Source organism: Paramisgurnus dabryanus, chromosome 17 (genome assembly GCF_030506205.2).
Source record: "Paramisgurnus dabryanus chromosome 17, PD_genome_1.1, whole genome shotgun sequence".
Lineage (NCBI taxonomy): Eukaryota > Metazoa > Chordata > Actinopteri > Cypriniformes > Cobitidae > Paramisgurnus > Paramisgurnus dabryanus.
In genome coordinates, this window is record NC_133353.1 from 32,049,456 (window position 1) to 32,119,689 (window position 70,234).

The 70,234-nt window shown below is 36.2% G+C and overlaps 3 protein-coding genes across 3 annotated transcripts in view; 1 reads left to right on the top strand and 2 right to left on the bottom strand.

The window, feature by feature from the left end:
- Nucleotides 1–26,805: 26,805 nt before the first annotated feature.
- Nucleotides 26,806–33,301, bottom strand: tmem30b (transmembrane protein 30B). Its single transcript, XM_065288277.2, has 8 exons — nt 33,161–33,301; nt 31,729–31,918; nt 30,596–30,703; nt 30,397–30,504; nt 30,220–30,310; nt 29,981–30,124; nt 29,684–29,890; nt 26,806–27,589 (listed from the first exon to the last, which is right to left on the bottom strand). The coding sequence occupies exons 2-8, from the start codon at nt 31,912–31,914 to the stop codon at nt 27,408–27,410; spliced, it is 1,026 nt and encodes a 341-aa protein (XP_065144349.2). The 5' UTR covers nt 31,915–31,918; nt 33,161–33,301; the 3' UTR covers nt 26,806–27,407.
- A 942-nt stretch (nt 33,302–34,243) lies between these two features.
- On the top strand, nt 34,244–52,766 carry kdm1a (lysine (K)-specific demethylase 1a). The gene is made up of 21 exons (XM_065288276.2): nt 34,244–34,298; nt 35,207–35,519; nt 35,882–36,047; nt 36,168–36,301; nt 36,583–36,661; nt 37,949–38,041; nt 38,282–38,388; nt 38,469–38,550; nt 38,659–38,753; nt 39,406–39,423; nt 40,209–40,351; nt 40,429–40,519; nt 40,605–40,739; nt 44,055–44,128; nt 44,243–44,354; nt 44,813–44,945; nt 45,028–45,215; nt 49,686–49,800; nt 50,853–50,980; nt 51,409–51,555; nt 51,638–52,766. Exons 2-21 carry the CDS (start codon nt 35,256–35,258, stop codon nt 51,821–51,823), a joined length of 2,490 nt encoding a protein of 829 aa, XP_065144348.1. The 5' UTR covers nt 34,244–34,298; nt 35,207–35,255; the 3' UTR covers nt 51,824–52,766.
- An 11,479-nt stretch (nt 52,767–64,245) lies between these two features.
- luzp1 (leucine zipper protein 1) overlaps nt 64,246–70,234 on the bottom strand; it is a 60,699-nt gene continuing 54,710 nt past the window's right edge. Inside the window, exons 3-4 of the mRNA XM_065288275.2 lie at nt 67,998–68,177; nt 64,246–66,554 (exon numbers count right to left, since the gene is read on the bottom strand). Coding sequence (XP_065144347.2) covers nt 68,022–68,177 — 156 coding nt within the window. The 3' untranslated portion in view covers nt 64,246–66,554; nt 67,998–68,021. The remainder of the gene's footprint in view (nt 66,555–67,997; nt 68,178–70,234) is intronic.

A 70,234-nucleotide genomic window follows, 5' to 3' on the forward strand; every position in this document is an offset into this window, starting at 1 on the left:
TGTGTAATTAAACATAAACAAAATAAGGCTACTAACCAACAACACTAATTTGTATACTTAACTATGTTTAGTCTAATCAAAATGTTACATTTTAGAACAAATTTGTAATAAATTTTCTTTGGGCTGGCCGCGAAGGAATGCACCATACCCAAGGGGGGCCGCAAGCTGAAAAAGTTTGAGAACCACTGTTCTACAGCACCTTTTAATATTTGTATTGGCTATATGATGATGATCACACAACATGTAATAATATTGACACAATCTGCTTAAGTGACATTCAATTCAATGTACACTGTCATATAAAATGGTCAAAAAATATGAACCCCAGCTTTACCCAGAAAGAGTTAATTTTAGTACCTCAAAGTTACATATTGGTATCAAATGTGTACCTTTATACCTTTTCAAATGGTACTGCCCCAGTGACGGTGTAGTAAAAACTAAATTAATTAGGATTCCCAATAACATATTTAGCTGAGTCCCACAATATAAATAATTTTAAACAGGTACACATGACATGTTTATAGATGCATCAGGCCATAAACATGATCCACAAGTTCGAATCTGTCATGCAACATTTCTTAAACCCATTTCTCATTTTCTCTCTATCACATCCTGTCCCATTGAATAAGGTGTCTAATCAAATGAATACGTGACTGTGTCTGTGAAATCCAGGTTTAAGTCTCATAATCCAATTTTGAGATTTGGAGCATCAACTGATTTCAATCTTTGATTCAATCATGCGACTTTACTCAGTCAATATTAAAGATATCAAGGTTATATTTTCACAGACTGTTCTATAGATTTTGTAGGATGATTTAATAGAAAATAAAAACAATTATTTAGGTTGGGTTTTCACAGTAGATAGTTTTAAAAGTTATCCAAAACTCACACTTCCTATTCTAACTCTCTCTCTTTCTCTAATGTTCTCCCTCTTTGAAAACAGATTTAATGCTTAACCCTGCAGGAACAGAGTTAATATGAAGAAAACATGAATTATGCAGAGACCGAATGGAGAAGAGATCGACAGAGAGAATATACACATTGATTTCTTTAGACTTATACAAAAATCACCAGACCATCTGGACCATCGTCCAAAGCTGATTTATCTCACATTTGTTTGATAATGCAAATGTCAGTATTATGCTAGCTTACATATTACTTATTGCTCTAGGTCAGTTGGTAGAGTATTGGTGTGTTAGCAGTGATACCCAGGGAACACATACATTGCCAAAGTAAAATTTATAGATTGAATGCACTGTAAGACACTTTAGATAAAAGCCTATACCAAAGGCATGAATGTAAATCTTTTGCTGAGTTCTGCTCCTTGTCATATTGCACAAGTGGAGGGATATTGCAATGCCTGGCAGCCACTTCATCAAATTTCATTTCCAAATTTAATTTCCCAACATTACATCATTCCGGACGTCAACCCAATGTTGGCTTTTGATGTCAAACCGACATTACAGCTTGACGTCAGTCCAACAGTGTGTTTTGACGTTAACCGACTTTACATCAGACCTCAACTCCCATTTTTACATTGCAGAAACCTGCAAACCTTTCATGCCATTTAAAGGGGCCATGGACTGAAAATCTGACTTTTTTCATGTTTTAGTGCTATAATTGGGTTCCCAGTGCTTCTATAAACCTAGAAAATGTGATAAAGATCAACCCAGTAGCTTAGTTTTGGTAAACCATTCCTCGCAAGCATGTGAAAAATTAGGTCATTGAAATGTGGCTCTCCTTATGATGTCATAAGGAGATCTTATTATAATAATACCGCCCCTTAATATGCACTATCCAACCACGGCACTGCCATTTAGTTCAGAGAGAAAGAGAAAATACTTCACAGCACAATTGAGTTTCAATTGCAACAAAGCACCATCATTGTGATCAGTGTTTAAAATTCATCAGCTCATTTGCATTTTAAAGGACACACCCAAAACGGCACAAATTTTGCACACACCTACAAAATGGTAATTTTAACATGTTTTGAGTTCATATGTGTACTCTGGGGACACCAAAGATTTATTTGACATCTTTAAAAAAAATATTGTGACATGTCCCCTTTAAAAAGGGGTTTGAGGACTTTTTAAATCCACTGTATATTCAGAGAAAATTGTGTTTGGATAAACATTTTGGAGCATATTTGCACCTATACCTTATTTCCATAATTTATGCGCTGAACTCATTCATTCGTTATGAATAAACATTGAAGAATAAACTTTAATAACTACCCATGTAAATGTCCTCTATTATATATGAATTTTCTTTGTGTACATTGTGTATGTTTCTATTAAAAATAAATCCCACTAATGAGTTTGCTGGGACATTCTGCACTTAACTGAACAAACACGTTTTGCTCGGGTGCGTTGAAAAGGGAATTTGCATCTGCTGAATCACTCTCATCCTCTTTTGACTTTTTCCACTTATCCAGTTTCTCTTTCGCACTCCCTATTTCTTTAGACCACAGGGACATCAGCCTTTTCCAGACTATAAAAAGTTGAGATTTACTCAACTTTTCTTCATGTTATCTTCCACCACCTGCACAAAAAGCAATTGAGACGTCCTGAAGATACAACCACTATTATCATGTCGTATAAAGGAGTGCTCAGTTGACCAAAAAAGACAACTCATAAAGTTGTTATGTTAAATAACCACACTTTCTGTTCCCATCAACTAAATTGAATTCTGCAAACGTGCAATTAGTTAACAAAGGTTCATTATTTACCAGAGCATGATGGGATTAATTAGATGGAAGCTGGTTTGTAAGGGCTGGACTTTTTGAAGATTTTCCAGCTCATTTACTTCCTTTCACCTCAATGCACAAATTCGTTGCTGTCGCCTGACGCTCTGTCAAACAGCAACACTTCATCAGTCAACGACCCTATAAAGCCGAAAGTTCAACGATAGAGAGAGATCGATTTATAAAGTAAGCTGAAGTTTCCCCCCACAAAAATCTGCTGGAAAAAGTGCCCAATGTTTCGTACAAAACACTGCGCGGTTTCTCTTGGATAATGACTACGGAGCTTGAAAATGTCTGCACGGAGTTGATCTGCATCAGCTTTAGTGAAAGTTGTTTCGGCCTTACTTTTTTTTTTTTTTTTGGCCGCCCTAAAGTATTCTCCATTCTTCTGATCCACAAGCCCAAGCGTTGTCATTTAAGCTCAACATATCACCCATAATTGGTAACAAGCATCAGCTAGTAAACCAACTTCATGCTGCTGAAATATTCATCTGCCTCTCATTCGTTTTGCATTTAGAGAGAAGTGCACAGATTAAATATTTGACAGAGTGCCAGAAAGAGGGAGAAACTTTTAAATCAACACTCAATAAGAGACCTCACTTTGGACAAAACTCAGTAGTGTGTTGTATGCTGTATTGATAAAACATCTGCAGAATGCATTGGGTTGACATTCAAGAGACATGTTAATTATAAACATACACATATAAGCAGTGGCGCCGGTGACTTGTTTTTTCGAGGGTGCACGATGCGAAGTTCGTCACAACATGTATGTAGCCCGTCATGTGTGTGGTTCGTTATTTCAAAATATGTGTTAGGGGCGTCGAGTGATCCTATGTGCATCGCGTGTCTTGTCAAAATAAGTGCCTGCTGCAGACGCGCCTAAAGGGTTTACGATAAAAGAGACCCTCACGTTTGCCAGATACTCGTATAATCTCATGCGAAATTAGAGTTTACTGTTAAGGGAGTGTCTTGCGTGTATTTTGTGACATTAGCGACTCTTTTATCATAGTTTTGATGCATGTGCAGCAGGCACTTTTTTGACAAAATACGTGATGCACACGGTTCACATGATACCCAAAAAGGACACTTTTGTACCTAAAAAGTGCAAATTGGTACCTCAATGGTACACACTGGTACCTAAATGGTACATATTGGGACCTTCTTAAAAGTTACTGTCCCAGTGACAACTTTTGTACCTTTTTCTTGGAGTGTATTTTGGTGTCATGTATTTTAAAGTAACTATTGCATTTAAATCTGTTTTGCATTCAAATACCAACCCATAGCTGTTGCTTTGCTACATAGGAGATCCATGTGACAGGGATGGGTCAAGAAAGCTTAAGAGAGGATAACTTCTACTAACCAACCTTTAAATGTTGTCTTTTTGTACTTTTGGTTATACTGTTCATCAGAATGATGCTTTTTTATGAATAGTTACATAAAAAGGACACTCAGTCTGCTGTATTGTTTAGTTTCAATCAAAATGTCATTGTCAATGTCATGGAGAAATGTAATCTGTTTGTTGCACTTTTTTATTGATGCCAATTTTATTCCTAAATATAAAGTATGATTCAGCTTATCTTGAAATATTATGTACAATCACAGCTCTTGCGTGTTTTAATTTGGCTAGGCAGAAGCTAAGTTGATATGTGTGTAATGGTGTGCGACACATTATTGACATACATTTTTAATTAGTTTACAACAGATGCAATGAAATCGTACAGCACTGAAACCACAATGACTGTACATCAAAAGCATCTTGACACATTATTCAGACATGCACTCAATATATTTTACACTTGTCTTGTGCACACATGTTGTATTCTTTACATTTTCATCTTATCTCATTATGGGGTTGTGGACTGTTGAACAGAGAATGTTCACTTGTAACAATTTGCCCCATCAGCGGGTACATTTTCACACTATAATAGATTATCTAAAAGAATAACACTACTTAATTGTGAGTATTGATTTAAATTTTTAAATTCAAACCAGAACTGGAAATATTAACTCTAGGGCTTTTTACACTGCGCTTTATCTTTGTTCTAAACCATGCTTTTAACCCCATGTTAAGGATTGTTCAACCTGCTTGTAATTTAGAAGCGGGGTTATCCCTGAAATTAACCCAGGGTTTTGAAACCCTGCTTGTAATTTAGAAGAGGGGTCACCCCCCGAAATATACCCAGGGTTATGAAGCCGGGTTATCCCCGAAATTAACCCAGGGTTATGAAACCCTGCTTGTAATTTAGAAGAGGGGTTATCCCCGAAATTAACCCAGGGTTATGAAACCCTGCTTCTAATTTAGAAGAGGGGTTATCCCTGAAATTAACCCAGGGTTATGAAAACCCTGCTTGTAATTTAGAATTGGGGTTATCTCTGAAATTAACCCAGGGTTATGAAAACCCTGCTTGTAATTCAGAAGCGGGGTTATCCCCGAAATTTACCCAGAGATATGAAGCCAGGTTATCCCCAAAATTAACCCAGGGTTATGAAAACCCTGCTTGTAATTCAGAAGCGGGGTTATCCCCGAAATTTCCCCAGGGTTATGAAGCCGGGTTATCCCCGCACTTAACCCAGGGTTATGAAACGCTGCTTGTAATTCAGAAGCGGGGTTATCCCTGAAATTAACCCAGGGTTATGAATACCCTGCTTGTAATTCAGAAGCGGGGTTATCCCCGAAATTTACACAGGGTTATGAGGCCGAGTTATCCCCGAAATGTACCCAGGGTTATGAAACCCTGCTAGCCCTGCTTTTCTGGGCTTAACCCCGCATTGCGGTGCCAAACGCACGCAGAGTGGATAGAAGCAGGGTTAGAATGTTATGATCCCAATTGAACACAGCTGAAGAATCTAATCAAGGTGTTCAGGGTTGCTTGATAATTACAGACAGGCAGGATTTCAGACACCTGACCTAGGGTTTAGGAATGCACAGTGTGAAATGTCAAATTATGAATACCCAGGGTCAGTGGCGGCTGGTGACTTCTTTTTCTGAGGGCGCACGATGCGAAGTTCGTCACAACATGTATGTAGCCCGTCATGTGTGTGGTACGTAATTTCAAAATATGTGTTCTGCACTTTGAGAGATTGTATGTGCATCACGTGTCCTGCCAAAATAAGTGTCTGCTGCAGACGCGTCAAAGGGTTTATGATAAAAGAGACGCTCGCGTTTGCCAGATACTCGCATAATCTCATGCGTAATCAGAGTTTAATGTTATGGGAGTGTCTTTTGGAACATGAGCGTCTCTTTTATCATAAATGGTTTTGATGCGTGTGCAGCAGGCACTTATTTTGACAGAACACGTGATGCACACATGATCTCTCAACACGCAGGACACATATTTTGGAAAAGGGAACCACACACATGATACTCCGAACACTTATTTTGAATTCGCGCCCCTCGGATGAGGAGTCACGAGCCGCCACTGCCCAGGGTTATCTTTTAACGTAAAACAGAAAACCCAGGTTTCTGTTAACCCAGGGTTTAGAAGAACTCGGGGTTAACTATTTCAAGTACGAAAAGCATGTGATGACTTGCCATAAAGTCATTGAGACAGCTTGCCCCAAACTGACATGTGTGCTAATGTTGGCTAAATCTCAGGGTTAGCTCAACATAGCACGTCAGCTAAAGTATCAAAAGACACTTTATTGTCTCCTCCATTTTGTTCAAAATAATAATTTTTAACATTCATAGCTAACAAAGTTGTATCACATAAAATGTAAAGCGCAACCTTTTTACTTTTTAACCAAAAAATACGAAAATTGAGCGATCTTGACCACATGTGAACACAAAGTTGACTATAGAAGTCGTCATCACACAAAGTGGCTATTTGATTTTTGAGATAGAGTCTCTAGTGTTGAAGTTATGAACACTGTGACTTCCCAATATGACAACTTACCCCGCTCTCCCCTACTTGTGTGGTATTTTAAGTACAATTGTAATTTACTATGGTATTAAAAATATTTAAGTTATCAATCTTAACTTTAAATGTGACACTATAACACACCACACACATTGTTGGGATATTTTCGAAACAGCATTTGGTCAAAACGAGACAAACCCAACCTGCTTGGTTGGAATTTTAACTATGGGGGGTTGTTTCAACCCATTGTTGGGTCAAATATTATCACTTTCTGGGTCAATTAAAACCAACGGCTGAGTTTGTCCTTTTTTGACCAAACTTAGCATTTAGTGTAATTTATAACTATAACTAAATTAAAAATGCATTAAATTGTAAAAGTACTGCAAGAAATATTCCTACACTCCGGATTCTGCTGGGATAAATTAACCCAGAAAATATTTATATTTGACCCAACAATGGGTTAAAAAAAACCAGCATTTTGGGTCGAAACAACCAAGCTTAGATAAATTTCAAGCTTATCCCTTTTTGATCCAATGCTAGGTTGAAAATAACCCACACTCTAAAAATGGTTGGGTTATTTTTGACCCATAATGGGTAAATATTGGACAGAACACACCGCTGAGTTCAAATTGACCCAGTGCTTGGTTGTTTTAACCCAACTGCTGGGTTATTATATCCCATGGTTGCATAACAACAACCCAGCATTGGGTCATTTTTGACCCAGAATGTGTTCTGTCCAATATTTACATATTATGGGTCAAAAATAACCCAGCCATTTTTAGAATGCAGTATTTTTTAGTGTTAGAGATTTAAATGAATAGGTAAATTGAGTACCCAAGCAAACCAACTCATTAAATAGACCACACATCCCAAAGGTTCATGTGAGTCACAGAGCAAGTGGATATTTAATATTTCATTTTTCGCTTGTATCGCTTGTAGCATTAGATTGCTAATAAAGCTAAATTAGCATGTAATTCAGTAGCTCTGGTTTGAAAACAGATGAGTCACGGTACTGAAAAAAAAGTTTTAGTTGGTTTCTCTCCAACAGTTGTGAAAGGTACAGCAGCTCATTATAAGTTTTGAAACAGAGCCAGTCTATTTACACAAAATGCTGAGACTATCGTTCTGAATCACACCAACAAAAAAGAACGCTCTTAAGAAGTCCTGACTGGTTATCATTTTTGTTTATAGGTCAAATACCATACTCCACATTCCCAATCTTCTGTCTGCCTCTTATCTCTTTGGAAACGCTGGCCGTTGCTTCAACCTGAACTTCATAGCTAGCTGCACACCCCAGATTAGGCCAGACAGCCACTTAATCTCAGAGCCTGAGCGCTATATCGGCCAAGAGCCAATGAACATGTGATGAAACTCGAAATGACAGAAGAGAGATAGAAAGAAATGAAGAATGGGAAAACTGATTGAATAAGCAGGCGATAGAAGAAGAGAGATAGATGGACAATGAGACAGCAAAACAGACTGAAGGTAGAGAGATGAAGGCCAGGGACAGCGAACGTGTAAATGGAAACTCAAAGGGATGAGGAGACGGCCCATTACATAGATGAGAGGTGGGAGATGGTAGGGTGGGCAGCACTGCATAGTGTCTGAACTTTATCTGGACGCAGGAGTAGAGAACTTCAGAGTGGAAACAGAAAGCATAATCCTTTCCTCAATTTCCACTCCAACTGCGATCAAAACAAATCGGAGATAAAGAGCAGCAATTCTCAACCAGTCATGCATGTAGCCGTGTACACCAAAGGGCACCTGGACAAAATCTCTGAGGGGGTTTTTGGAATATTTGTGATTTCTGCCTGGCTGAAGTTATAAAAAATGTTACTTTGAAATAAAAATACTGAGCCTGTCAAAAGGTAAAAAACAATTTAAAGGTAACCAAAGACATAGAATAGTTCAATGAAAATTCTAGAAGCTACTTTTGGTTTGAAAATGTATTCTTCAGCCACCTACCGATCCAAATGTTTTTTTATCTACACTGTAAAAAAATTCCGTAGAAATTGCAGCTGGGTTGCCGGTAATTTACTGTAGATTTAAATTTATGTTATTTACTGGCAACATTTTGTTCAAAGTTAAATGAACATTTCACAAACAGCATCAAGCAAAACATTCTGGGAAACAAAATCTGAAGCAAAGAACAGAAAAAGGTTGATGATGATTTTTGGTTCCCAGAATGCTTTGCATGAGGTTGTTATTGTATAGTTTTATTCTGTAAAGAAATAGACTTGTTAATATTAAAAATTTATTAAACTTTGAACAAACTCTTGCCAGTAAATAACATAAATTAAAATCTACAGTAAATTACCGGCAACCCAGCTGCCATAACATTGTAATTTCTACAGAATTTTTTTACAGTGTAAGAAGTGAATCAATAAGATAATAAGCAGTTAGCGCATACCTCAGGTTTATTATCATACTATATTATAATACTATAACAAGAAATAAACAGCAAAATAAAATAAGATATGCTTTTTATTTCATTTTTGTAAAAAAAACATAGGGTGTCAATATATTTTTCATTGCTACACTGTAAAATGATTCCGTAGAAATTACAGTATTACTGTCAGCTGTTTGCCAGTAACTTTCTGTAGATTTAAATTTATGCTAATTACCTGCATCAGTTTGTTTAAAGTTAAATGAAAATTAAACATTAGCAAGTCTTTATCTTTACAGAATAAAACTAAAATAACAGCCTCAAGCAAAGCATTCTGGGAAACAAAATCTGAAGGAAAAAAAAACAGAAAAAGGTTGATGAGGATTTTTGGTTCCCAGAATGCTTTGCATGAGGATGTTATTTTATATTTTTATTCTGTAAGACAAAGACTTGTTAATGTTTAATGTTAATTTAACTTTGAACAAACTGTTGTCAGTAAATAACATCAATTTAAATTTACAGTAAGTTACTGGCATCCAGCTGCCAATAATACTGTAATTTCTACGGAATCTTTTTACAGCGTAGTGATTCAAGGTATACATGAGAATGAGGTTAATTACAAAAACATAAAATATTTTTCTTTTGTTATGGTGACTAAAATAATAGGTGTGTTTGAGTTCATACAACGCTATGCAGACCGATCAACGACGTTTGCCACTTGCAGTTGAGGGAGGAATTGAAGACGGAGTATTGTTTACTCAACTGTTTTTCCTATTTTGTTACAATTGTCGCTTCAATTTGGGGTTAGCACAACTTTCTGTTACATAAAATGACATCCTTACCCAAACCCAACTCTAACCTAATGTCAGGCCACAATGGTTTAAAAAGCATATGAAAAAATAGTATAAACCAATACATAAAGTGACATCCTAACGCAAACAGCAAATCTAACCTCATTCTGAAGCGACAATTGTTTAAAAATAGGAAAAATATCTGAGTAACCAATGCATGAAACTGACACGGAAAAGAAATTCGTGGCACGGGCACGTAAAATGGTGGAAGTACGTGACAATGCCGCACAAAACTGATCAAAATAATGCGTGACTATTTCACAGAAATTTGTGAGATCGTGTTTGGCTTGTCCTAGTGACGTGTGTGCTGTGTTTTCTTTATAATTGCGAATGAAGTGAATTAGATGATAAATTTGTCCAAAAACAAACTTTTTAATAAAAAGTTGAAACACTTAAAATAAACACTTAATATTTTAGTTGCTGCTTATACTGTATGCTCAAAAATAACGGTAGACATAAGCCTAGATTATTAAAATACCAATTTAGTCTTTCACTTCTTTTCATTTAAATGTTTTACATATCACAAAATACGATTTATATTAAGGAGTTTTACCTGTTTTAAAAACATGATTTTATAATGTGTATTAATGGAACTAAGGGAATTAAACATGAAACGCACGTGATCGTCATCGGTGAGGCGACAAATCACGAAGAGCTGTCTTGTTTTAAGAACTCAGCTGTACTTAAATGCCATACATCACAGTCACATGCAATCGGCGCCAGCTCAAGTTGGACAGAATTTCTAACCGGCATGCACAGCTTCGAGCCAGCTGCCGATCGGTCAGCACATGGCACATGAAGTCGAACACACATTTGATGGAAATTTAGTGATTTGGCTATTTTCGTGCATTTTATCGCTGTATATTGTTTCACATCTGTATATAACAAAATAAAATAAAAAAATATAACAAAATGTATGTAAAATAAAACAAAATTTGCTTTGTTTTATCATTTTGTAATTGTTATTATATAAATAAAAAAAAAAAAAAAAAAAAAAAATATATATATATATATATATATATATATATATATATATATATATATATATATATATATATATATATATATATATATATATATATATATAAAATATTAGGACAATTTCATACTAATGGGGTAACAGCTTTCAGATCTAACCATTATACATTTCAGCGTGCTAAAGACCCAAATAGGTAGTGATTCATGCATTTAAGGATTAAACATAGGCTAAATGATCATTCTTAACTATATTCAGTACAATATATGGAATTGTTTTGTACTGGACCCTACTGGTGCAATGTGGAGACACCTAATAGGTCTTTTTCATTGCGTGGTACGTACGACTAGGCTCAACATGACACGTCTCTCTTACTTTGGCTCAGTTTGCTTTACCAATGCAATTTAGTACCGTTTCCGAGTGCCGTTGATAGTGATGGCTAGTGACTTCTCTTCCTGGGGCGGGAATTAAAAATATGTGATCAGAGTCTCCTATGTGGGGCTTGTCATGTCAAAATGTGTGTTCGATGCGTCATGTGAACCTATGTGCATCATGCGTCATGTCAAAATAAGTGCCTGCTGCACACGCGTCAAAAGGGTTTATGATAAAAGAGACACTCATGCTCAAGTATTTGGCAAATGACAGCCTTCTTTTAACCCCTTCAAAGCGTCTGCAGCAGGCACGTATTTTGACATGACGTGTGATGCGCATAGGTTCACATGACGTGCCAAACACATATTTTGACTGATAGCGTACACACAAACGCACAACACATGTCGATGAAATGGTGTTCACGATTTTCAACATGTGGATGTTTTCACTGCTAAAAAGGGAGTTTGGGAACTCGTACATAAGAGCACAGACGACGACATCAGTTGGTTTGCTCGACGGCGCGCAAGGCTAAGCTAATCTTGGATTTAGCAATGACACTGATAGTGATGATTCTCTCTGACCAATCAGTGATTTGCAGTGTTACACGTCATGTTTTAGTATCGATATGGCGTGCTTGACACCTCAATCGAGGTGGTACTAAAAAGTTTACAATGGAAAACCCCCAAAAGTGAGCCATAAGCAATACTAGCCAAAAAATGTGGGGAAACAATTATATAGAGTGACGGACTGCCAGCACACACACATTTTAAGATAAACCCTGAAATATTCTCTCTGTTGCCCTCAGGTAATATCTTACTTTCTTTTCTAAGTTCAAATATGAAAAAGAAACAGTAGATCAGTGTCCCTTACCTTCACTGAGAAGGTAAATAGATATGGTGTCTTAGAACCAAACAGCAGTAACACACACGCTTGCTTGGGAAGTCGGGAGTCCAGATGATTGACACCTGACAGCCCCTCAACCGCCCTAAAAAACTGAGCTGTCACGACGTTGATAAAAGAATGACGTTTCGCTCAACATGATGAGCTCCTGCCAGACTCGAACCCGTAACCGGAATGACAGAAAGCCTGACCTTTTATCGCCCCGCTGTCAGCACAAAGGAAAGACAGCAGTCTAACGCTCCACTAATACGATTCCTCACGTCACGCTGTAGTCAGAGGTTACGCGCCACAGAGATTCAAGCGCTTTTAACATGCTGTACATGTGTAAGAACAGTATTAATGGAGTCGGGTCAAAGCCTCAGGGGCTGTGGAAATGTAAGGCACTCTGTTCAGCATTCCTTTATGCTCTCACTTTCTTAACCACCTCCAGCAGGTACTCGGCGTCTGTGCTAGAACTGAAAACTGCTGTAGGGCAAAGCTGTTGTTCACACCATTAGACACAGGTGTGTGTAGTGAGTCCATACAAACCGTGAAAGTGTAATAAAGGGGACCGGGACTTTTTTGGTAAACATTTCTCAGAATCAATTTCTGTCACATACTTCAAAGTCTTGACTACAGAATAAAACAATCGAACAGTCCCACAGTTGTTACCCAAGGAAAAAATCGTTTTTCTTGATTCATTAAACTTTTGTAACAATATGCCCAAACAGAAACTTTTTTGGCTATTTATTGGCTTCTCCAACTCTATTTCATGGAAATTTGTATGATCACATGCATATATTTTTGTACAATTTGCTTTTGCATTATGACAGGCGGTGACTTCTTTTTCGAGGACGCCCGATGCGAAGCTCGCCACAATATATATGTAGCTCGTCATGTGTGTGGCTCATCATTTCAAAATATGTGTTCTGCGCGTCATGTAAACTTATGTGCATCACGTGTAATGTCAAAATAAGTGCCTGCTGCAGATGCCTATAATGGGTTTATGATAAGTGACACACGCATTTGCCAGATTCTCGCTTAATCTCATGCGTAATCATAGTATAGTGTTGATTAAGTCTTTCAATTATTTTGTGAAAATGAGTGTCTCTTTTATCATAAATCTTTTCGACGCGTGTGCAGCAGGCTCATATTATGACAAGAGGCATATTGCACATGGTTCACATGATGCAACAAACACATATTTTGAAATGACGAGCAACACACACTCCGAACACATTTCACAAGTCACCGGCCACCACTGCTTATATCATTTTTTTATAATAATTGTTTGCTTTTGTACAATTCACTTCATACAAATTCATATGAATTATCCAACTTGTAAAATATGTACGAATTCTCGTGAGATCAGGCTGGCTTTTCACCTAGTTAAAAGGATATCATTAAAGATGTAACAACACCAACATCATTAATAATCGATTATGAAATGTATTGTCAATGAATTTAAGTATCGATTAGTTGGTCTGTGACGTCATACCATGGATAGCACGGACACATGTTCGCTTCCAGCTGTGCGCTTATAATTAAAGTTAAGTATTGTTTCTTCGTACAGCGCAAGCTGCGTGCTCAAAGTCAAGCACTTTTCTTTATACAACCCGAGCTGCACGTTTATTAGGCAATGCTTCTTCTGGTTTTCTGAATTGGGCTTTAAAATGCCATTGGGCTGGTTTTGTTACGCAGATCTGGCAACCATGAAAGACAATAATGGAAGCAAAACCACAAATGAACAATGTTAATAAAGGTTTCATTTGGTACTTTAATATAAGCGAGTTTGTATTAGTTTAACAGTTGTTGGGTTTTCATAAAAACAGTGCCACAAACCACAAACTAAGCATCTGTTTTAAAGTAAGGGGCAAATCATTTTTATATTTGGGTATTAAGGTCTAAAGCTGAAGATTAAAATGAGTTTATTACCCTTACGAAAATGAACCATAGTTTTACTACAGTTAAAAAAAAACATGGTTACTGTAGTAAAACCATGGCAACCACAAAATAATCATGGTTTTGACAACCATGGTTTTTAAAAAACATTGTTAAACCATGGTAAGTGTAGTAAAACCATGGTTTTGCTGATAATAATCAATACACCAAAAAAACTATGATCACTAAACTTTTACAACAATATAACCATGGTTAAAAAAATCTGTAGAAATTAGAGTGTTATTGCAGCTGGGTTGCCGGTAACTTACCGTCGATTTAAATTTATGTTATTTACTGGCAACATTTTGTTCAAAGTTAAGTGAACATTAAACATTTACAAGTCTTTATCTTTACAGAGTAAAACTAAAAAAACAGCATCAAGCAAAACATTCTGGGAAACAAAATCTGAAGCAAAAAAAACTGAAAAAGGTTGATGATGATTTCTGGTTCCCAGAATGCTTTGCATGAGGCTGTTATTGTATAGTTTTATTCTGTAAAGATAAAGACTTGTTAATATTTAAAATGTATTTAACTTTGAACAAACTCTTTCTAGTAAATAACATAAATTTAAATCTACGGTAAATTACCGGCAACCCAGCTGCAATAACATTGTAATTTCTACGGATTTTTTTTACAGTGTTTCTTAAGGGTTATCTGTGGTGAAATTTATTCACCAGCACATTCCAGTATACTAAATAAGTTTTGTTTATTATTATTTTGACATTTAAATAAAAGCTGCACAAACTTTTTTATTTAAAGCTTAAAGGTGTAGCGGAGAATTTTCTCACATTTTTTCTTGAAGATCCGCCTTCTCCAATTAAAAAAAAAAAATGCAATTGCACAACACTCCTGATTGACAACTAGGAGGACCAATAGTCTTGATGATCCACCTGGAAAAAGAAAATCCTCCGCAATACCTTTAAAATATCAAAATCAAAAAGATTATATTTGTAAAACTTTGTAGTAGTGTGAAGCTTTTGCACTTTTAAGAGTACACTTCTACATGTGAACACATGAATTTAGTGTCTTATTTAGCTATATGAAGTGAAAAGTCTAATTGAGTAAATATTTAGGTTTTTATCAGATTAGTCGATTAATCGGGGGCGGAATAATCACCAGATTAATCGAAAATGAAAATAAGCGTTAGTTGCAGCCCTAAAGTAAATTCAATACATATTTTTTGCTATGTCTATTCCTTAATATCAAACCCATGACCTTTGCGCTGCTAATGCAATATGTTAACAAATGAGCTGAGGAATAAGCTTTATCCATGTGACAATAATTGTGGCTATTACTAGACAACTAACCCCTATAATAAAAAGCAAAAGAAAAAATTGACAAATTCTTAAAATGATGAAGTTGTTTTATTTATGCATTAAAATTAGTAAAGGGCAATATATCTGCTACCCACAAAAGCACAGTTAGACCACTCTGAAGGCTCACGACAACAACCTGTGAATTTGTCAAGAGCTCTGGGCTGAAAACGCTTTAAATACAACTTTCCCTGCCTGCTATGCCAACTGATGTGGTTTCACAGCATCATGCAAAATGCATGATGTCAGTGTTTTTGCTAGATTTCTTTCTCTCTGCCGTAGCTTTCCATAGCACTACAGTCACAATCCAACAACCTGACAGCTTCTCTGTCAGTCCAAAGGGATCTTTTGAGAGAGCGAGACAGCCTTAGGCGTGATGGGCAGAGGAAGACTGTGTGTGTGAAGGGCAGTGTCATCTGCTCAGCTTTGAGTGCTTGTGGCAGTGTGGTATACAGAGCTATACCTCATCTCTCCCAATGCTTCACATCATTACACACTGACACATAAAAATCAGACTGTAGACATGAGGGTTGTGAAAAATCGCAAAATTTTGAAAATGAATGTTCAAGGTTGCTAAATTCCAAAGGGACTTCCCTAATTAGATATCCTTAATTGTTTTGGAGATACTGCAATGAGATGCAATGGAACAAATAGAGATTTTTGTTTCCCAGGTGTTTCTCCTGGGAAAAAATATACTAAATTAATTCGCATTTACGCATTTTCCTGATATTTTTATCCAAAGTGACTTTTTTCATAAAGGATCACATTACGCTGAGATTTGTCATCATATCTGTGATAAAAAATAATGTAAGATTTATCTTACAAAATCAAATAAGTGTTAATTTCATAGATCTATACTTTGCATGTTAACAGTTCTTTTGTTTTTATTTTCCTGACCATTTTTAATGGGAACCTCTGAGACAATTAATAACACATGGATAATGGATAACATTGGCGAATTTCTGCACTTTCCCTGGAGTGGACTCTCATTACCAATGCTACCAAATAGATAATTATTGAAAGACTCTATAGAAAGGGACCAGACAGCATTTGAGGAGACAAAAAAACCCATTACCACCTCAGTCGATTTAAAGCAGAACATCTTATGGAGAATGACAATTGCATTTAACATACAGACAAAAGTAAGGATAAAAAGTTTTTCACAGTGATGGTATACGTTCACCTAAAGGATTATTAGGAAAGCCTGTTCAATTTCTCATTATGGCAATTATCTAATAAACCAATCACATGGAAGTTGCTTCCATTTAGAGGTGTGGTCCTGGTCAAGACAATCTTCTGAACTCCAAACTAATTGTCAGAATGGGAAAGAACGGTGGTTTAAGCAATTTTGAGCGTGGCATGGTTGTTGGTGCCAGACGGGCCGGTCTGAGTATTTCAAAATCTGCTCAGTTACTGGGATTTTCATGCACAACCGTTTCTAGGGTTTACAAAGAATGGTGTGAAAAGGGAAAAACATCCAGTATGTGGCAGTCATGTGGGCGAAAATGCCTTGTTGATGCTAGAGGTCAGAGGAGAATGGGCCGACTGATTCAAGCTGATAGAAGAGCAACTTTGACTGAAATAACCACTCGTTACAACCGAGGTATGCAGCAAAGCATTTGTGAACCCACAACACACACAACCTTGAGGCGGATGGGCTACAACAGCAGAAGACCCCACCAGGTACCACTCATCTCCACTACAAATAGGAAAAAGAGGCTACAATTTGCACAACCCCACCAAAATTGAACAGTTGAAGACTGGAAAAATGTTGCCTGGTCTGATGAGTCTCGATTTCTGTTGAGACATTCAGATGGTAGAATTTGGCGTAAACAGAATGAGAACATGGATCCATCATGCCTTGTTACCACTGTGCAGGCTGCTGGTGGTTGTGGTGTTATGGTGTGGGGGATGTTTTCTTGCCACTTTAGGCCCCTTAGTGCAAATTGGATATCGTTTAAATGCCACAGCCTACCTGAGCATTGTTTCTGACCATGTCCATCCCCTATGACCACCATGAACCCATCCTCTGATGGCTACTTCCAGCAGGATTATGAACCATGTCACAAACATGACAATGAGTTCACTGTACTAAAATGGCCCCCACAGTCACCAGATCTCAACCCATTAGAGCATCTTTGGGATGTGGTGGAACGGAAGCTTCGTGCCCTGGATGTGCATCCCACAAATCTCCATCAACTGCAAGATGCTATCCTATCAATATGGGCCAACATTTCTAAAGAATGTTTTCAGTACCTTGTTGAATCAATGCCACGTAGAATTAAGGCAGTTCTGAAGGCAAAAGGGGGTCAAACACAGTATTAGTTTGGTGTTTCTAATAATCCTTTAGGTAAGTGTAGAACATACATTAAGTATAAGCTTCTTAAAACAACCATCTCTCTTTCTTATTCTTTCTTTATAGTCTAAAGAACATTTTATAAAACAAAGAGGTTCTTCGGATGTAAAAGGGGTAGTTCCACCTAAAATAAAAATTACCCCATGATTTTGGGTTTCTAATCAGAAACACCATTTACTACCATTATAAAGCTCGGAACAGCCTATATAACTCCCATTGTGTCTGAAAAAGGTATTCATATACATTGAGGATGGCTTGAGGGTAAATCATAGGGTAATTCTTATTTTTTGGCTGAATGATCCCTTTAAAGATTCTTTATGAATCCATAAAGCAAAAATGCATCTTCTATGGCTTTATGTAGCACCTTTATTTTTAAGAGTGTGGCACAGCAATGCAACTTTTAAAAATTCTTTCCCTTAAAGTGTCAGTTTTCTTTGATTAAAAGTTGCTTTCGATCTCAACCATAAGCCATCCAAAGACCAAGCACAAGGTCAGAGCAACATGAAAAATGGTAAGTGTACCGTGAAATGGTGAAAGCAGACAAATTTGAAACAACTTTAGGAAGCAAAGCTGCATGATTACATCTCAAGTGCCTCCCAAAAAAGAAACAAAAAATAAAATAAAATAAACAGACCACTGCATGAAAAACAAACAGGGCTGTGGTTCCTTTAAAATGCTTTCCAAAAAAGTGAAATATCCTTTATGAATAAAAATTGAGAAGTCAAGGCTCATTTCATCTAATTACAATTGTCCACTTGACATGTTGAGGCGTGTCAGAGGGAGGTGGCCGCTAAAATTCATTAACAGCTTCATGCAGGCTACTCTGCCTATAATTTTGGCAATGTGGCACCACATGACACAAAATGAAAGAAAAGGACAGGCAGCCAAAACCCAATAATCAATCCTTTTAACACTGCTTTGTAACAAACTTTGGATCTTTTGGGCAAGCGATAAGGGGTAAGAAACGGTGCCATATAGCACCAAAATTGGTTCTTTGCTCGTAATCATAGAAGAACCCTTTTTAGTGCCATATAGCACCGGTGAAGCACTTGTAAAGCACCTGTGTAGAATCAAATCGGGGCCATATAGCACCACATATGGTTCTACATAGCACTATATGGTTCTACACGGGTGCTTGGTGCTTCTCCGGTGCTATGGCACTAAAAACAGTTCTTCTGTGATTACGAGCAAAGAACCACTTTTGGTGCTATATAGCACTGTTTGTTTTTAGAGTGGGGTTCTCACATGGATCCAAAATAAAAATGCCAAATCTCATCACTATAATAACTTTCCAATCTGCAGCACAGGTTTACTTAGACTGACTTCGGCATGAAAATAAAACGATTCAATCAGAGTCGTATAATAACAGAGTTACGAAACGCTTTGATCTCGCCGCCGCGCGGTCACGTGATTCATGTAACGTTCTACAGTTCCAAACCAAGCAGGGCTGTCAATCTGTTTGCATAGGTTTTCAGCTATTTTAGGTAAATATTAGCTTGTAATGGGAATTGATCACTATACTTACTGTGTTTATAACGTTTTTTTTACTAGGGAGTGATGGAAATACAGTAAATCAGTTAATAAAGATAAACAGTTAATTGTGACCCAAATATAACTGTGGTTATCTATACCAACTACAGCAACACAGTTTATATTTTATTTTTGTAGCAAAATATGGCTATATAAATGGCTATCAGTCTGCTAAAAACATAATTCCTACACTTTTAATATATTAAAATCACAAAAAAGATCGCAAACGCGGTTATTTGTAACAGTGAAGCATAACAGAAACACACTAAATTCATATTTTAAATTCACATTAAATGTTAATATAATCATACATGATTTTCGAGGATACATCACTCGTATTACTTACCAAACACAATGGCCCTCATTTATCAAAAGTGCGTACACCAAATTTCCAGCGTGCACCTTGCGTACACCCAAAACCACGGTGACTTTGAGATTTATCAATATGGACGTTGGCGTACGGCACGCTCAAATCCTACGCCAGCTCAGGAGGTGGTGTACGCACATTTTGAGTTAGTGCAGAAATGCGCAAAAACTTCCTAACACAACAAAACGTACTGACAAACTAAAATATATCATATATTATGACCCACTGTAAAAAACATAGTAATTATAAACTTCAGTGTTTATTTTTATGCAACAATGTTCAATGTTTAATTTTTGAGACTTTACCAAAGCATTTGATTTGTATGCATATGTATTCCTTCAGTTGAGAGCCTTTGCGCTTTACCTTATGTTTCAGAGCGAGCATGTGAACGGAGCTTAGTGGGAGCGGAGCTTTGAGCGGTGCGGTAATATTACCATCAAAGCGCCTTTCCGAAAATTCCGCTCCCTCAGCACCGCTCGTTGAACCCAGAACGCCCTTTGATAATTTGCTAGTTCGATAATCTGTAAAAACGTCTAGCAATAAGTTATGGAATTCAAGCCTTATACATAAATGTAAAGTAAAAATCAAAGTTAAGATTGAGCAGGAAGAAAAAATTGAAAGGGACTGCGGAGAGACTGTAAAGAGTTAGCAAATATTCTTCCTGGAATCTGAAGCGGCACATTGCAAGAAAGCACAAGGATGTGCTACGAAAACATGGTAATGCAATAAAAGGTAAGCTAGTTACGTACCATTCGATGATAAATAAATACAGATGAGGTAAGGTAAAATGCTTGTGTTGAATGGAGCCGTAAATCCGATCATGATGACATGCGGACAAAATTATGGCCACGAATAATTTTTTATGCTATGGACACTTCTTTTTCTTATTTAGTCTAAAGTATGGCCATAAATTTAGAATTTGTTCCCAATATTCAACAGTTTGTTCCTTGGAATTAATTATTATAATATTTAGAATATTTCGTAATTACTATTACAATTATTATTACTTCAAATTATGAATTAGCTTAGCTAAAACATGTGGATGTCTTGGAAACAAATTGTTAATTTGAATTATATCCGGAGCTCCGTATCAAACTGGATCTAAGATACAGCTAACAAACAACTGTATGTAAATACAGAACAACACACTACAAAAGTTACTACATCATTTTAAAATATTATATAAAAAAATTAACTGAACCATTAAGCAGACATAGAATTTAGATGTAGGCAACAGTAAATAATAATAAGAATAAATAATTATTCTTCTAAATATCAATTAATAATAAAAATAATAATAAGAATATTACAAATTGTCATCCAATTATTAATGTGTCTTTAATCCCACTCTTTAAACTGCCAAATAAAACAATTTGGTTTCTTTTCACTTCCCCGGATTCTCTTCTTTGCCGTCTTTCGTGTGTCAATGTCGTAAAATGAGGGCGTGGGGGAGGCGGAGACTTGAATTTATATGGGCTTGTTATTCTAATGACGCTCGTTTTCGGCCGCGGCATTTATGAAGGGCAGATATTGCGTACACCTGAATATCTACGGTACGCACAGTTTCATAAATCAGGCGGTGAGAGGAGTGTAAGCATAATCTTACGCCAACATATACGCCCGTTTCTACGCAAGAATGATAAATGAGGGCCAATGAAACACATAGCAGCATTGTGAAGCAGTGTGACTTTCTTATAAGGCATTTAGCTTGTCGCTGTTGCCCCCTAGTGTTACTCGTAATATATAAAAAAGATAAGTATAAAGTAGATGGCCACCAGTAATAAAATATTAAACCATTAAATCTATATTATTCACACATTATACACAACTCATTAAAATATAAAAATGTTACTAGTTATTATTAACGATAATCATTACCTACAGCAGAGTTGATAAAATATCACTGTTGACTATATTAATGAAATGTCCGAAAATGTAAAGAGAAACGGTAATTTCATCGATTTACCAGCAGGTGCCATTGAAATGAATGGGCTTCAGTGCTGCGTTTGGAACTATGCGTCACTACCGGTCACTACATGAAACGCTGTTACTTCCGCATTCCATTCTTACAACGGACGTCTATGTGAGTGTCGTAACTCTATTATTATACGACTCTGGATTCAATATAATACAAATTAGGGCATTATGGCTCCATTGTCGCATTCTGAACAATAGGTGTGGGCGATTTGCTGAATATAACTCAAATGCTTTCTCTCTCGCATATGGATGGCTGATGATGTCAGAACAAAGTTATCAAGCACATTAAATGAGACCTCAAATTACAGTGATTAACAATGAACCGCCGCCATTTACTGCCAATTAGCAGAAAATCGGGATTTAATGAGAGAGACAATGTAGAAAAATAATACTGTATCCCGCCTGAGGTCACGACTTGAAATCTTTAAACTCTTTTTTGACATTCCTCAAGATTTTATTTCTTTCTCTTCCTCGTCTATATTCACATTCAATCATAAATCAGATCACCTCATCATATTGCTCTGTAATGGAAGTGATATTTTTAAATGAAGAAGCTCCTATCACAGCTGATCATTTTTTATGGGTTTTACGATAATGTCCCTCCGAAACAGAGAATTGCATGCCTTGATTAGTTTTCTTTCACGTTGGCTAAAGAGATGGACACGTTACCTATGGGGGAATCTTTATCCAATTAATGTCCGGATTGATGATCACTTACCAAACTTCCTGCAGGGCGAGCATTTAAGATGCTTCATTCAAAATGAATGGAAAGCCATTTAGGGAGAATCTTTGAATACTTCAGGGTATTATACACTATCATTTGTGTACCGTCACCAGGAGCACTGAATGTCCTTTAGAGGTGTAAATGAGCATCTAAAACACAAAACAATAGCCTCTTTAAAGCAGTTATTTCGGTAAATTACCATGAATTTACCAGAATGAATTTACAAAAATGTGCTGTTTAAACACGCAGTGATTTCCGTCTTTATGAAGTTCTAAACGGAGGTTCAAGAAGAGTGATTTTCACAAATGTTTCACAAAATGACTTCCAGGAATTTTTTCTTCTAAAATAAACATACAATTATATCAAATGAAAGAACAGACCGCCTGCTTTCAAACAAACAAATAAAATGTAGAAGAAAAAAAAAACATTTCATCAATATTTTTTCTTTGCTTTTAAACTCTTAAATATGGATATTTTATATAACTTTTAAATATGGATAAAAATACAAACTTTTAGTAAAAAGCTGAAATAATTTCATTTTTGTGAAGGAATTTTGTTAGAGATCAGATTCAGACCGAATATCAAAACATACAGTTTAAAATAAGTAAATAAAGTTTTTGCTTTAGTTTTTTAATAAATATTGGGTAATCTAGTGGATAATCGTGGTATTGCAGATTAACATAAAAATTCTTCAGGAACACTTTTTTATGCAAATGTTTTCTCTTAATTGACGAGATAATTCTGCAATGACGGGGAAAGAGTTAACATTTGCTTCACAGCGAGCTTTTTTAAACAACCTTGGTGAAGAGATTTGAACGTTAACTTCAGGTGTGCTCGACTTTAAGCAGCATGCATGTGGAAACATCTGTAAACAGTGCAGGGGTAAACGGGTCATCTGTATCAAAACATTATGATTGGTCCATAGCTGTCAGTACGTTCTGACGTTGTCCGTTTTAAATGCCGATAAACTTCGTTCTCTGTTTACACATGGCACTTACCCATAACTTACAGGTAATCTTACAACCTCTCCTATGTCTTGAACAGCAGTCATTTTTTAACTAATTTCCCAGCAGCCATTTTTTGAAAAGTTGCCCGGCAGCATTTTTTTTGTGATTTTCACAAAAGTTTCACAAAATGCCTTCCAGGAAAAAAAATCAAAAATATTCTAACATTCTAAAAAGAACAAACCCTCTGCTTTCAAACAAACAATAAATAAACAAACAAACAAAACGGGGAAACATTTTTTTTCATCGTATCTATATTTTTTCTTTGCATATAAACTCTTAAATAGCTGAAATAATTGCATTTTTGTAAAGAAATTTTGTTAGATATCAGATTCAGAATGAATATCAAAACTTACACAGAGTTTAAAATTAGTAAATAACGTTTTTTCCTTAGTTTTTTTAATAAATATGGTACGGGACTATAAAACCTATAGTCATTTGAAACATAAATCACAAAATGTAAAGATTATTAATTATCTTTTTTTAATTATCTTAATATCTTAAAAGATGATACAGGTTATAATAATATAATATTTTCTGTAAGTAAGTTATAACTTACACTTTACCTTGGTTACGGATAGTAATAGTATTGACTAATTTGGACCATAGAAAATCTACCTCAATTTACCAGAAAATATTATATACTTGTGACCTGTATGAACATCTTGTGATCCAAATGAGTACCAAATTATACAAATAATTAAAAATATAACCATTTGAAAGTAAACAGAAAAATGACGTTGGACAAATGTACCTGCAATTATATAATCACTCATATATGGCACAAGTATATATGGCACTTTGTTTTGTATAATGCAACATATTGTGTAGTGTATACGGTACCATACTGTACATTGCAGAAGTATGCATACATGTACATGACATTTGCACAGCCTTATGTACGTCTTAGACCTGAACCGGAAACAACTTTTCACCACCTCAGTCATGTGGCAATGCTATTCAATTTATTCTTCTCTATTCTACCCTTAAAAAATTGAACATAGACTCAGATTTTTATCAGAGGACTCAACTGCTTTAGACTTTCTGGCATACATTTTACATTTTGCCTGTATCCTATCAGCTGTTCAATGTTCAGAGGAATGCAACCTTTTCTGTGTACCCTAACCCCCACCCCCGGCATGCATTATCAAGTCCGCCTAGATAAATGAACACAGGTGTATAATTGCTAGATAATTTGGTGTTTACACATTATTACACAATGAGTGAAGTTGTGCACTCATTTGAATAAGACTGTTTTCTCAGTAGGGAAACAACGAGAGAGCATTTTGAATGATTGAATTCGTTTGAATGAACCTTTGTTTATCCACGCTTCACAAACACTGCATGACCGAACCCTTGTGAGGACACATTGCACTCGAATCTCCTCCACTTGCTCACAGGCATCAAAAACACCCACGTGTGCTAATAAAGTCTCGGCGACTTTGTAAAGATTCAAGCCTTCCCTTTCATTTAAGTTTTTCGATGCTAACGACACTCCAGAAGCACCCTGCTCTCCCTGTCGTGCTTGTTACGGTCATGAAACTGGTCACTACGTAAAGAATCGGTTGTTATGGCAACACTTATCACTTGAGTAATGATAGTGCTTTCTATTATTGGTGGGAGTCCAAAAAATGAGATGGCTATAAAGAAACAAGATACGTGGAGCTTTCCAGAAGGGTCTAATAAATCTCTCTTCTCTTCATAAAGCCTGTGCCACACAAAAACCATCACCACATGCACTTATAATGCTAGGCTTATATTAGGATAAGAGGAAAAAGAAGGCACGAGACGTACCTCAGGCCTTGTTTTTTCCTTTCTTGTTTCAGCTTTTTCAATATCGGCCTGTTTCACCCATCTGAAAGAACAGGAAATGAAGGCACCCATATCACACCCTAATAACACAAAAACAGTGATAGCAGCCTGGCCAAAACAGTCGGTGTAGACGGCACACAGCCAACAGTATGGAAAATTGGTTGTCACCGGCTCTCTAAACCTTAAAACTCGTTCAAGTCATAAAACTTTACAATTTACCAAGGTGATGTTTTGTTTCTTTTAATGCTGTTAAACTGAGATTTTTATCAGATCTTAACTTTAGCTTTCATGAAAAAGCCAAAAGCAGATTTAATATAACAATTTGGATATTTAGACAAGAGATGCCCAAGTCTAAAAAAGAAAAATAGAGAAAGACAGAAGATTTTCAAGGTTAAATGATTATTACGGGATGTTTGCAGCAGGTGTATAAACACAAACAATGGTAAATTTGGCCCAAGCATGCCACCTAGTGCACTTAGAGGGGCGTTACAGACTTTGCATATGACCACATGGATATTTATCACTTAGCACATGCTGTTTTAAACTGTTATAGCACTGTTATTACCCATGAGCATCATGGGAACGCTTTACCCAAATCACCCAAATGCAGCATGCATGGATGTTTATTTTGTGCCTGATTAAAAAATGCAGATTTTTTTAAGGTTTGAAATTTCATGAAACACCAAAATACATTGTAGATGTAGCATGAGGATTTTATAAAAAGCTATTTCAATTTGAGTAGGATTTTAACCACTTCAAACACTACATAACTAAACCAATGCAAGACCCATCACACAACGATCCTTTCCAATCAGATTTTCTTCAATAAAAAGCGTACGATGTGTGCTAATAATTGGCCTTTCACTTTTACAGGGTTCCCACACCTTAGTTAACTTCAAATTCAAGGGCCTTTCAAGGACTTTCTAGGTCAAATAACCTCAAATTCAAGGACTAAATGTGGGAAAACATTTCAAGTGAGAGCAAGGTTACATCATTTTACCTTTTAAGATACATTGTTACAGTTCCCTTTCGAGGGAACTCGCGCTGCTTCACTGCGGTGACACTTTGGGGACGCCTCCAGAGGTAAGTGCGTCTGAATGTGTATATCAAATTCAACCAATGGTGAGGCTTAACGACAAAGACAGGGTGACGCGGGAGCCAGGAAGTATATCGCTATATGAAATATTGCCAAAGACGGCATTACAGGGACGCAGGAAGTATGGCAAGAGAGACGCAGCGTCTCGTTCCCTTCTCAGGGAACAACAGTTACATACGTAACCAGAAACGTTTTCATGTGTCAAACACAACTATGCAAAAAGGCATTTTGGTATGAATCAACATTCACATACAGAAGATATAAGCATTTAAAGTGAACAGATTAGCACGTGTGCTTAAAAAGTCTAGAATTTTTATAATATTATCCTACACTACACAGGGAATAATATGGATTTTTTTCCCAGAAAACTTATTGCATAAAATAAATTCAAGCACTTTCAATGACCTGTATCTATGTGTGTATATTTTCAAAAACTTCCCAGGGCCTTGAATTTTTTCCCCCAGATTCACAAACTTTCAAGGACCCGTGGGAACCCTGCTTTTATATTTAAGTTTTGTTACTAATGGCACTCCATACTCACCACTCTTATTAATCTTATTATAACTGAGTAACATTGGTGCTGCTATACTATGGCAACCAAAAAACAAAGCAATACAGGGCTCGTGTAAACTTTTTTAATATTAAAAAACAGCATTAAACTTATTACAGATATTCTTCACGATCAATTTAACTTTCAATATATTAACTTAAATACCAAGCTATGTATTTGACCGATAAACATGGCACCTGAGATTAAACCTTGTTAAATTTAAGTAAACCTATTTGCGTTTTTAAGTCAACAAATTTTAAAACTACAATATGCTTCTTTAGTTTTATAGCCACCGAAACTAAATGAAACAGCTTTGCAAAGTGCACAAGTGACGAGAACAAACCCAAATGTCACATTTGTTAAAACAACAAATTTAAGTAAACTGATAGTTTAGCTTGTACACAACCTGAGACATTGAAAGAATTTATGTAGTAACATTTGTAAAAGTCTCTGAACATCCCTGAACTCTAAAGTAACCAATTCAGATTGTACAAATGATATGACCTAAAGATTTCTTTCAACGTTAATAAAATAGGATTTTAAAAAGTCCTTGCACATGGTTTCTTTTTTTACAAACAAAAAATCTTGAACAACTTTTATATTTAAACCCTGCACTTTGTTTTTCCCTATCTAGTTTGATGTGGCATATATACAGTATGCACAGAAAAGATCATCACGCATCATCATCTGTAAATTTAAATTTGGCGTAAACAATGAGCATAACTACAGACATGACCACACATAAGGATCCAACCACTAAATACGCGATGCCCAAGAAGTCGTTTTTTCCTCCCATCCATGACACGTTGCTGAAGACCACTTTCTTTTGTCCATTAAAACTCACTACTGGGTAATCTGGAAACAAAATGGTTAAGGAACAAACACGATTTGGACTTCAACGTTTTCACTTCAACGTTAGCATGACGTTTCCTCAGTGTTTACAGCAAATGCTTCTGAAACAAATCTTTACCTTTTCCCAAACAAAACTTTTCAAATCTTCATACAGCTTCTTTGACTGTCATAGCAATGAAGCGATTTACATAGGTGAAGAATGCATATTCAAAACCTTCTTTTTGTTGCTTCAACATTCTGCTGGGGAGAGTCTGAGCCACACCTAACCAGTAAAACCTGTTTACCTGGATCACAGACAAACACTGGCAGATATGTCACAGATCCTTAAAGCCTTGCTGTAATATAAAGAAACAGCTAAAACACAAACATCATTAAACTAAAAATAAATGTATGTTTTTCTATCCACGCAAAAACTTCCGTAGTGTACTTAAAGTGCCTTTATTTGTGTGAACTAATATACTAAAAATGCTTCTTTAGTACTTCTTTAAGGAATAGTTCACCCAAAAATAAAAATAAAATGTCATTAATGACTCACCCTCATGTCGTTCCAAACTCATAAGACCTCCGTTCATCTTCAAAACACAGTTTAAGATGTTTTAGATTTAGTCCGAGAGCTTGTTGACCCTTCATTGAAAATCTATGTACGGTATACTGTCCATGTCCAGAATGATAATAAAAACATCATCAAAGTAGTCCATGTGACATCAGTGGGTCAGTTAGATTGTGTTGAAGCATGGAAAATACATTTTGGTCCAAAAATAACGACTTTATTCAGGATTGTCTCTTCTTTCGCATCTGTTGTGAAGCGCATGTGAGAGACTTAAGTCACGTGACAGCAGTGACGGGGATGACGTGTTATCTGGTGCGCCCCAGCTGTTTTTATTTTTTGCTGAATAAAGTCAGTGTTTTTTTATTTTTGGACCAAAATGTATTTTCGATGCTTCAACACATTCTAACTGACCCAATGATGTCCCATTGACTACTTTGATGATGTTTTTATTACCTTTCTGGACATGAACAGTATCCCATACGTAGATTTTCAATGAAGGGTCAACAAGCTCTCGGACTAAATATAAAACATCTTAAACTGTGTTTCCAAAGATGAACGAAGGTCTTACGAGTTTGGAATGAGTCATTAATGACATTATTTTCATTTTTGGGTGAACTATCCCTTTAAGATAATTTTAAAAACATCCAAGTGTACTTCTCTGTGATACATGTTAAAATATATAATAAAAAATAACATCGATTTTAATCTGAGACTAGGATAAGCCCTGTCCAGGAAACCACCCCTTAGGGCGCACTCACACTATCCAAACCAAACCCCGCTCGGGCGCGTTTGACCCCCAAAGCCTGGTTTGATTGACTAGTGTGATCGCTCTGATCCGTGCCCGGGCGCGGATTGATTAATCGCGCCATGGCTGGGTTGCAGAGGTGGGCCGGAGCGCGGTTCACTTGGGCTCAGGCGCGGAAGGCTGTGGTGTGAGCGCAATCGCGCCTGAGCGCGATTCAAAAGGTGAAGACGTCAGTTGCGCGACCACTCACGTTCATCTGCCTCCGTAAAAACCTTTTGATGCGCGCAGCGGGGTTACGTGAATGTCCGAGCTGCACACGTGACAGATCAACTAATGATCAGTGCAATCAGTGTTTGAATTTCATCAGCTCATTTGCATTATAAAGGACACACCCAAAACGCCACATTTTTGCTCGCACCTACAAAGTGTCAATTTTAGCATGTTATAATAAATTATCTATATGGTATTTTTATGCTAATACTTCACATGTGTACTCTGGGAAGACCAAAGATTTATTTTACATCTTAAAAAAGTCATGACATGGCCCCTTTAACCAAAGTGTTAGTGACCGACAGCATCAGTCCCTATTCACTTGCACTGTATGGAAATATAAAACCCCAAAATAAAAATTCAGTCATTATTTAAATCACCCTCAAGCTGTCAAGCAGGAAACAAGAGCACCATTGGCTTTCATAGAAGGAAAGAAAAATACTATGGAAGTCAATGACAAAATTTAAAATTTTTGGGTAAACTATACCTTTAATTCTGTTTTTGACTCGAGTATTGAGATTTTAAAGGATACTGTAATGAATTGTCAGAGAATAATTCCCAGCAGGAAGTCCTCCGGCGTAATCCCCATCTGTGATTCGCCGATACAGCTTCCTAAACTGAGGTAGTGCTGCCCTCCTCATCCACACAAGAAAGTCCTGGTTCACGAAACCATTGTTGTTTGGGTCTGCGGTGTCCAGCTCATATGCCGCCTTAGGCCAGTTTATTGGCTTTACTGTACCTTTAACAATAAAAAAACAAGACTTTAACTGAAAGTCTAAATCGTACAGCGTAACTAATTCGCACGATTGCAAACATTAAAGATAAATACCATCAAAAGCCTTTGCAAAGGAGCCGTTCACGAGCGAAGGGTTCCTGTACTTTATGTTGTAGTCTGTCCACCAGGCGATACCTTTACCGTCAAGCGGGACTTGCTTCTTTGTACCATTGACTATTTGAAAGAGCTCAAATGTATCTTGGGGGAAGCAATAACAAGTTAGTAATCCCATGATATTATAAATGTCACATAAGACAACGCATGACAAGAAGTTTATTTCAAAAAAATCTTACCGTTGAACATGCTATTTGCTAAAGCTCCACATGGGACGATGGGGGATTTATTGGAGTCATAGTCATATGGAGAGCATTTTTCTTGTGGACTCTGGAAATACACATAAAAGTTAACAAGGAACATAGGGTCTATTAAATTAAATTGAATAAAGTAAAAAACTCATGACAAACACAAACCGTGAAGTATGATGTGTCACCACTGAGCTGATAATCGTCTTTTGAGACACCATATTTTCTAAAGCTCTGATAGTAGTTAGTCAGGCCGTAGTAGAAAAAAACAGGGCCCTGGAGATAACAGACAACAAATCATGACATTGATAGAGAAATAGCAGATTTTAAACAGTAGGGAAAATGAACAAAAATGTAAACACTGTACCGTAAACAGCTTGTCAATGTTAAACGTTAGTTCACAGATGCAGTTTTTTGTATTTGAACCTGTACAGGGGAAACAAGGCGAGTCTTTCGTACTCCCCGTGTAATCCATCTGCAACATGAAGGGAGCATTAATTTTTCATTAACTTTTCTCACCTTTCACAAACATCGCAGTGTGACAATACCTACAACCGCAAAGCTGTCTGATGTCTCCGAAACAGGGTAGGGACACACCAAACAAAGACATGCCAACAAAGTAGCGTAGACATTGAAGTGGGCTCACAATGGCCAAAATTACACACCACCAGCATATGATAAGATAACTATCCATACCAGCAGGTGGCACTAGTTGTCATTCATCCACGTCCAAAGTTGCCCTCACACACCAAACGGACGTTGGCTAAGGAGAATGCACGTTACGCGCCAGCGTGTGAGAAGATAAAGTTCGTACCCACAGGTGGCATGAAATTGGTATTCATAACTTAAAACTGTAAACCAGAGGAGCTAGTGACTGCTGGGATACATAACAAAAACAAAGCAGCACTCGCTTGACTTCATTGCTTGCTTGCTTCATCACTTCTGCTTTGTTTCTTGTGCAATGGTCAGCTGTTACAACGATCTGACTCCCAAATGAGCGCCACCACAGATTTGACATAGTGAGATGGTAAAAAGGCGATAGTGACAGACCTTGGATGTGTCCGAAATATCATAGCGGACATTACAGTGTGCACTCATTTAACTCATTTAAGGTGTGCATGTAGCTTAAAATTATGTTGTCCATGTCCACCCCTTAAATTTGTTTAGTACCATAAAAACTGAACTTAAAATCAGTACATCTCTTTTATATGAGGGGCTCCTCAAACAATAGAAACCATCAGCAGAAATTATAATGGGAATCATTTGGTTTTAATGTAAACTATAATGGTCTCTGTGCGTTTCTACTGGAAACTGGATCCATTAAATCTTACTGGAATAAGACCATGGTTTGTTTTTTTAATGGTTTTGTTGGTAAACACTTGATGACTCATGAGTAATGGAAACTATTAGAATCTGTATTGTTATTTTCAGCATGGTATCGCCTCAAAAAGTAAGTAAACTTTACTGTAAATGCCATGGTACTGTTATTGTTTCTCTTACCTCTACCACTTGGATGGTCTGTGAGGTCAGAAAGAGGGCAATTCCAATGCCAATGAAGGCCAAACCGATGATGAGAAAACCAGGAATGACAATGCCAGCGGAGAGCACAGGCTGCCATGCCGGGAGTCGCTGCTGAGTAAATGCGGTGTTATCAGGTTTATCAGATGTCTCTCCCTCGATCTTCATCGTGCTGTCCAAATGGAAAATCAGGTTTAATGTGTGACCTTTAACACCTTTTCTACACTAACAATCACCATTACTAGTAGGGATGCACCGATAGGATTTTTTTGGGCCGATACCGATTTAAACAGACAACTTTTGGCCGATACCGATATTAAACACTTGTATACAATACTACCTCCTCTTGATATTTCTGCAGAACACTCAATTTTTTTGGTCTTTATCCGAGATTTTGAAGAAAGCCCAGACCGCCGACATTTTCCCGAAATACTCTAGACCGCATGGATCACATGAATGAGTAATCTCGCGTGATTAACTACGTGATTTATTATTTTTTCCCTCATCGCACGTCTGACAAACTATAATTTATACAACCTTTTTTGTTTTGGGAAGTTTTTAATTATTTTGATAATTATTGTTAAAAATGCTGGATTATGCAACAGACATGCAACTCATTGCCTTTATGCGGTTAATTAATAAACAATCAGTATCGGCCTTTCTCATGCTGTTGCCGACATGCCGATGGTTTCAAATTCATCAATAATCGGCCGATAAATATCGGTGGCCGATACATCGGTGCATCCCTAATTACTAGCAGTTTTATTGTTAACTTACTACAAGCAAGTTAAAGGTCAGAAATATTATGCACTATGTCTTACAGTGTTTACTTTTAGGTTAGGCTGACAAGATCATGACAGAAATCTGTCCTAAATCTTGTGACCCTCATGATAAATAATAACAGGATTGGGTGAAAAATTGTTGCATTATTTTTTAAGTACAATTAAACTTGCTTTAAGTTATTTTAACGCATTATTTTAAATCCTAGAAATGAGTTGCGTGGACTTATTAAAAATGTTCTTAACTTATTTTGGAAAGTTAATGTAAAAAAAATCATTTGTTATCATGAATTACTGATCACATCAATTTTGCAGTGTAGCCTACATGATGCTAAAAAATTATGTATAATGTGGTACACGTTGATTGTTCAAGAGTAAATTACATTAACACTCAAAGCAAACAATACATTCATTGGTTGTTGTTGTTGTTCGACTGGTTAAACGTGTAAATTTAAGTTAAGTTGTTTTTAATGGATGAGATTATTTTATTTAAATCGCATCCGTACGACAACAATGTGTGACGTCGCAGGAAACAAGCTCCGTGTTTCTTGAGTTGGATCAAACATGCACGCGATCACTCACTCTCAGTCTTGATATCAGAAACTTTAACAACTCAATATCAGATCAAAACTTACCTCTGAAACTGCCGTGGGTTTAGTCCGATTTATAAAACCAAGCAAAAACAATAGGCACACCCTCACGAAATCCCGTACTTGCTTTACCTGTCCCAACCGCACCTGGATCAGCTTTTTCCGCTTTGCTTGTGTCCCTCCCACTATCCATACGTCAACGGTCTAGCCCCTCCCACGTTCGGGATAGTAGTATTTCAGTTATTTATTTTTATCTTTTTTGTTTTTCTTATTTGTTTAAGTTATACTGTATTTGTATTAATATGTTAAAAATATCTTTTTTTCTGTTAATGATAATGCGTCAAGAGTGAAAAAATAATTTAGTCTGATGGTTCCAGTAGCATAATGCAGTGTGATGAGGCTGAAGCTTCAGCATTCGAACTGCATTTCTTTTTTTTTTAGTAACATAAAAGGGCAACAGAGTACCTATCACATAAAACATGTCAAAAATAATAATAAACAGATACAAAAATTAAATTAAAAAAACAAATCAATTCTTTTGGTGACAGCGCCACCTATTGGGTGGATGAAATAGTGCAACAAAGGCAGTACAGTATTTTTACCAAACTGTATGAGTGCACTACACGTAAATGTTAAACCGTTAAAATTAGTTGAGAAATATTAAGGTTGTTGTGATTTTTATCGAGGAATTTTTCTGTGCCTAGGTTTAAAGGTAAGAGCATTTAAACTGCACAGATGCGATCAGAGTGCCATTACTAGTAAAATCCGTAAAATGTACTATGGTCTTGCCCATTTGCCACAATAACCATAGCATAGGCAAAAGCAGGGTTAGCTTTTTACTATAATTAAACCATAGTTCATTTTCCAATGGGATTTCAAAAATGAATAAAGCCGGGCAAAATGATATCTATGTTATTATTTGACATACATTACATTGTATGATCGGTCATGGTTATGGCTAAAATATTTATGGCCAAAATTGCGTAAACTGCATCCTTCAGTACAGCTGGATTTTACTACGAGGGTCCGAAAAAGTTGATCGATTAGATTTTTGTCCAATTACAGAGCTGAACAAGATTTATCCCGCCCATTTGACACTTTCGGCTTCTCTGATTGGATGCGTTGGCTCTTACTGGAGCAGCCGTTCGTTTCTTTGTGCTTTACTCACGGCAGCTGCGAGGAGGTAAATATGAATAATATTTTGATTAGCAGAGCACAGTACGTAAATCGATGCTTACGCGTAGCACATTATGCATATTACGCAATTTATATTCAATATTTATACGCGATAAACAATGGAGAAGAGCGTCTTAGACATTTTTAAGACTTAAATACGGGATATGAGCTCGTGCCGTTAGCAATAGCATGTTTGCTAACGAGCACACGATCCAACCAGTTATTCTCTATTTCTTCATTGTTAAAAATATTGTTATTTAGTATTTTAATAGTTGATGAAGTACGTGAAGGATTAGCTTCATTTAGAGTCATGGTTGGTTGGTAATTTCTTAAATATTACCGGTATTGTAACGTTTAGCTATTAGCGCTATTGACAAAAACGTGTAAGTTCAAGCTTTTATGAGTGTTTTTAGACCGTGATCTGTTTATTATTGTGTTGGTGAGAAATTCGAGCAGATAAATTGAGTTAAATAAGAAAAGTGCATTGGTTCTGTACAGTATTAATCCACTACTTATTTACACATACCTCAGATCATCATAGCTAAATAGTAGGAATGTCCATAAATGCCTCTTGTTAAGAGCAGGTGCACCACCAGAACAACATGAAACAGGTCATTAGTTATAAAATACAGGACTATACTGCAAATACCTTGTCCAAAATATTTGTATAATGTTCATTAAATATTATATAGTGAATTTTTTTTACTGAATATGAAGCATGAGGCATGGAGATGTGTATTGTTGTAGAGCCTTGGTCATTGGTCAATGAAAGTATTTACTGAGTTTAGGACGAATGTTTTTTCACTGTTCTGTTGGCTCAATTTCAAGCTGTTCTCTTTCTCACTGTCTTTTTATTTTAATACAACATTTGGCTTACTCTTTGTATGAGGTTTTTTGTTTTGGACATCTCCTTAGCTCTCCACTCCCCTCCGCATTTCAAGAGAGTCACCTGTCTTCATTTGTGATGCTGTCCAGTAAGAAGTCAGACCCAGGCTCCTCCTCTTCCTCTGGGGGTAACGGTGGTGACCGTGCCCCTGAAACCCTCTCTGCCCCCCAGTCTGTGGCTGCTAGTATCTGTGGTCCAGGTTCAGCAGATGTAAGAAAGAAAGAGAGAGCCTCCCCTAGTGGAGAACCAGGTGGACCTCCTCTCTTGCATCCTCCTGGACCAGGAGGGATCGATCTGGACACCGCAGAGGGCCGCAGGACAAGTCGCCGCAAAAGAGCCAAGGTAAACATCAATATTAGGTGTACCTGTCCTGAGGATAGGAAACCTTTTTAGACGCGTTGCTAAATCTACTGCTTAACCGACCCAAAGTCAGCTTTTACTTGAGGCCATGCGAGTGACCAAGCTACCTCTTACACAAAGACTGACAAGCCATTGTCTTCCTCATATCTTATCTCAACTGACTGATTGTGTATATATATAGCTTAAATATAAAAAAAAAAAACGGATAAACCTTAACCAGATGTGTTATTTAGATCCAAGATCAGATGTTAGAATCTACGTCGTTAATAGGGAATGATTTTTACGTCTTACCCCAGCTGAGCCAGGGCTAGGTTTTAATGGTGTTTATTTTGCCTCCGCTGCAGGTGGAGTACAGAGAGATGGACGAGAGCCTTGCTAATCTATCGGAGGATGAGTACTACTCGGAAGAGGAGAGGAACGCTAAAGCCGAAAAAGAGAGAAAGCAGGTGATTCCTCCACCTGCTCCACCTGTAGAGGAGGAGAACGACAGCGAACCAGAGGAGCCATCGGGTATGGAGTGAACATAAGCTACTATAAATGAAATTTTTACATACAAAAATCAAGGGTTCCAGAATGTTCTTTGCTGTATTTCTGCTTTCGGGAATCTTAATGGTTAGCATCTGTTGTCAGGTGTAGAGGGGGCAGCATTCCAGAGCCGTCTTCCACATGACCGTATGACATCACAGGAAGCTGCATGCTTCCCAGACATCATCAGTGGACCACAGCATACTCAGAAAGTGTTCCTTTACATCAGAAACCGAACGGTAAGCACAAACGCAGTGTGTTTGACTGCTGAAGATACTTGACAGAAAGATGTTTGTGCTGAATAACAAAATACATCCATAGGAACGTGTTTGGCATTTAACGTAAATATTAAAACAGTGACTAGGTGTATGAATAATAACCAAAATTCTTAACGAATAATGAAATTGCATGTAAACAGGAGTGAAGTCATGTTAACATCTTAGTGCAATTATTGGTGCACATGTAAACAAAGTCAATATTAAAAAGTCAGTTAGTAAAATATCTTTTTTTAAATCTTCAGCTGCAGCTCTGGTTGGACAACCCAAAAGTTCAGCTGACCTTCGAGTCTTGTGTCCAGCAGCTAGAAGCGCCATACAACAGTAAGTTAATTTTTTTCACTAAAAAAGAACTTGTAATTGAGACCTAATCCATTAGTTTAAGTCACTTTGGCACAGAACCATACTTAGACTTTAAAGGTTACGTAATATGAGAAATACACTGCAAAAAATGATTTTCAAGAAAAAAATTCTTAGTATTTAGTTATTAAAAATATCAAACAAATCTTAAATTAAGATGCTTTTTCTTGATGAGCAAAGCGACCCAAGAAAAAAGTCTAGTTTTTAGACCAAAAATATCAAATTTAAGTGATTTTCGTGCATAAAACAAGCAAAAAAGTCTGCCAATGGGGTGAGCAAAAAAATCTTGAACACACTAAATTCAAGAAAAATTTGCTTACCCCATTGGCAGATTTTTTTTTGCTTGTTTTATGCACAAAATCACTTAAATGTGATATTTTTAAAGACTTTTAATGACTTATTTTCACACAGTTGGGTCATCGTTTCTATAGTTAAATCTTTTTTACATAATTCACTATGAACAATAAAGTAAGGTGATTGTTAACTTAAAAGTACCGTATGTTTTCAGTATAGATAACCATTAACGGGGATGGAAGAAACAGCAGCTCATTTGCATTTAAAGAGACACACACACACACACTTTTTTCCTGCACACCCAAAATGTTCCTTTTTAACATGGTATAATAAATTATTTATAGGGTGGACACCTGAGACTAGGGTTGTGCAAAAAATCGACTGCGATTATCATGCAGTCGATTCGGGGATTAGTATTAAATCGCTATCAGCTGCTTTCAGATGGAGCGGCATTTATAACACAGACCTGAGTTCACAGAGAAGCTAGGCAAAATCGGGTTCATAATCGAGGAAAATCGATTCGGATTATCTATGCGATTTTGCCTAGCTTCTCGGTGAACTACGGGTCTGTGTTATAAATACCGCTCCATCTGAATGCAGCTGATGGCGATTTACTTCTAATCACGGAACCGGCTTTACTGATGACACGCGCATGATAATCACAGTCGATTTTTTGCACAGCCCTACCTGAGACTAATATTACATCTTAGGGGACTTTTATTGCAATGAAGTCGAAACAGAAATGGAAAGTCTGTGTTCTTTTAATGTTGTCATTGCTAAGAAAATAATTGATTTGTTGGCAGACACTTAATTGCATAAACCTCAAAAGTTTCTGGGTCAGAGTGACTTGGGATGATGAAGACAGTCACACACTTGTTTATATACGTACAACATACATTAAAATAGTTTGAGCTATGCATGTTTTAACTTGGTTTGGTCATGTGTTTCCCTCTGTAGGTGATGCTGTTTTGGTGCACCGGATACACAGCTACCTGGAAAGACATGGGTTTATCAACTTTGGTGTCTACAAAAGAGTAAAGCCTCTGCCAAGTAAATGCCCTAACCTGTTATATTAGATGTTATATGAATACTCAAAAAGCAGGATGACATCAGGACAAGGCGTTTTTAATAATCAGCCATGTTTTATGTACCTGTCTGGCACAGAAACGAATGACAGCCTGTTTACAGCATGAACACAAGCAGACGTGACAGCCAATCAGAGCAAGACATGCTCTTTAAGTGCTTTGTCCGTCTGTGAGTTTCTAATAAAACGTTATCATGTTCTTGTAGCTAAGAAGACAGGAAAGGTTATTATAATTGGAGGCGGCGTATCAGGGCTGGCAGCCGCACGACAACTGCAGAGTTTTGGGATGGATGTGACCGTTTTGGAGGCGAGAGTGAGTACACACTACTAAATAAAGTTCTAGGACAGAGAGCAGAGATGCAAAATTTTTATTTGTCTTTGTTTTCTCGGTAGGATCGCGTAGGTGGGCGCGTGGCCACGTTCCGGAAAGGGAACTATGTTGCTGACCTTGGGGCAATGGTGGTGACTGGTCTGGGTAAGAAATATCAAATACTCTTCTCTCCAGGAGGTGGCACTGTTGTTTAAAAGTTGAATGGTCCATTTGTTTAGGCAGGTATGTGAAACTTCAGCATGTCTCTTTCAGGTGGAAACCCGATGGCTGTAGTAAGCAAACAGGTCAACATGGAGCTGGCCAAAATCAAACAGAAGTGCCCACTCTATGAAGCAAATGGACAGGCGGTGAGTGCACTAGAAACATTGTAAGAACATGCATAGACACGTGTTCCCGTTTGTGAAAAGTCTCATCATTTAATGGTGAGATTAGAGCATCAAAGTTTGATTTCAATCATTGATATTAATCTTTGACATGATCTTACTCTGTCAATATAAAAGTGTTTTTTTTGCACAATGTTCTTTACATTATATAGGATGATTTTATTTAGAAAACAATAAATAACACTAACTGGGTTTTCACAAATGTTCATACAGAGGAATATCATATACTCAAATGTTATGATCATATACATTCAGGAATATAATGAACTGTAAAATCTCTTGCAGTCTCTTATTTCAGATATATTTATAGATGTGCAAGGCAAAGAGATTCAAAAACGTGTTACTAGTTCAGTCTTACACTAAATTATGATCTATGCTGTGGTGTAAATCACTGATTCATTTGACTTGATTCTCCCCTTCTGTTTTGATTGGCACTCCAGTGTTTAAAATGTAAATTTCAGATTGATTTAAGCCAAAACAAGAATAATCTAATGTTTTCTTTGTCTCTCTCACTTTCTACCCAACCCTATTTTTTCCTTTGCTACTATTTCCCATTTCCTTATTGTTTTAATCTTTCTTTCACTTGCTTTCACTCAATTTCAAAATTCTTAAACAGGGGGAGCGCTGCACAAGTGTAAGTATTTCTGTTTATAAAACCATTTTAATTTAGGAAGTTTGTAATATTTTAAAGTTATCTTAAAGTTTGCAATACTAGAAATATGCAGCCTGTATAGCACAAGGTGTTTTTTAGTACATTTTAATGTTTCATGGTGGGAATGCATAACGATAAATTGCGATTAATCTATAGCAGAATAAAAAGTTTTTGTTTACATCATATATGTTTGTGTGAACTGTGTATAATAATTATGTATTTATAAATATGCATACATGCATGTATAATTTCAAGAAAAAAAATATATTTATGTATTAAGTATTTATATTTATATATAATATAAATTATACATAAATATACAAATGTATATACACATGTAAACATTTCTTAAATATATACATACATGTGTGTGCATTTACAAATGGAACTGTATTGTTTTTATTACCTTAGAATGGCCCTTTTTTATCTACATTTACAACTGGTCCCCTTACATGGAAGTCGCCATTTTGCGCTGCCATGTTTCTCCAGTAGCCTTAAATGGACAGACTGCTCTACAGAGCGCGTTTTGTCACTATGTTGTCTCAGACGATGTTTGTCGTGGCGGCTACTTAAGCTTGACTATGTGCGACTGCGCCCTTTGCAATTGTCTTACCACTAGATGCCGCTAAAATTCTACACAGTGGACCTTTAATTAAAATCCCTGTTTTGGTTACAAATAACAAAAAACATTTTGGGGGGAGTTGAGCGAAACGGAAATTAGTAATGACTTGTGAAGTAACCCTTAAATACTTGTAACTCTGCTTAAGGTCCCTAAAGAAAAGGACGAGATGGTAGAGCAGGAGTTCAATCGTTTATTGGAGGCCACGTCATACCTCAGCCACCAACTTGACTTCAACTTTCTCAACAATAAACCCGTCTCTTTGGGACAAGCTCTGGAAGTCGTCATACAGTGAGTGGACTTATTTGCCTTACAGTTTGTATTTGAAACATTAAGATAGTAATCCCTGTATTAAAATGTTAAAACAGGCTGCAGGAGAAGCACGTGAAAGATGAACAAATCGAACACTGGAAGAAGATTGTGAAGACCCAAGAGGAGCTCAGGGACCTTCTCAATAAGGTAAAACGCATAAACGCTCCTCACCTTCAGCTTTGTTGCCACTCGCATGCTTATTATACACATATACTTTCGCTCACTTGTTCAGATGGTGGCTGCTAAAGAGAAAGTGAAGGAGCTGCATCAGCAGTATAAAGAAGCCAGCGAGGTGAAGCCACCCAGAGACATCACAGCCGAGTTCCTGGTGAAGAGCAAACACAGAGACCTCACAGCACTCTGCAAGGTAGTACACCAAACATCCAACAAGCGGGGGGAACAGAATACTCATCACTGAAGCATCTCCTAAATCTAATGAAAATCTTTGTACAGCGCAGAAGTGTTTGCCAAACACCTCCACACTCTCTAATGGAGCATAATGCTATTTCAGCCCAATGTTGCAGTTTTTTTTTTTACATTTTCCAGACCGCAGTCTAATATTGTCAGACTCTCTTTAGTGCCCATAAAGAAGAAAGTTACATTCCTTGTTTGGACTTTAGCATGTTAATTCACATAATCACACCCAGTTCGCTTCCAGCTGCAATTGTAGCCCATTAGAGACGCTCAAACCATTTATGGTCGAAACAGGGCATTTTTGCTAGTGTTCGACTTAATTTTGTACGTTTAAATGAGATGCTTATTTATAGCATGCGATTCATGTCTAACTAAGATTTTAAAGGGATAGTTCACCCAAAAATGAAAATTATCATTTGAAGAGTTTGGTTTCAAAACGCACTAAATCCATTTTGACTAATTTCAGTAAAAACGTGTTTTCTATACCAAGAAAGTGACAAGATGAAAACCACTATTTTCTTTTACAAATGTTCACATAGCATCTTTAGGTTATAACAACATTAAAAATTTAAATCCATAATTTGATTTTCAAAGATTTATTATAAAAACTGATTATTTTTTTCCGCAAAATGCAATAAATCCATGACAAGTTTTTTTTTTTTTTCAAAATGGTATAACTCTATTGAATCAATATATAAATGTGCATTCATCTTTGTCATGTTATATTCATTTAGTTGACTAGTGGTAAACGCTGATAAAAAAACATTAATGGCATTCATCCAAACACTTACATTGTCATATTAAGAACACTGCCATTGCTGCGGTTATCCTTGGGATGTCGTCGCTGAACTTTTTTGACAGCAATCAGCTGTAAAATGTTTTGGTCCTGCTCGATTTCTGTTGACTTGAAGTAAAATAATGAAAAGTTTTTCATAAGATCTCCTAGGGTCAATGTGTTAGCATGACAGAAGCTTGATGCCATGGTGTGAGAACAAGCAACAGCCAGTATTTTTCCGTCTCCAGAGTGCCTCTCACGTAAATTGTTAGATTTTGATGGCTTACGTTTCTTCCCTGCCACAGAAAACCACCACAGGTTTATCAATGCCGTTTTTTGTATAATTTTTTGTTTGTTTGTTTGTTTGTTGATCGCGAAGTACAAAGTAGATGAGGAAAACTAGGATTCCATGTGTATTCAAAGCGTTGTCCTTATTGTTTGCAATGCGTGGAAAGGTGCGCTGTGATTGGTTAAGTGGATTTATTGCATTGTGCAGTGAAGGAGGACTTCTGTTTGTTGCCGTTTGGAAAAAAGGGAGAAAAGTTGACGGGAAAAACACGGCAGATATCGGATTTTGCATAAAATGAAGAATTTACTTTATAATACTGACCTGATACAATACTGATTGTGGCGGTAACTATTTTTATTTTAAATTCCGTTTATTGTTTTTTGGAACCAAATCTTTATTTACTCCGCCAATACCTATTCACTTCTATAGTAGGAAAAACAAATACTATGGAAGTCATTGAGTACTGTCAACTGTGGTGTAGTTACCATTATTTATCAATATATATTCTTTTGTATTCAAAAGAATTAAGAAATGCAAATGGGTTTAGACTAACATGAAGTTAATGATAACCTTTTTTGGTGGGGGGGACTAGGGATGCTTAACGATTAATCGCAATTAATCGTAAGCAGAATAAAAGTTTTTGTTTACATCATATATGTGTGTGAATTGTGTATAATAACTTTGTATAAATAAATGTACACACATGCATGTATATGTTTTAGAAATGTTTACATGTGTATATACATTTGTATATTTATGTATAATTTATATTAGATATAAATATAAATACTTAATATATAAAAAAAATTCTTACAATTATACATGAATGTGTTCATATTTATATATATACATATTTATTATACACAGTTTACACACATACGTGATGTAAACAAAAACTTTTATTCTGCTAACGATTAATCACGATTAATTGTTTAGCATCCCTAGGGTGAACTATTCCTTTAAGCATCTTTTAAAGGTTTTTAAGTGTGAAATAACTTTATTATTAAGACCGTATCAAAATAAGCTTTCAGTATTAAACCTTACTCCTTCAAAATATAGTCTTTAAACAGGTCTTAACCCTAAATAATCCTTTTGATTTCAGAAGATCAAATTAAAGGGATAGTTCAACCAAAAATGAAAATGCTGTCATTATTTACTCATCCTCATGTTGTTTTAAACCTGTATTGAGTTTTTATTTTGATGAACACAAAAGAAGATATTTTGATAAATGATGGTAAGCACACAGTTGACAGTACCCATTAAATTCCATCATATTTGTTTTTCCTACTTTGGAAATCAATGGTTACCATCAGCTGTGTGCGTACCATCATTTATTAAAATATCTTCTTTTGTTTTCATCTTAAAAAGAAATTCATACAGATTTAAAACAACTTGACGATGAATTTTCATTTTTGGGTGAACGATTCCTTTAAATCTTGTTTTCCATGGTACGTCCCATTAAAAGTGTCACTAAGCAGCAGAAGTGTGTCCTCACCTGTAATTTTCTGTATTTTTATAGTTATAAAAGTACATTTGGAGCTTTTTTAGAATAATACCGACCATTGTGTGTAACTGAGCTTTAGAGTAAAAACAGGTTTTCTCAGACTTTATGTTAACAGATGGACACAGAAAGACCATGGCAGGGTATTTTAGAGCCGTATGATGTGGCTGAAGGGAAGGATTTCACTTTAAATAGTCTCCGACTGGTTAGTTTGTTGAAAGGTTGGCCTCCTCGGTGGGATGACTCTGCCTTCTGCTACCAAACCACTGCTGCTGCCCTCTGCAGTGCCTTTCAGGACATAATATACACGTGAGGGAAAACTCACACTTAAAAGATAATACTGCAGGGTGCTTTCCTTTGCTAAGTTTTTGTAAGTAAGATCAAATGCATTATGCATGAAGAAAAGCAGCATCTAGATGTTGGCATGAGCCCCTTTTCAACCCAGAATACAAAAAAATATCACACACATCCATGATCGACCACAAAGCTCGAATTAATTTATATTATATTATATTTATTATTAGATTTGTGGCTGATCTTGTGTATATGTGTGGATCTTTTATTCTTGGATAATTATATTGTTAGGTTTTGGTGATTGGTTCACTACAACCTTCTTTATTTTCCACCTGTTCAACAACCACAAGTTTTTTTGTTTTTTTTTAAATATGCATACATTTTCTGATCTCTGGTGTTCCTGCTGCAGGAGTATGATGAGCTGGTGGAGATGCAAGTTAAACTAGAGGAGAGACTTCAGGAGTTGGAGGCCAATCCACCCAGGTATTTGAATAAAACCTGTTTCAGTAATCAAACACAGTTTAGCAAGATCATAGCTGCCTAACCTGCTTTGGTAACCACGCATCATCCTTTTCAATCTTTTTCTCTCTTTTTCAGTGATGTGTATTTGTCTTCAAGAGACCGACAGATTCTCGACTGGCACTTTGCTAATCTGGAGTTTGCCAATGCCACTCCTCTCTCCACGCTCTCGCTCAAACATTGGGATCAGGTACTACACGTGTTATTTTTTACTTAATGCACTTTTTAGTAATGCTGCGCTCATGGTAGACTTTTCGTTTCATTGACTCTATTCATACGGATGTGAATGTGACAGCCGGGAAACGCAAGCGCAAAAGTTTTGCATTTCGGTCCGTTACAAAGTTCACATTCGTAACACGTGAAGATGTGTGACCAATAGATGAAGGATAGATCACAGCGTGACCTATTCAGGTGAAGGATAAACTGAAAGAAGTAAATAAATTGCACAATCATATTTTGTACTATAATAACATATAAGCAGACATGATGGTGCAAGTTGTGTGACTAAACACTTTAGCACGTGATATCACACAAGGTTACTGATCATATATGCAGAGGTCTCCGAATTTTGCATAGCTAAAAAAAATGGTAGTGATTTGTGAATAAAGCTGTGTTTGTGTGAATTCATCTCGGTCTGTTTTTATGCAGGACGATGATTTTGAGTTCACCGGCAGTCACTTGACCGTGCGAAACGGGTACTCGTGCGTTCCCGTGGCCCTTGCCGAGGGCTTGGACATCAAACTCAACACTGCAGTCAGACAAGTCCGATACACATCATCCGGTGAGTCGATCAGTGCCGTCTCTGCTGTCTGCGGTGATGTTTATTTGCATGTGTAATGACCGTAGCTTTCTTCCCGTCTCAGGTTGTGAGGTGATAGCGGTAAATACACGCTCCACTACACAGACGTTTATTTATAAGTGTGATGCTGTGCTGTGCACTCTGCCTTTGGGGGTCATGAAGCAACAGCCGCCAGCCGTACAGTTCGTGCCTCCACTGCCGGAATGGAAGACCGCTGCTATTCAGAGGATGGGGTTCGGGAACCTTAACAAGGTGCGAATAATTCTCATTTGTCACTTTGGTGTAACCAGATTTTCTCAAGATTTTCTATCAGAAAACAATCCAAAGCGAATGCCTCTTTGGGGGGAGGGTCCCCCTTCATCTGTTTGCTATAAGGGCAATTTGGGCAGCAAAAACGGCACATTGGGAAAAGGGGCAGGGGCTCAAGCAAAAACGGGAAAATTTAAAAGAGCTGCTTTCGGCACCGAATAATTGGTACCAATATGCCCTGTGCCACAGCCCACTCCCCCTGTACGTGCTGCACATACTGATAAAAAGTAGGTCAATTTGTACGAAATAGTCTGCCAAATGCACAAAATGTAAAACAAAAAGTGCAATCATGTTCTTTTTTGCTACATTTTTGCTAATGGCACATCAAAAGCAGTTTAAAAGAGCTGCTTTCGGCACCGAAAAATTGGTAAAACTGATTATTCGGACAACTTCTGCTAGCGGCTTTATTCAAAATGCATTTGATCTTAAAGCACTAATGTACTGCTTACACAGTTGTAATAACAGCAGTGTTTCCGCTATATACATTCAACCGTGGCGGCCCGCCACTCCTAAAACATCCCCGCCACGCCTGCGGTTGTGGATAGAAGGGATACAGCAAACGAAATCTTGTTGGATGAGCACTGTTTTATCCTAATCCTTTAACCAAACCCAACTCTAAACACAAAATTTCACACGATTGTAGGATGTATTTGTATCCAATTTAGCCAGAACCGCTGTTTTCATCCTAATAATCCTACCTCCAAATCTAATCCTTAACTTTTCGGCATTTGCTGTATCCCTTCTAGACAAAACCCACAGCGTCAGCTCGCAAAAAGCTACCGAAATGTCCGCTCTGCGAGACTGGCTGTCTAGAAATAAATCCCTTTCTGGATTTGCGTTGTTCACTCATTTATAAATAAGTCTCCTAAAATATCATAATTTCCTCCATGGGTTTAGTTTCATGCACAAATAGATTTAAATCAACAGAGGATTATTAAGCTACGTTTCTGTTTTGAGAAATAATAATAAAATAAATAAGCCTATACGAAATATGTTGCACTTAAATAATTATTAAATTGACAAAACGAATAAAAAAGTATTTGAGTTTCTGTTCTTTTTTTGTGACGCGCTCTAAAACCAAACCAGCAGAAAGCACGTCATGTTTTTAATGATTATAAATAAGCACAAGGTTTTCTCCTTATTGTGAGTTTACACAAATAAAAATACATAATTTGAAGTTTCGAATGTTGTTTTACTTTTATCTTTATGACTATAAATTTAGGGTAATTTAAGCTGCAAGGTCATCACGCATATAATGTTCACCGGCGCATATCTACACCAACACAGCGGGGCTGCGAGAAAAGACATTATTAAACTTTTGATTTAACATATTACGAGTTTTTTGGACATTCATTTGGAATCACTGTACTCATATTATCAACTTATCTGGCCATTAGTTATTCAGTATAGGCTATAGCGCAGCGCACTGCTGAGCGCTCAGCTGTCAGTCAATCGTCTGTGCTTTAGATCGACACTCACAAAGTTTCACATTAAATGATAAGATATTTGTCCAAAAACAAAAGGCTAAATACTGAATACTACTTATATGCGACTGCAAGACATTAATAGTCAAATCTGTTTGTAAGGAAACTTACATTATTCCCGTGGAAGAGAAGTACGTTGGTAATAGAAACTTGAGGCAGACGGTGAGACTGTTTATCTGTTTTCAGACGAAACAGCAGGGTCGGGGTACCCCCCAGGTGAACCGCATAATATTTGATCTAACGGGTGTAATAGGCTATTTGCGTGTCATTTGTGTTGTAGATGCAGGTCGGGACTCAATAGACAAGAGTAAAATGCGGGTCTAACATCCAAGACCAAAATTCGACTCGTTTTTAAATGTCCCGTGCTTATTTGTGTTTAAGATCTGTCTGAAGACCGGTAAAGGTTTATATTTAACTGCGCGATTTGCGGTGTGACCGGCTCGGGGTCACAGTCTTTATGTCAAATGGTACGGGTGTGAAATAAAATTGCTGCTGATGTCGGATAACTGGTCGGTTGTTCTGTCAATCACAGCGGTGCGGATTATCAAACAGGACTGCATGACTTTGTAACAGCTCTGTACGCTAAACACGAGGACGAACTTGCAATGCACACACTACATTAAAACTACAATGAAATATCCGAACTACGTACGTAGCTGTGTAACGTTTTTATAAGAAAATACAGTTTAGATCAAACATAGAAAAGCAATATGCTATAAATATAAGGAAAAGTAAATGACAGCGTGAAAATTATAAAAAAATACATGTTAGTTTACTGTAGTAGCCTATATTCTACATTAATTTTTTTTTACATTTATAATCCTCATGGGCGCCCCCTGCCGCCACAGCTGAAAAAAATCCTAGAGGAAACACTGTAACATTTTCTAATGGCAGATCAAAAGTAATTTTTAAAAGCTGTTTTCTGCACTGATAATTTTTTTTTAAACTGAGTAATTGGTAAAACCGATTAATCGGTTAACTTCCGCTAGGGTCTTTATTCAAAATGTATTTGATCTTAAAGCACTAATGTACTGCTTACACAGTTGTAATAATATTTTCTAATGGCAGATCAAAAGTAACTTTTAAAAGCTGTTTTCGGCACTGATACATTTTTTTTAAAACTGATTAATTGGTAAAACTGATTAATCGGTTAACTTCTGCTAGGGGCTTTATTCAAAATGCATTTGATCTTAAAGCACTAATGTACTGCTTACACAGTTGTAGTAATATTTTTTAATGGCAGATCACAAGTAATTTTTAAAAGCTGTTTTCTGCACTGATAATTTTTTTTTTAAACTGATTAATTGGTAAAACCGATTAATCGGTTAACTTCTGCTAGGGTCTTTATTCAAAATGTATTTGATCTTAAAGCACTAATGTACTGCTTATACAGTTGTAATAATATTTTCTAATGGCAGATCAAAAGTAACTTTTAAAAGCTGTTTTCGGCACTGATACATTTTTTTTTAAACTGATTAATTGGTAAAACTGATTAATCGGTTAACTTCTGCTAGGGGCTTTATTCAAAATGTATTTGATCTTAAAGCACTAATGTACTGCTTACACAGTTGTAATAATATTTTCTAATGGCAGATCAAAAGTAATTTTTAAAAGCTGTTTTCGGCACTGATACATTTTTTTTTAAACTGATTAATTGGTAAAACTGATTATTCGGACAACTTCTGCTAGCGGCTTTATTCAAAATGTATTTGATCTTAAAGCACTAATGTACTGCTTACACAGTTGTAATAATATTTTCTAATGGCAGATCAAAAGTAACTTTTAAAAGCTGTTTTCGGCACTGATACATTGTTTTTTTAAACTGATTAATTCGTAAAACCGATTATTCTGACAACTTCTGCTAGGGGCTTTATTCAAAATGTATTTGATCTTAAAGCACTAATGTACTGCTTACACAGTTGTAATAATATTTTCTAATGGCAGATCAAAAGTAACTTTTAAAAGCTGTTTTCGGCACTGATATTTTTTTTTTAAACTGATTAATTGGTAAAACCGATTAATCGGTTAACTTCTGCTAGAGGCTTTATTCAAAATGCATTTGATCTTAAAGCACTAATGTACTGCTTACACAGTTGTAATAATATTTTCTAATGGCAGATCAAAAGTAACTTTTAAAAGCTGTTTTCGGCACTGATACATTTTTTAAACCGATTAATCGGTCGACTTCTGCTAGGGGCTTCATTCCAAATGCATTTGATCTTAAAGCCCTAATGTTCTGCTTACACAGTTGTAATGATATGTTTTAATGGCAGATCAAAAGCAATTTTTAAGGCTGCTATCGGCACTGATAATTTTGTTTAAACCGATTAAATGGGAAAACCGATTAATCGGTTGACTTCTGCTAGGAACGTCAGTAAAAATGCACTAATGTACTGCTAACACAGTTGTTGTTAGGGTCGGTCAGATTATAGCTAATGTTGTAATTGTGGGTGTGTGGTTATTGGGTAAGATCCTTACTGACCCCCCAACACACACACACACACACACATTGAGAGTCCTGGATGCGTCATACTCATACTCCTCTGCACTCGTTCTCCCTCACATCAACTGCAGCAAAAAAATACTGCAGTATTATGCAATTATATCACACCACTTCCTGTTTTCTGTCACAAGAGGGCATCGTGTCCACAATGCTGTTATATCAGAAACCACTGTCTTTATATACTGGATGTTTACAGAACTGCTTTAATGCATTAATGTTTTAATTATTGTATTTTTTGTTATCATTATACTGATTGCAATAACACACACACGTTTTCTTTTTCTATGATTTCACCCCAGCGTGCTTATGAGTTGGTTAAACAGCAAGTATAGTTGTTTAGTGTTGTTCTTACATTGGTTTCAAGCGGTTGCCTTCTATGTATTTAAAGTTTTAAAATTGTGTTTTGACTTAACCTGTGTCCTCTAGGTGGTGTTGTGTTTCGATCGAGTGTTCTGGGACCCCAGTGTTAACCTCTTTGGTCACGTGGGAAGCACCACAGCCAGTCGAGGGGAACTCTTTCTCTTCTGGAACCTTTACAAAGGTGATTGTCATTAACATCATGTTGCGTCTTGATTTTAGTTGATTCTAAGCAGCGCACTCCTCTTTGAAATTTTGTTCATTCGTCCAATAAAAAGGGTATAACGAAGATCAATTAATTAGATGAATCTTATAGTCGCTTTACTATTTTAGTTTTTTCTCTAGGGTTACATGTATGCTGTTCTTTTTTTGTACTTTTGCAAAAGTTTCATGCACATCATAGCTTATGATTTTTTTATGACATGTGACCCTGTTATACGTAACACCGCTGTATTTGTTAGAGATGTAGTACTTGAGACCGATTTCTGCTTTCTCGGACTCGTCTCTGACTTGTTCCTTCAAAGACTCGGTTTTGACTTGGTCTCGTACCACAGTGAAAGGAGAAGTCCTCGAGACCAGCGCATTTTTTATGTTCACTCTGTCTCGACCCTTCAAAGACTTGAATCGGACTTGACTGTATTTGAAAACCAACAGACTCGATCTCGACCCTTCAAAGACTCGGACTTGACTCAAACTCGTCCCCATCACTAGTATTTGTAGCAATAGCCTACCATTGTAAGAGTCAAAATTAAAAAAAATTTTATGCCAAAAATCAGTAGTATTAAGTAAAGATCATGTTCCATTAAGATATTTAATATTATAATTTCCTACCGTAAATGTATCAAAAATGTATTTATCGTCAGTAATATGTATTGCTTAGGACTTTGTTTGGATCATTTTAAAGGCAATTTTCTTAATATTTAGATTTTGCACCCTCAAAAGGTTTTCATATCCTAACAAAGCAAATAGAAAGCTTATTTATTCAACTTTGATCTATAAATATAAATTACAAAAATTGACCTAATGCTCACATATTATGATAAGCATAGCAGTATGCTTAATATGATAACTGTCATGCTAGAAAAAGTATATAGCAATTTAATATTTATCGATTTAGTTATCTTTTGATATGCATATTTTCGTTATAGTTTTGCTAATATAATGTTTCTGTAGATGACTATTTTTACACTTTTATCCCTAATCAACACCTTTTAATAATCTTTTATACCCTCTCAGCTCCCATACTGCTGGCATTGATGGCAGGAGAAGCCGCTGGCATTATGGAGAACATTAGTGATGATGTCATCGTTGGGCGGTGTCTGGCAATCCTCAAGGGAATTTTTGGAAGCAGTGCGGTACCTCAGGTGAGCTCAAATGCCTTAGATGATAACACTCTAAATTAATTTATCCTAATTGGTCAATTGCAAAATTTGGCAGTCAGATATTTCTGAATAATCTGACCTCATGCAGGTTTATGTTCTTAAATGTTACTGACTATCATAAAATGGTAAACATTTTTAATAGAGAAGTTTACTAGAAGTTTCAAGAAGCAGGATTATGCACAGTCATGATCGCAGAATAAGCCTACATTGCATAGCTTGCTTAATTTCTTCATTTAGTTTCATGTTGTATTACTGTACGGCAAATGTCTTTGTGAATAACAATCACGAGAGGAATGTCGCAGTGTAAACTCACACACCGAGACTGAAGCTCATTCCAGTGGTGCGGGGCTGCTGGCCGCCCTCCAATGACAACAAACTTAATGTGTGTTCTGTGTCTGTCGCCATGGCAGCCAAAAGAGACGGTCGTGACTCGCTGGCGTGCCGACCCCTGGGCTCGTGGATCTTACTCGTACGTAGCCGCCGGTTCGTCTGGTAATGACTATGATCTCATGGCCCAGCCCATCACACCTGGTCCTGCCATACCTGGAGCTTCACAGGTAAGACAGAAATGTTGTTCATCTCATGCATACCATGATAAAATATCATTTTATCGCTAATGTTATCGCATTTCTTTAACAGCCCGTCCCACGTCTGTTCTTCGCGGGTGAACACACCATAAGGAACTATCCCGCCACGGTCCACGGCGCTCTGTTGAGCGGGCTGAGGGAAGCTGGAAGAATTGCGGATCAGTTCCTAGGGGCCATGTACACTATGCCACGTCCAGCTACGGCCAATCCAAACCCACAACCCTCACCCAGCGTCTAATACATTTCTCAACGCAACGCAGCTGAAAGAAATGACATGGGGATGGTCTGTGATAAAAATGTCTTTGTAGATAAACTTGCGGTAGGTCAAGTGAGGACACTGGGTGACTCCTTAGACTGGGAATGCATTTGTGTGTGTGTTTATGGGACAGTGTCTGTAAGAACATGCCGTCGGGGAAATAGTTCACTAATCTGGGAGCTGAAGCTGGGATTTAATGAAACCTTTCACTCGGTTCCCTCCTGCTGATGTAGCTTCACTGACTAAATACTTACTGTAGGTCATCTATAGTGTAATAGGACGGGTGGACGGTTCACAAAGAATTCTTGGGATTGTTTGCTCCCCGGAAAAACACATAAAAAACTGATAACTCCGCTCACCTGCAACTCTGGACATTTTTGCTCGCAAGGTATCAAATGTTTCAAGGCACATTACAGTACAAACCGCAGTTGAGACTCTTTTTGTCGCTGAAGAGGACTGAAGAGATGGATGCATTATATAAAACCTAATAAATCTATTGCATTACTGTTAACACATTCCCTTATATTTTTTCATAATATAAATAAAGGAAAAATGTTAAAATGTTGATGAATTTGTTCACCACCCCAAGTGTGTAGGTATTGCTTGCTTGTACTGAGCTTGTAGCTTCAATGTTTTTTGGGGAAAAATTTATATTAGCTGGAAAATGCACATTGTGTTGCTGATAGGTTTGTTTCTGTTAAATATTAGAAAGTAAATTATAGCTGATTTTGTATTGTCTTTTTTTTTGAAGCACCTAATAGTTTTTATGAACTTTATTTTTTATTTTGATTATCTGTTTATTCTGTTTTTTATATTATTTTTTTTTTGTATTAAAATTAATATGATCTCTACCTTATGTGATCTTTATTTTGTGGTGTATTCAAGAATAAGCATGTACACTCTTAAAAATAAAGGTTCAAATGTTCTTTGTCTGGCTGTATGGTTCCATAAAGAACCTTCATCATCCTCACAACCTGGAGGAAAAAGGCACTACGGACAATTTGTGTGACCCTGGAACACAAATCATAAGGCTCATTTTTTTATGTTTAATATTTAAACATCATCTGAAAGAATAAATAAGCTTTCTATTGATGTGTGGTTTGTTAGAATAGGACAATATTTGGCTGAGATTTATTTCAAAATCTTGAATGTATACACTGAAAAAAAAAGATGAATTCAATTTACTACATTTTTTAAGGTAAATGGTTGCAATCAATTTATTTAAGCTACATTTAAACAAACGTTTTTTAATTTACTAATTTTTTTTTTGTTTAAATGAAGCTTAAATAAATTGATTGCAACCACTTACCTCAAACAAATAAATAATTGAATATTTTTTTTCAGTGTAGGTGCACAAAATTTTAATATTAAGAAAATTCTTTAAATGCCCACTGAAGCCTTTAAACTACTCGTGCAGTGTGCATCATGCAATAAAGTTATTATTTTGTAAACTTTTAAGAATTGTTTTTTGACATGAATCGCTTTAGAATCATCAACTTCCACGTTGTGATGCATCTACACTGCAAAAATACTTTCTTAGTATTTTTGTCTTGTTTTCAGTAGAAATATCTAAAAATTCTTAAATCAAGATATATTTTCTTGATGATCAAATGACCTAAGAAAATAAGTCTAGATTTTAGACAAAACTTTTCAAATTTAAGTGAATTTGTGCTTAAAACAAGCAAAAAAAATCTGCCAATGGAATAAGAAATTTTTTCTTGAGTTTACTTGATACAAGATAAATTCAGCAAAAAATGTCTTATTCCATTGGCAGATTTATTTATTTTTTTGCTTGTTTTAAATTCGCTGAAATTGTAAATGTTTGGTCTAGGTCATTTGCTCGTCAGGAAAATACATCTTGATTTAAGAATTTTTAGATATTTCTACTGAAAACAAGACAAAAATAGGTAAGAAACTAGGTAAGAAAGTCATTTTTTTTTGCAGTGTAGCAAAATCGATATCCCCCCACCCCAATCTAAAGATCATTTGATTGGACAGAAAAATTGATGAAAAGATGAAGTGTAGAGTGATGTCATAAAAAATCTGGACCAAACTGTAGGTTTTTAGCAACATGATCTCACAGAAAGTCGTGTTAAAGTCACAAAAAATTTGATTAATTTATTTGTGTCCATGGCACAAAATTTTACTTTTTCGTGCTTTGAGCACGAATGTCTTTTTCGTGTCCCCCGCACGAAAATTTCTACAAATTGTTTTTTGGGTCCATGGCACAACTTTCCTTTTTGTGTCATTTTATGTATTGTATTATGTTTAGGAAAAAGCAATGAGAAAACAATACATAAAATGAAACAAAAAAAATTAGTCGTGCCACGGACACGAAAAACTATTTATGGAAATTCGTGCAAGTGACACGAAAAAGACATTTGTGCTCAAGGCACGAAAAAAGCTGAATTTCACGTCATGGACACAAATAAATTAATAACATTTTGCATGACTATAACACGACTTTCCATGAGATCAGTCTGGTTTTGAATGTTTATCAGTTTATACTAGTTTATATTTATTCTTAAGCCTAACATATTTATACAAAAAAGTTCAATTTAAATTTCATAGGGGGTCTAAAGTTGTCCAAATGAAGTCTTTAGCAACACATATTAGTAATGATAATTTTATTTATATATTTACAGAAAGAAATGTACAAAATATCTTTATGGAACATACTTAACCCCTTCAGATCGAAATTTTCAGGTGTTTTTTCAGTGTGCCTTATTTTGATTGGTTGATCAGCATTTTAATTGGTTTAAATCAATAAAACATGTGATGTCCATTTCAGTGTACACAGGGTCTGAACTCTGAAGGAGTTAAAATCCTAAATATGTTTTTCCAAAAATCAATATTTTTGACCCATACAATGTATTTTTACTATTGCTACAAATATACCTGTCAGGAGTCAGGAGTGATGATGTTACTGTGCGCCGAGGTCAACGTGCTTAAAAAATCTCCACGTTTTGATTTTGTGCCACCATACTTACTTGTGTAACAGTCTTTAAATATGGAAAACATGGAAGTGTTTGGTGGCTTCTAAATTAATCTCTTTTTGGATCCTAAGGAATGAATGGGGCTAGGCTAAATGCTAACATTTTAACAATGCGCTGCACAAAGATTAAGTGCACGCATTGAAAAAAGATAGGGATGTATTAATTAGTCTAAGTTGAGGTAAGAACATAGTAAAATATTGAAAAACTGTGGTGTTTTCCTTTAAAGTGAAATTACTGAACCTAAACATAAGAGCCTGGAAAAACCGCTCATTTACATGAAAACATATCAGACGCACTTAGAGGGTTTTGCATCTAAACTCAGATAGAAAGTTTGTTTATCTGTATGCTACGGTTAATATTCTCTTTACCAACCTGCCTATTTTTAACCCCAATCTTTGTCCCATATTTTCAAACTCATGTCATCCTGGCCCATAAGTTCTCAACTAATGTCTGTAACCCCTCCAGACCGCTGGCTACAGCTCCAGTTTGTGTGGTTTAGGTCTTGGCAGCTGCATTGCATTGTGGGAGTCTGAAGGACCCGAGCTGATATTAGCTCCAGCAGTTTGGTTTGTGATTAGAGCCTTGCACAGCCTTCACCACAATGCCATAACCATCCTCCAGTTCATAATGCTACAGTTGTCCGGTTGGGTTCTGATAATGTGAGCACGTTCCGCTCATTGACCACAGTACTGAATCTCACTCAGATCGTATGCTATTTTGTGGATACTTTTATGTTAAGTTGTTAACTACAGGCAAATTCGGGAGCTGTCCCTCTTTGAGAGATCATCTAGATTTATTGACTTTCCTAAAATGCCACAGCATCCAGAGCAGGAAATTATGAGTGAGCTACTATAGCGCAACTGTAACGTGTTGTGAAGCTTAATCTAACTACGGAAACGAGGATTTGGAATATAAAGTCTTATTATTTGGGGAACTAATCTCTTTAGCTGAATAAATATTGTGACCAATTTTTATTGCGTTCTTCTATAGTTGTTTGCCATGTGCTTTATCCCATTTCTGAAGCTTAACAAAACGGCACTCTTTGCCACTCTTGAGCTACACAAACTCAGGACTTCAGAATCATGGGACCGGAGTTCTTATTCAACAAGTGTTCCTCAAGTATTTTGTTAAAGGGCCCATATTTTGCAAAATCCACTTTGCAAGGTGTTTGGACATGAATGTGTGTTGGCAGTGTGTGAACACAACAACCAATAAAAAATAAATCCACAGTCTCCTTCATTTTTATTCCTTATTAAACCAAATCAGTCTCATTACACATGCTGTTTTGATTCTGTTGTTAATGTGACATCACACAAACAAAGCTCCACCCACAGCCACATTTACTGTCACAAACTAAAGAACAAATTATTTACTGGTACTTATAAAGCCAAATGTTAGCTACATTTTAGCTGGTCCCATACGGCAAAAAAAAAAAAAAATAATAATAATATATAAGGAACACTTATATATATAAATATATTACAAAATATTTTATGGCCAATTTTTTATGTTCTATATATATATATATATATATATATATATATATATATATATATATAAATTGGCCCAAAAATATTTAGTAATATATTTAATACAATATATTTCACCATTTTTGTATATTGTAAAATATTTTAAACATAAATATATTGTAAAGCATTTACATTCACGTCACATTTGTATGTTAACTTACATGTAAACAAATTATATATTTTTTTAATTACAAAAATATTCTTTCAATTTTATACATACTTATACATTTTATACAGTATAGATAGATACTTATTTAGTTTTATACTTGAATATATAGATATATAGTTTTATACTTTGGCTAGGAAAAATATATTTTTTGACATATGGGTAAAAAGTTAATATTGGTGCAGTAAGATGGATAATTTTTATCCATATGAATATCCTCATTACTTCTTGTAAAATTAGAAATGAATTTGTTTCCCTAATTTTTTTTGTAAAATATGTTAATATGAAGGTTAAAACTAAATATATTTTCAAATTCAAAAATATATTTAGTTAAGATTTACTCTCTACAAAATATATTTTGCATATATTTGGCCAGAGAAATTTATTTTTTGCCATAAAGGATAAAAAGTTAATATTCATGAAGTAAGATTGATAATTTTTTATCAATATGAATATCCTCATTACTTCTTGTAAATTTAGAAATGAATTTGTTTCCCTATTTTTTTTGTAAAATATGTTAATATATGAAGGTTAAAACTAAATATATTTTCAAATTCAAAAATATATTTAGTTAAGATTTACTCTCGACAAAATATCTTTTGCATATATTTGGCCAGATAATTTTTTTTTTGCCATATGGGAAAAAGTAAATATTCGTGAAGTAAGATTGATCATTTTTAAATCAATATGAATATCCTCATTACTAATCTGATCTTTGTGAAGTAAACTGTGAAAATTTCCCTTTCTGACTACACAATATGCATCTCATTCTCAAAAAATACAAATAAACTTAATAAACATCTTACCCTATGAGATTTAACACAACTTATGAATCTTATGGAAGTTTTTCTTTAATTTGAGAACTTAAATTGTTGTTTTCTCTACAACCTTAAACTTTAAGAACTTTCTTAAGTTTTTTGGCAATATGAAATATTCTTAACATTTATCTTACATTTATAGGAAAAAGAAAGGAAATTAAGAATTTTTTAAGAATATTTTGTAAACCCACTTTCTGATTTTATAAACTAAGAACTGATTTGTGACCCTGGACCACAAAACCAGTCATAAGGTTTTTTTTATTGATACATCAAAGCTGAATAAATAAGCTTTCCATTGATGTATGGTTTGTAGGATAGTTGGCCGAGATACAACTATTTGAAAATCTGGAATGTAAGTTTGTAAAAAAATCCCCTTTAAAGTCCAAATTAAGTTCTTAGCAACTATATCAACTCATAAGAAAAATGTATGTATATTACAATGTATTTTTGGCCTTTGCTACAAATATACATGGTGACTTAAGACTGGTTTTGTAGTCCAGGGTTACATTTTATCTATTTGACTTAACAGTTTTAACACTAAAATGCCATAAAATTCACAAACACCTGGGTGCCTTTAGGGGCCGGAGGTGAATATTTTATGTTTCTTTTAGATTATATCTGATGCGCGTAGGCGTCTCAGTAACAAGTATTTAAGGTCTCGGTACAGAAGAGCGTGTCAGAACTCAAACCTGACTCATTCTGTTCACAGGCAGATGTTAAACTTACCCACACACACTACAGCAAATTAACAATGTACCCATTACACTGCAATCCAAAACATGCTGGGTTGGTTTTAACCCAAGTTGGGAAAATATTGAAGAGAACACAATGCTGGGTTAAAAAGTATGACAACCCACAGCCCTGGTTGCACAGACATGGCTTAGCTAAAGCCAGGACTAGGTCTTAGTTAAATTAAGATGTTTAAGTATAATAATGTCTTGGAAAATAATGTCACGCTCTGAGATTATTTTGGGGATTTCCACCTGGATTTGGCATACCCATATTCAAAAGCTTTAAGCCTTGTCTGTGATACCAAGGGATAGTTAGGTAACAAATCCTCAGTATTGGGTCATGTCCAATATTTACCCATGCAGCATTGGTTAAAACAACCCAGCTTTTTAAGAGTGTATAAGTCCCACACGGCAGGTAATACATGCATATAAAGTAGATGTACTTTACACAGAATGAACGTAAATGCAGAGCTACTCTTATGTACTCCCACTCCCACATGCAATAAAGTGCTCATAGATGATTACATTTTTTTCCAGTCGCCTATTCAGCCTTTTGATGAGTTTCAGCCATTTTAAATGCTCCATTAAAGTGCTTAATAATTCCTCTTCTGTCTGGACTCTTTTTTCTTACTCAGTATGTCCAAAAATGTGAATTTCTTTCAATTTTCCTGTTATGTAGCCTAGTAATTCATTTTCATAACAGCATTAGCACTTCAGCAGCTGTTTCAAAAATTACAAGCACACAAATGGTGACAGATGCTGGCTTTCAAAGAACTGAGGAGATTTTTATGCATGTCTTGAATATGTGCTTTTTTCCTTGATCATGCTGTATTCCTGTTTATGATATTATTAGAATTTTCATATACTTAAGGAACACAGAACCCCTCATTATTTTTAAGAGATGTTTGCCGTCCAATCTGAAACCAGTTTGTTGCTTTAACGGATTCAAATGTTAAACATAAAGGGGCAGTTTTCCAGGCCTTTCCTAGTCCCAGAAAAGCATGTCTACCGTAATAAAAAAAAGTATTGCATCAGTACCATTGCTTTGTCTCAAGACGAACACAAGTATAGATGTCCTAAAATAACGAAGGCCAAGTCCTGGATTAATCTAAACCATGGCTGGGAAACTGCCCCAAAAAGTGTAAGACTCCAGCCTAGTCCACACGGACACGTGTATTTTATAACCAGATTTTTCCTCCAAAAAAATCCCGTCCACACATGCTCGGTTTAAAAGAAGTCTCCGTCCACATGAAAAAGCAAAAACACCCTATCAAGGGCTGTCAAGAGCATGCCACACCAGCAGGTGGCGATATAACCCAAATTGTAAAGCCACCTTGGCCAATCACAAACCTAACAAAAGTGACATCGCAAGGCAAAAACCCCGGTTTTACTGTCTACACGACAACACTGCAACCGTTTTTTAAATACTAACCCTGCCAGGGGTTTTCAAAAATGTTCATTTTCGTGTGGACGAACCACGTAAAAAAGTCACAGTTATAAAATACCAGTGTCCGTGTGGACTAGTCCTAAAATATACTGTGATAACGTTTATTTTGTTATTATTTATTGCTGTAAAAAATTGTTAGTTCAACTTAAAAATGTAAGTTTGCACTGTAAAAAACACATTTTTTTAATCAACTCGGATTTACAAGTCATTTCAACTTACTATTATTTGTCTTGACTAGAACTGAGTTGTTATAACTACAGGTGAGTTGTTATAACTTATAAAATTAAGTTGACTTTTCTCAAGTACATTTTATAAGTTGTGGCAACTCATCTCTTCTGTTGATATGACTTGTAAATCTGAGTTGATTTAAACAAAAATGTTAAGGCAGCAAAGTATTTTTTACAGTGTGGTTGCCTTAAATTAAAAAAGTTAATTCAACTCAAAAATATTATTTGACACGGACACAAACACAATATTTTTACACAACTTTTTTTTTTGAGTCAACTAATATTTTTTTTCAAATCAACTCTAAGTTGAACCAACAAATCCTTTTTTTATTTTTTTACAGTAAACAGAATCTATAAAATATATATAAAACGCACTTCTCTAAGGTGTAAACTTATATTCTCCCACTTTAAGTAAAAAAATTAAGGTGAAAACACTTTTATTGGTAACACCTAAAATATTGAAACATTTTCAATTACATTTTTTTCACAAAGTCATTCAAATTTATAGGCGTTATTAATTTTTTAAAAATCGATCCAACTACTTATTACTTACAGTAAAATGTATTTTTTTAGCCATCTACACATAGATCAACTAAAAACAATAACTTAACCCACAAATAATTCAACAAAAACTTTTACAAACAAGTTGCTTTATTATTTTAGCTGGAATACATACAGTCTGCAGTTCAGCCTGAAGAGATTTCTAGCTTCATGCAAAATGCCGAAACACGGTTAAGCTGAAACATGCACAAATATTACAGTACACAGGTGTGAGACTGAAACACAAATCGTGTGCTACTGCCGACTGACAGGCTAAATACACTGAGCATCTGTCATCGCTGCAGGAAATACACCAGCATCTGATTGGCTCCCGGAGAGGAAAAGCCAATCACAAACACTGCTTTACCAAAAACCTCCCATCTCTTTTTCTCTATCATACCTGTATTTTTATATGTACATTAAGTGAAAGCAAAGATTAGATCTTTTTTTTTTTAGATTTGTGTGTTTAAGGCCTGAAAATCTTTCTTTGGCAGCGCATTTAATACGGCACATGAAAGAACCATGAATGAATGTAGAAAACAACAAGACACAGTCTGAGTGGATAATAAAAGATGAGGTGCGATTAAGGAGCGACCATTCAGTGGAACAGTGCTATACAGAGCCCCTGGCCCTGTTTCATTGTAAACTAGAAAAATACACTGGAATGATTTTTGGCACGTGTCGACTGAAACGATACAAAGCACTTGGCCTTTATAGAGATTAATGATTCAAATTAAAATAACAAAATACTTTGCAGTCTGTACAAAGAAACCGGACAGTCCATCTCTCCACCCACAGCTCTCACAAATAACCGCAAGTTAACTTACTCTGTAATTCAGTTTTGGCCAGTGCAAAAACACATGTACATTTATAAACACACACACACGCACTTGATGACTGAACATTCATTTAATTAAAGGAAAGCAAAAGGGATAAAGACAAGAAGCAAGAGTTATTTAAGATAAGTGCTGGTTAAGTGCAGATTACGGATTGTGAAATTTCCTATAGCTCGAGTCTTACAGGACCAATAGCAGCTCACGCTGCTTTCAAAATCAGTTTTCTTCTGTACATTCAATATCATTTTATTGCTTCAAACTGACATTTATAAAATGAATAAAGCTTAGAAAAAAATAGTTATTAAAAACCATTTAGTCATCACCAACATTGGGAAAAAGTTTGGGGCAGAAAAGATGAATTTGTTTTATTAATTTTGCTTAATACAAAATAAAAATTCCAACAAAATGTTATGGCAATTCGTACATATTTCATGAGGTGGCTAATTTGTATGATTTGCTTTCGTCTCTGTAACGTTGGGGTTAGGGGGTTTTATAATTGTTTAATTTCTAATAATCGTAGGCATTAGTATAATTCACTTCGTATGAATTAGCCAACTCGTAAAATATGTACGAATTCCCATGAGATCAGCCAGAAAATTCATCTGTACGACTTTATTTCTTTCGGTCGCCACATACATTCCCTACATGTAAAAAGTCTCACGAGAATTTTTACATATTTTACAAGTTGGTTAATTTGTATGAATGCGTACAAAGTTAATCAAGCAAAAACGTGATTATTATAAAAACAATAATGAAACCCCACCCCTAACCCCAACGTCACAGGGGTCAAGGGAAATTGCACGAAAATGAACAAATGCAGTCGTACAAATTAATACGAATTAGCCACCTTGTAAAGTATGTACGAATTCCCATGAGATCAGGCTGATAATTCATTGTATGCCTTCGTCTTTGCAAATCTGTACGACTTTATTCTTTCAGTCGCCACCTACATTCACTACATAAAAATCTCACAAATTTTTTTACATATTTTACAAGTTCGCTAATTTGTATGAATGCGTACGAAGTTAATCATGCAAAAATGTGATTATTATAAAAAAACAATAACAAAACCCCACCCCTAACCCCAACGTCACAGGGGTCAAGGGAAATTGCACGAAAATGTTTGAATGCAGTCGTACACATTAATACGTATTAGCCAACTCGTAAAATACGTACGAAATCACATGAGATCAGGCTGAAAATTCATCGTATGCCCTCGTCTTTGCAAATCTGCACAACTTTATTCTTTCAGTCGGCACCTATAAAAATCTCACAAGAATTTTTACATATTTTACGAGTTGGCTAATTTGTATAAATGTGTACGAAGTTAATCATGCAAAAGCGTGATTATTATAAAAAACAATTACGAATCTCCACCAACCCCAACGTCACAGGGGTCAAGGGAAATTGCACGAAAATGTACGAATGCGGTCTTACAAGTTAATACGAATTAGCCAACTCATAAATATATACGAATTCCCATGAGATCAGGCTGAAAATTCATCGTATGCCCTTATCTTTGCAAATCTATATGACTTTAATTATTTCAGTCTTCACCTATATTCAGTACATAAAAATCTCATGAGAATTTTTACATATTTTACGAGTTGGCTAATTTGTATAAATGTGTACGAAGTTAATCATGCAAAAGCGTGATTATTATAAAAAACAATTACGAATCTCCACCAACCCCAACGTCACAGGGGTCAAGGGAAATTGCACGAAAATGTACGAATGCGGTCTTACAAGTTAATACGAATTAGCCAACTCATAAATATATACGAATTCCCATGAGATCAGGCTGAAAATTCATCGTATGCCCTTATCTTTGCAAATCTATATGACTTTAATTATTTCAGTCTTCACCTATATTCAGTACATAAAAATCTCATGAGAATTTTTACATATTTTACGAGTTGGCTAATTTGTATGAATGCGTACGAAGTTAATCATGCAAAAACATGATTATTATACAAAACAATAACGAATTCTCACCCCTAACCCCAACGTCACAGGGGTCAAGGGAAATTGCACGAAAATGAACAAATGCAGTCGTACAAATTAATACGAATTAGCCACCTTGTAAAATATGTACGAATTCCCATGAGATCAGTCTGAAAATTCATTGTATGCCTTCGTCTTTGCAAATCTGTACGACTTTATTCTTTCAGTCGCCACCTACATTCACTACATAAAAATTTCAGCCTGATCTCACGAGAATTTTAAATTTTTTTACGAGTTGGCTAATTTCTATAAATGTGTACGAGGTTAATCATGGAAAACGTGATTATTATAAAAAAACCATAAAGAAACTCCACCACTTACCCCAACGTCACAGGGGTCAAGGGAAATTGCACTCAATATACGAAAGCAGTCGTACAAGTAATACAAATTAACCACCTCGTAAAATACGTACAAATTGCAATGAGATAGCGTTGAAAATACAACATCTGTTTTCTTCTAAATTAGTTTGACAGAATAAATAAAGTCGTATTGGTTTAAAACAAAGTGAGGTTGATCAAATAACAAGTTTTATTGGGCTGAATTCTTCAAATATGCAAAACGCATCTAGAAACAAAATGGGTCAGGCTGCACTTCACTTTATTACATCTGATCTGCTTGTAAACTCCATGTTCCTTCTGAGATGCGTAACCCAACCTCCCAGTGATCATTTCCACACCAAGGTAAAGTCTTGGACAGTGGCGGAGGAATGAAAATCAGATACATGTGTTAGATGACTTTGGACGGCACACTGACACACTTTAGCGAATGGAGTTAGAAAACAAGGAAGGATTGCAGGAGAACTGCGGTTACGGTACACCCCTTTAAAGAAGAAGTCTTTGAGAAACCTGTCTCTGGAGTTGTCTCGCAAGCTCGTAAAATATACAGTTTCCGACGGCAGTGGTTTGCTGAACCCACGGAGCAGCTGCGAGACCATTACATGGCCAGTTTGTACAGTTTTTAAAACTGTACAGACTTGCACTATATCATCACTTTGGTCACCTGGGTCATGCTCAAATTTGAAAACAATGGTTAGCTTTGAGTGCGACTCTTTTCTTTTTACAGCTTCTATAGAAAGAATAAAGTCTGACTACCGATTTTATTATGGAAAGACTTTCTATAGAATTTGGGAATGGCATTGCTCTTTATGGATACTGGTTCAACTTCTTGGCGCTTTTTTGGATGCCATCCCAACACACACATCAACGACTTTGTTTCCTTCTTTCTCATCCCAAAAACTCTCTGAACTGTTATAAGCCCCCAGACTAAGGGCCATCAAATGTAATGGTGCCCTCTGACCTGGGATCAACCTGGGGGCAATATATCAGCCAATGAAGATTGGATTACAGCGGTTCAGAGCACTGGGGTATTCTGGGAAGTCAGGGGTACAGGAGATACAGGAGACAACATGATTGCAAGACCTTTGAGCAGGAAGCAAAGGTGAAGTCTGGGATATGCATTTGGAGAGAAAGTCTGATGATGTGTAAAACAAAGAAGAGGACGAGTCTGTGAAGTACAAAGCCAAAGTGCTTCCCAAAGAGTTATTGAACAACTAAATAAAAGAAATATGACTTGGTAAAGCCAAAGAGAAAATGGAAATGTTTTGTCTGTCTCAGACGCTTTCATAAACTTGGGGTTTCTTGTATATACAGTGATGTATTTTTAAATCAGAAATGACCCGTTTTCACAAGGACCTTGTTTTGTTTTACTTATAAGACTGTTTTAATGATTTAAGTGCAGTTACAAATTCATTAGAATGACTTAAATAAAATGAATAATACACAACAACATCCATTTTTGTTTCCATCCGTCTGGCCGAACCCGGACGGACTGTACATCACACAGACCCAGAACGAAACAGAACTGACCATGATTGTGGGGTGCGGATTTGTTTAAAGCCATAACCGAATGCTGCAAAGAGAGAAAACATAAAAGACCGACCCTGTCCACACGAACATCAACCCATTACATGTACAGCATCAGATTAAAACAAGACAAAACATAAAATATCCCACATTCCAGTGAAATTGGAGCGGCCTGAGGGATTATGGACCCTTCGGTATCACCACGGGGTTTAAACATGCCACAGCAGTAGATGAGAGATACAGACGGACTCTTGAGGACTCCCGATGCTGCATCCCGACAGCTTCCCAAACTGTACTGGGCTTTAAAAACTACAAGGTACAGTACCTCAGCATATCAATATTCAATAATTTTTCAAAAGGTGCATGACGAGCATTCCGATTTTTCCAATGTTTTGGCCATTTATCCATGGCATGCTGGATCTTCTGTGGTGTCATGCTACCCACCCCTAAGGCTGGACAAGCTATACAGCTGAAATAACATACAAAAACACGACCCGTCTGGGGGCTGACACGGACTATCAAAATCCCAAACACTGGTTTCCTATAACTGAGTGCTCAGCACATGAGAGTTTGTATCCATGTCTTTCTGTGCAAATTTTTTCTGGGGAATCCCGTTCTTAAAATCCTCCAGAAATGTCCAGCATTTGGGTTAATCCTGCTTAGATGTTCCAGATGTTCTGCACGAGGTCACACCGTGGACCTACGACACAAGTTTTTGATTCTTCTCCAGCGGTTTGGAATCCAAAGTCGGAGCTACTGGAGCAGGGAAGGGACATACAGATGTGTTTCCAGCTTCCTAGAATTCCTTAAGCCATGTGGTGGTCCTGTTCATTTACAATGCTGGTTATGGGGACCATCAAATCCACCAAATCCAGTTAGAGAGAAAATAAAGAAAAGCACTAATAATACCAGAACTAACAAAGGTGACTTGATCAGATACAAGGAGCAAATTACAAATTGGATAAAATAAATTTGGCTGTGTGATAATAAAACACCAGATGTTTTCAGGATGGACTGGGCATTCATATATGAATATAGACTAAATTTATGGTTTGACTCAACATGCAAAATTATATATAATCCCAATTAATTCCTGAATTAAGCATTATGCAGCGAAAATTAAGAATGAACAAAACGTGTGAGATTGTCAAATGGAAATGAAAAGCCACGAGCTGTAACTTGCTCCTTGTTAGAATAAAACAAAACAAAAAAATCAAGTTTGGACATCTACTAAGATCAATGGCACCAGAGGTGTCTGTGTGGCCCAATCCTCCTATCATCACATGTCCATCCACCTCTCCCTTGTCACGACATCCGACAACTTAATACACTATGGGAAGCAGAAGAGGATTCGTTGCTGTAGGAACATGTGACAGCTGGATGACAGTGGATTCGTACAGATGTGGCTGGTGTAAGAGTAATCTGAGGTTCCCGGGGTCCTTTAGGTCAACTAGAAATCATTGAAGCTGGTGAGTCTTTTAGACGCGACGTAACTATAGGAAGAGATGGGCTGACCTTCGTTCCTTCTGCTCAGAGACCCATTTTGAGATGGAAGATCTGAGGTAATAAAAACACACAAGGACACTTATGGTCAGGAGTCAGGAGAATGAATTGAATCCTCTGAGGCATCTAGCTTTTGATTAAATGTGAGCCTGTATGTGAAATCCAGGTTGAAGTTTTATAATCTAATGAGGAGATTTGGAGCATCAAAGATTGATTTCAATCATTGACATGACCGTACTCGGTTAATAATAAAGATATCAAGGTTGTAATTTCACTAGGGACGTTCATATTGACCGAATGTTAACCGAAAGGAAGAATTTATGACCCACTAATATTATCAGTTAAAAATGTAGTGCATGTCGACACGTGCCTACAGACATTTCGCTATTTTCTATCCTTAATTTGTGAATGGCCTGATGCAAATTATTGTTGACATGCTGTTTTAAAAAAAACAAAAACGTTTTAACGTTAACTCTTTCACCGCCATTGACGAGATACCTCGTCAATTAAGAGAGAACGCTTCCCCGGCAATGACGAGATTTTCCGTCTTTCCGCAATACCGCTATTATCCACCAGGTGGCGCCCTTCCGCAACTTTTTAAACCAGGAAGTATTACCCTATGGCAAGCGGCTGCATGTCCGTGTCTGTTTTAAAGATCGCTCTGAATGGGATCTCTATGAAAAGTACGTCACAAAAATGGAATTATCTCTGCTTTTTGCTGAAAATGTGGTGTTTTTGCAGAAACCTACCCATATTCAAAAGCTGATTACAAAAGAACCACTGAAAGTAGGATGAAACGTTTTTTTTTTTTTTAAAGCAGAGGGTCTCTTCTTTTATTTGGTATGTTATGTTTATATATTTAAAGAAGAAAATTTTCTGGAAGGCATTAAACTTTGGTGAATATCATGAAAAACGCTGGCTGGCAACTTTTTTAACACTTTCCCCGCCATTGACGAGATATCTCGTCAATCTGCAATACCGCTATTATCCACCAGGTGGATAACTTATAAAAACCGGAAGTTTTGCCCTAGGGCAAACAGCGGTATGTCCGTGTATGTTTTAAAGATCGCTCTGCATCTGATCTCTATCAAAAGTCCTTCACAAAAATGGAATTATCTCAGCCTTTTGCTCAAAACTTGGTGTTTTTGATGAAACCTACACATATTTGAGAGGTGATAAAAACAGAACACATGAAGGTAGGATGAAACTGATTTTTTTGTTTGAAAGCAGAGGGTCTGTTCTTTTATTTCATATATTGTATGTTTATATATTTAAAAAGGAGCATTTTCTGGAAGGCATTAAACTTTTGTGAAAATCATGAAAAATGCTGGCGGTGAAAGAGTTAATGTTCGGTTAACAAGCTGCAAAATGAACATCCCTTTTTTCACAGAATGTTCTTTACATTATGTAGGATGATTTTATGTAGAAAACAGTAAATCACAAAAAAAATGACTGGATCACATGTTTAGAAATACTTAGGAGTACAAAAACACACACCTCTGGAACTGTGGGTAATCCGGGTCAGTTGTCTTGATTGCGGTTCGACCACAAGCGACTTCCATCGATGGAACGGCCTCTGCTGGACCATGTTTCACGACTCCCAGATCTCTCATATGGGTCCACGTCACCAGGGGTCTGTCGCCTCCAAAGCAGAGAAGATTCTCTATCATCTACAGACTGGATAGAAAGAGGAAAAAACATATATATATATATGAATGTATGCTTAAACTTCACTAAGAAAGTGAAGAAGGTTGTTGATACCCGTGACCCAGGATAAGTCTATAAATAAATTTTAATCTAATGATGAGATTTGGAGCATCAAAGTTTGATTTCAATATTTGATTTTTACACCGATTTCAATTTTTGACATGACCTTACTCAGTCAATATTAAACATATCAAAATAATATTTTCACACAATGTACTTTTTACATTATGTAAGATGATTTTATGTAGAAAACAGGTTTTATGTGTGACACTGGACCACAAGACCACATATAAGTGTATACAAAAAAAGAGATGTATAGATAATCTGAATAAATATGCTTTCCATTGATGCATGGTTTGTTAGGATAAGACAATATTTTGGCAGAGATATAATGCTTTAAAAATCTGAAGGTGCAAAAAAAATCTATATTGAAAATATAGTTCTTAGCAACTGCTTTCACTCACAAAAATTTGGCTTTTGCAACAAATATACCTGCGACTTATGACTGTTTTCTTGGTACATGGACACATACGGTTTAATATGTAAAAGTAAGCACTGTTCTGACAAACATTGTATGCAGTTACCCTCATAAAAATGTCCTCAAAACAATCAGAAATATAAAAGCTCTTTATTTCTGTATAGACCCTTCTTTATCAGGTATACATAAAGCGAGAGATATTGCTCAGACCTAATAGCGATAAAACAATTGTCTCTTTACCATGAATGTGTAGACTTTCCACAGCCAACCAAATGGTTAATGACGTCAGTTACATAAAGTTCCCAAATGAGGCTTCAGGATATGCCACACACTGCTGTGGAATTTCGTACGCAGCAGACAGATGCTAATTGTCCATAATAGGGCGTAAGGCCTGCTGGGATACGAGAGGTGGGTGTACAGGAAACCAGTTACGATGCATGGGCTGCCAAATGGGCAGGCGCAACCTTGCAACTTCCTGTGTCGTTCAGGAAGGGGCAACGGGTGGAAAACCCAAGCGCAATCTTAAAGCAAGATGTCATGGCAGGACGGCTTCCATATAAGTTCATCATACAGGAAGCTGAAGCCACATTATGCAAACATTTGTAGTGATTGTGCTGAAATTGCAAATGTGTCCTGACCCCAGGAACATATCGAATTATGTATTCAGTATAAAGAGCAAGAGCTGGATTAACATTTTTACATTTAAATTTTATGCATTTGGCATACAGTTTTTTCCGAAGTGACATACAGGGTATACATTTTCATCTGTATGTGTGGTTCTTTGGGTTCAAACCCATGACATTTTGCGCTGCTAACACAATGCTTTACCACCGAGCAAAACAAAAATGTTTATATAGCTTTATTGCAGTATGTGTATATGCAAATATGAGTATGAATCCATAACTTATTTTTCTAGGAAATTATAAATAGTACTCCAATAGTTTTTCTCTTTCTTCTTTGTTCATTACTCATTATCAGTTATTTACTTATGTGCTCTGGAATGCTTGTTTCTGATTGGCCAGTGGTGGCATTCCAAAGTTTGTTATTCATAATAAAATAGCCTCATTTGGGGGTACTGAGAGACAATTTTAAATCTTTAAATCATTAAACCAAGTGCAATTTAATACAAATAAATTCAATATAAATATGTTTTATTAATTATGTGTTATTAATTATGCATAATTAATAACACATTGATAATACTGGTTTTGTGGCTGGTCATAATGGTAAATGTTTTTGCAACTGAGATTTATATATCATCTGAAAGTTGAAATAAATAAGTTTTTCTTTGAAATATGGTTTGTTAGGAAAGGACAATATTTGGCCGAAATGTAATAAAAAAAAATATTTGAAAAAAAAAAACGATTTTTACAACTAAAAATCTGGAATTTGAGGATGCCAAAAATCTAAATATTAAAAAATCACCTTTAAAGTTGTCCAAATGAAGTCCCTAGCATATTAGTAATGATAAATACATTTTTACAGTAGTAAATATATTATCTTCATGATCTTTACTTAACTCGTTCCAACGAGCCTTTTTTTTTTAATT

Coding starts and splice junctions, on each gene's coding strand:
- kdm1a (XM_065288276.2), top strand. CDS start 35,256: ATGCTGTCCAGTAAGAAGTCAGACCCAGGCTCCTCCTCTTCCTCTGGG. Junction 35,520..35,881: donor GTCGCCGCAAAAGAGCCAAG/GTAAACATCAAT, acceptor CCTCCGCTGCAG/GTGGAGTACAGAGAGATGGA. Junction 44,355..44,812: donor CGCTCAAACATTGGGATCAG/GTACTACACGTG, acceptor GTTTTTATGCAG/GACGATGATTTTGAGTTCAC.
- tmem30b (XM_065288277.2), bottom strand. CDS start 31,914: ATGAAGATCGAGGGAGAGACATCTGATAAACCTGATAACACCGCATTT. Junction 30,505..30,595: donor ACATTGACAAGCTGTTTACG/GTACAGTGTTTA, acceptor TGTTATCTCCAG/GGCCCTGTTTTTTTCTACTA. Junction 30,311..30,396: donor GTGACACATCATACTTCACG/GTTTGTGTTTGT, acceptor GTGTATTTCCAG/AGTCCACAAGAAAAATGCTC.